The 50,945-nt window shown below is 45.4% G+C and overlaps 1 protein-coding gene across 2 annotated transcripts; it reads right to left on the reverse strand.

Moving 5' to 3' along the window:
- Window positions 1–4,012: 4,012 nt before the first annotated feature.
- chmp5b (charged multivesicular body protein 5b) lies at window positions 4,013–43,929 on the reverse strand. Of its 2 annotated transcripts, none has more exons than XM_072508996.1 (8): window positions 43,771–43,929; window positions 15,361–15,465; window positions 14,446–14,492; window positions 14,263–14,356; window positions 13,960–14,031; window positions 8,115–8,223; window positions 5,603–5,718; window positions 4,013–4,521 (listed from the first exon to the last, which is right to left on the reverse strand). In XM_072508996.1, exons 1-8 carry the CDS (start codon window positions 43,837–43,839, stop codon window positions 4,471–4,473), a joined length of 663 nt encoding a protein of 220 aa, XP_072365097.1. In that variant the 5' UTR covers window positions 43,840–43,929; the 3' UTR covers window positions 4,013–4,470. The 2 variants fall into 2 exon arrangements, with proteins under 2 accessions (XP_072365097.1, XP_072365096.1); XM_072508995.1 differs by lacking the exon at window positions 43,771–43,929 and adding an exon at window positions 31,162–31,260.
- Between the last annotated feature and the right edge of the window lie 7,016 nt (window positions 43,930–50,945).

Here is a 50,945-nt window from a genome sequence, read left to right on the forward strand (position 1 = left end):
TTGAATGAGCCAGTTAAATGGTCACGTGTGTTCATGCATCTGAGGAGACTGAAGGCGGACGTAGTTTTTCTGCAGGAGACACACCTGAAGTTGGAGTATGAGACGAGGTGGAGGAAGGGGTGGGTGGGGCAGGTGTTACACTCAGGGCTGGACATAAAAATGAGAGGGGTGGCGATCTTGATCAAAAAGAGGGTGGAGTTCGAGGTGGGGAGCATCCGGGAGGGGTGGGGTAGATATGTGGTGGTCAACGGGAAGCTGGAGAGGATGCCAGTAGTCCTGGTTAATGTGTATGCCCCGAATTGGGATGATGTGGATTTCATGAAGAGGAAGATCCGGATTTAGATACGCACTGGCTGATCATGTGGGGAGATTTTAATATGGTCCTGGACCCGAACTTGGATCAGTCAAGCCCGAAGTCTCTGAGGAGGTTGGCAGCGAGAACGGAGGAGGTTCATGGTGTGCATTTGGGGGGAGGACACCCGTGGAGATTTTGGAGGTCGAGGGCAAAGGAGTTTTCATTCTTTTTTATGATCATGGATAAGGTACCATTAGGGAGGGTGGATGACTCGGGGTATTCGGCAATCATGGTCTCTGACCAAGCGCCGCACTGGGTGGATCAGAGGGAGGCCCAACGGCCACAATGGAGGTCAGATGTGGGGCTGTTGGCGGATGGGGTGTGTGTGAGAGCGGGTGAGGGCTGCCATACGGGGCTATGTGGAGGTGAATGATACAGGAGACGTCACGGGCGCACAGGGAGTGGGAGGAGAGTTTGGTTGATGAGATCTTGAGGGTGGATAGGAGGTACTCAGCGAGAGGAAGAGTTTGCTGAAGGAGAGGCAGAGGCTCCAGATGGGGTTTGGATTAATGTCAACGGGGAAGGTGGTGGGGCAGTTAATGAATACCGGGAGAAGACAAGTGGTTGCTGGCCTATCAGTTGAAGAAGCAGACAGCGGCTAGGGAGATTGGCAGAGTGAGGGATGAGGATGGTAAGGTGGTGATGAATCTGGAGGTGGAATGGGGTATTTGAGGCTTTACGAGTCGGGACCCTTAGGGGGCAAGAGGGGATGATGTAGTCCCTGGGTGTGTTGGAGTTTCCCGGGGTGGAGGAGGGGCAAATGTAGGGCCTAGAGGCCCCAATTGGGTTGCGAGAGGATATGGTGGCATGGGGGCGATGCAGGCAGCCAAGGCCCCGGGTCCAAATGGGATCCCAGTGGAGTTTGGGGCGAAGCAGGGGCCACTGCTGGTGAAGCATATAATGAGGCAAGGGAAGGGAGGGAACTCCGCCCTACTTTGTTTCTGGCTTCTCTCTCCCTGATTCCTAAAAAGGATAAGGACCTGCGCAGTGTGGGTCATACCGCCCAATATCGCTGTTGAATGTGGATGCCAAAAGTTATTGGCAAAGGTGCTTGCTTCAGGAATTGAGGACTGTGTGCCGCGGTTAATTGGAGAGGTTCAAACAGGGTTTGTGAGGGGAAGGCAATTGTCAGAAAATGTCCGGAGGTTATTGAAGGTGATTATGAGGCCTCTGGAGGGGCAGGAGGTAAAGGTGGTAATGGACGCAGAGAAGGCTTTGATCGGGTGGAGTGGCCATATTTGTTTGAGATGTTAGGGAGGTTTGGGTTCAGGCAGGGGTTTGTGGATCGGGTCTGGCTGCTGTATAAGGCGACAGTGGAGAGTATGCAGACAAACTGAGTGAGTTCAGAGTACTTGAAATTACATGGTGGGACAAGACAGGGTGTCTGCCCTCCCCAACCCCCTCCCCCCCGCTCTTCTCCTTGGCAATAGAGCCATTGGCAATGTGTCTTGGAACATCGAGGGATTGAACAAGGTGGATGGGGGGGGGGGGCGTAGAGCACAGGGTTTTGTTGTACACAAATGATCTACTATTATATATTTCGGATCTGTTGTGCTGCATTGGGGGGGGGGGGGGGGGATTATTGGTATTTTGGGGGAATTTGGACCGTTTTCAGAGAGAGAGAGAGAGAGAGAGACCCCCCCAAATAACGGCTTAATTTTTGCTGATTACCATTGGGAACCACAGACTTGTCCCGTCACACTCAACCAGGATCAGATGTTACGTTGGCCAGCTGTCAATATAAATTGTTAGGTGCAAGTCTGTGTCCTATTAGATGCATGAGGAGAACAGAGAAGATTTGATAGAGGTATTGAAAATTATGATGGGTCAAGACAGAGAAGGAGAAACTTTTCCAATTGATGGAAGGATCAACAACCAGAGGAGACAGATTTATGGTAATTAGATTTAATTAGGTAATAAGATTTTCAGAATGGCAATGTCATGGACTAGTAATCCAGCCTAATCTTCTGAGGAGACGCGGTCAAATCCCATTGTGGCAGCTGGTGGACTTTAAATCCAGTTAATAAATCTGGAATTACACAGCTAGTCTCCATAATGGTGACCATGAAACTAACTTTAATACCCTTTAGGGAAGGAAATTGGTCATCCTTACCTGGTCTGGCCTACATAGGACTCCAGAGCCACAGCAATATAGTTGACTTTTAACTGCCCCCTGAAATGGCCCAGCAAGCCACTCTGTTCAAAGACAATTAGTTGCCTTCAATGGGCAACACATGTTGGCCTTGCAAGTGACATCTATATTTCACTGAAATAATAGAGATATGTTGAGGTATTCATAAGGGAATTAGTTTATCATCTGAAAATGAAAATGCAAAGGTATGGGAAGGGATGGGTGGGGCACTAGAAGAGTTGTTCCTTCAGGGATATAGCACAGATACGATAGGCCAAACAGCATCCTTCTGTGCTAACCATATGATTCTAAGTTTCTTGATAACCATACTGTGCACCCAAATTAAGCTACTTTCCACAGCTAAAAAATAAATGAGGACATTCTAATATTGAGGATGGGACAGAAGTTTCAAGCATGGGATTTTTGTGATAAGGACCAGCTCAAAGGGAGGGGTATCTGAGAAGAGAGTGTCATTGTGTGGGCTGGAGTTACGAGGGCAGGGCTCAAATGTTGAGCTAGTTCTGTTTGAGGAAAAAACTGGTGACTTATTTGAATCATGATTATGAATTGATAAAAGTTAACCCAGGTGAATAATTCACTTTAATTCACAGAATTCTACATTTTTGTCACCTTCTGTGAAGATTTATTTTCTGACCTCCTTAATTTGTTTATGGGGGGAAAAGTATCAATGGTTTTATCGTGAGTGGTGTTTTGTGGGGAAATTGAGCCTATTGTCAGGCCAAACTGAAAATTTGATTTTGCATCTGACTTGTATTACCAAATGTGGACAGATTCTCTATTTCCCAGCAATGATGACTCCTGTCTTAATTAGCACACATTTCTATCAAAAGAGAGCTTTACCAAAATTTCACAATTTTAATTTTCCTAAAATTACTATCATAGTACAAATATTAATGAAATGAGGCCCCAAATGTCACCTTCACTGAAAGCACTGAAGTGAATTACTAGGGGGCATAGGTTTAAGGTGAGAGGGGCAAGGTTTAGAGTAGAAGTACGAGGCAAGTTTTTTTACGCAGAGGGTAGTGGGTGCCTGGAACTCGCTACCGGAGTAGGTGGTGGAAGCAGGGACGATAGTGACATTTAAGGGGCATCTTGACAAATACATGAATAGGATGGGAATAGAGGGATACGGACCCAGGAAGTGTAGAAGATTGTAGTTTAGTCGGGCAGCATGGTCGGCACGGGCTTGGAGGGCCGAAGGGCCTGTTCCTGTGCTGTACATTTCTTTGTTCTTTGTATGACTGCATGAAAAGCATTGTTGTCAATGTTTGCTTATTGTGAACTCGGTAGTTATTGCTAAAACGAATTTCACATCCTTAAGTGAGGGGACTGTCATACTACCCATTCGGCCTAGATTGTAACCTGTACATTAACGGTGAAGTCATTGTTTCAACCACACAAATTCAATTTTTAATATTTTATCTATCAAGATTTCTTCAATTCAACAAAAAAAGTTAGGAGTCAATTCTTCAGTTACATATTACATAGAAATAGATTTCAATTAGAAGGTTGCAATCATGTGAAAATTTATTGCAATAGTAAGAAAAGAGCTTTACAGATCTTAAATAGCCTGTCCATGCAACACGTTTATTAAAGTACATCAGGTCAACCAATTCCCATACAATGTTTTCCACAAACTAGTTTTCTGTATTATCATGCTTGGATTCATTGCAAATTAAAATATTAGATGAATACAAGTAATCATTGCAAGTTCACAGGCTGTAAGGGGCATACCATAAGTCAAAATTTGACAAGAGATTTCTTGCACATTATTTAAAGGAATCAAACAGAAACGTAAAAGCCCACCTGCAGTAACCATTAAGATGTATGATTCTTTCAAGCACAATTCCATAATGTAGTGACCAAGGTTGTGGTTAGTCCAGGTTTTGATGTTGGAATATATTAGCAAATAACAATATACATACAAAAATGTTTTAATTACAAACTTGCTTGAAAGCATGTGTTAAGTAGCAGGAATCTGAGGCAAACCAAATTCGTCCACCAGTACACCATCCTGAAAACACAAACAAGTATTGGGTGTTAGCTTAAAATAAATTTATGCTGCAATTGTATAAGGTGTTGGTGAGGCCACATCTGGAGTATTGTGTTCAGTTTTGGTCTCCTTACCTGAGAAAGGACATATTGGCACTGGAGGGAGTGCAGACGAGATTCACTAGGTTGATCCCAGAGTTGAGGGGATTAGATTATGACGAGAGGTTGAGTAGACTGGGACTGTACTCATTGGAGTTTAGAAGGATGTGGGGGGATCTTATTGAAACATATAAAATTATGAAGGGAATAGATAGGATAGATGCGGGCAGGTTGTTTCCACTGGTCGGGGAAAGCAGAACTAGGGGGCATAGCCTCAAAATAAGGGGAAGTAGATTTAGGACCGAGTTTAGGAGGAACTTCTTCACCCAAAGGGTTGTGAATCTCTGGAATTCCTTGCCCAGTGAAGCAGTTGAGGCTCCTTCTTTAAATGTGTTTAAGAAAAAGATAGATACCTTTCTAAAGAATAAAGGGATTCGGGGATATGGTGTACGGGCCAGAGAGTGGAGCTGAGTCCACAAAGATCAGCCATGATCTCATTGAATGGCGGAGCAGGCTCGAGAGGCCAGATGGCCTTCTCCTGTTCCTATATGTTCTAAATTCACTTTATTGCTGACAACACTTGAGTACTGTCCATGTAGAGACCGAAGTGTTGAGTAAGAGTGGGCTAAAAATCTAACAATATTAATTTCAACCTTCAGATAGCAGAATGGGAGATGCTAATGAATGTCAGCTTATCAAAACAGCAGGCATTACATATTGCACAACTAAAAGTGCTTACGGTTCTTAAAACATGTCACTGTTGTTCCCCACAAATTCTGATGAGACAGGTGACTTTTCCATCACTTGACAGATTGGGGATTGAGGGATCAATAGCTTTTGTAACAAAGGAACAATGGTGGCAACATATTATATGTTGAACAGACTAGCAACATTACTAAACAGCCGGGTTTTCTATTCAGTAAAATATACCTACTCCATAAATGCATGAATCTAATGGGAACATGCTTAAAGATAGGGTTTACACAGAATGTTATGAAACATACCTTGTTGGTTTTTGCGTCAGTGGGTACACCTTCAGGAATAGATGGTACAGATGCAGCATCATCTAGATAGGACAAGTCCTCGTCAGCTAAAAGCTCATCGCCCAATGCATCCAGCTCTGAATGTATGAAACAAGATAATTCAATGTAAATAAATGCAGATTTTCTAACAGTCACTAAAACAATGTGCTGACCTTGCTGAGGTAAGCATCTGTATATCCGAATCCTTTCCTACAATGCTTTACAACAAATCATTTGGAGCACGCAAGTGTCCTAACAGTGACTTGGGCACTAGATTTCTCTTCTATGCTGTCAGAGACACAATTGGACAAAAAGACTTTGAACGTACCATGTATGGAATCAAGACCTGGGCATCAATACAATGACCAACAGGATTGCATCAGATTAACATTTTGAGTAACTAATTTTATTAAGTGAAACAAAGTCAACTAAAATAATTTGCAATAAGTTGCATTTATGTCAATTCCCTATAGAACTTTCAGGAGTATCTAAATACAGAGTAGCCTCATGCATAAACTTGCCAAATGAACTGGACAAATTGTTTGTAACAACTGCATTTTCTGTCATTCATTCATGGAATGTAGTCATTGAGCGTTTGTTGCCCATCCCCACCTTCCATGAAAGAGGCGGTGAGCTGCCTTCTTGAACCACCACAGTGCTGTTAAATAGGAAGTTCCAGGAATTTGTCCCAGCAACAGAAGGAATGGTGATCTATTTCCAAGTCAGATGGTGTGTGACTTGGAGGGGAACTCTGGGTGATGGTGCTCCCATGCACCTACAATAATGCTCTTGATCTTCTAGGTCAGGGGTTCCCAAACCATGAGCTGTGGAACTCCTTGTGACCTACCAAGAGCATCGGGGAACCCAAGCATTCTCAATGTCAGCGCCCATTCTTTTTGCCACAAAATGGGTGTGAACACAGAAATTAAATGTAAACAAGCCTTTTCTAGCTATAAACATGCAAATTTTAATCTGGTAAAAATATAAAGTTCTCTGACTAAAAACATACAAGTCTTACCCTTTGCCATTCTTAATGGGAGGAATGCTGGAAAGCAGATTCCAATATCGGACATCCGTATTTCTCACACACTCACATCCTCACGATTTCTGGCTAATTCATGTCCTGCCTCTCTCGGCCTCACTGTTGGCTGCAAACTATTCTGTTCAGCAAAAGCGAGATGGAATAAATCAAGCCAGAGTAAGGCCTCTCGGAGCACTGGATGATGATAGGCTGATCAGCATCCAGTGCTCAAAGGGAACTTGCTCTGATCGGCCCATTTGATTTCTCCAATTCTTTTAGAATTCTGCGCATTTGAACCAGCGGTAGGTGCAGTTGAAGAAACCTTGGCGAATTGCTGCAGTGCATTTTGCAGATGGTACACACTGCAGGCTGTGTGTCAGTGGTGGAGGGAGTCAATGTTTAAGGTGGTGGATGGGGTGTCAATCAAGTCATCCACACAGTGTGCATAGTGAGTTGCTTCTTGGAGCTACATTCGTCCAGGCAAGTCATTTGCACTTCTGACCAGTGCCTTACAAATGGTGAAAAGGCTTTGCAAGGGTCAGGTGGACTTCCCATATAATATCCAGCCTCTGACTTGCTCTTTTGTGGGTTTTATGTGGCTGGTCTAGTTATGTTTCTGGTTAATGGTGACATCCCAGGAAGTGGTAGGAAATTCAACATTGGTAATGTTGTTGAAGGTCAAGGTGAAGTAGCTATATCGCACAAATGTTACTTGCCACTTAACAGCCCAAGTCTGAATATGGTGGAGGCTTTGCTGCACGTAGACATGGGCTGCTTCACGATCTCAAGAGTTGCAAAGGGACCATGCAATCATCAGCAAATGTGCCTACTTTTGACCTTATGATGGTGAGAACGTTATTGATGGAAGCTGAAGATGTACAAAAGCCTAGGAGCCCACCCTGAGGAACTCCTCCAGCAGTGTATTGAGGTAACTAGTCTCCCAAGAACCACAAATATCTTGAGAATTATGTCTAGCTACTGCTCTACTAAACAAGATTATAATTATGTTCAGATGCTCAACACTGACAGAAATTGTATCATGATACACGTATCCAATAATTTGGAAACACTGACATTATGCCAAAATTGTAGGGTAGCACGGTGGCACAGTGGTTAGCACTGTTGCATCACGGCACCGAGGACCCGGGTTTGATCCCGGCCCCCTGTCCCTGTGGAGTTTGCACATTCTCTCCCTGTCTGCATGGGTTTCACCTCAAAGGTATGCAGGGTAGGTGGATTGGCAACCCTAAATTACCCCTAAATTGGAAAAACAAATGACAAAATTGTAAGCAATAAAATAATTGAGGGTAACTTTGTGAACCTTTGCTACCAGCCCAAATCTTTGCTGGATTTAAGCATAGCTGAGAATAGAACTACAACATCAAACTCAAAAATCCACTTTGGTAGGGGAATCTCATGAAATTATAACCTTGTGCCAACTGTAGTTATAAATAATGAAGACTTCATTCTCACCAGCTTCCAGATCATCCTCATCAATCTCTGGTGTGCCATAACTGCGACTCAAGGCTTCTTGCACATCATTTGCTTCTTCCATCATGTCTTCCAATTGATCTTGTATGTTCTGTGAAGACCAATAATGGGTAAATCATAATGTGGCTACGTTAATGTACAGTACGAGGACGTTCTTACAAAGTTCATTGTTAGTCTAACTAGTAACAAAGTTACTACAGGTACTTCATGTAGCACTGGAAAGGTGCAATCCAAATAATAGTAATCTTACTTTCATTACTATTTGATTGGCTTGCCATGAATAGGTGCCAAATTGTGCAAATGAGCATAAGCATCTTAACTGCCAAGCACAGTTTAGACAACCAGAAGAATTCTAGAAGAAGCTATTTTTTTTTATTTTTTAAAAAGAATTATAAAACATTAGAGTCAAGTCAGATATTAAAATCAGCTACCATAATGATATGGACAGCTGGAAAGCAGCAATTAAATAAGCAGGTCACTTTAAAGAAATGCCAATTCCACTGAGCAGATAAACACTTACAAGCAGCTGTGTGGAAACCTTGATTGAGGAAATTTCCTCAAAAGACAGATGAACTAATCTGTGTGTTAGCCAACAGCATCTACAGCCCACAAGCCATGATACAGCTGAGTACATAACACATCAATGGAAGAGTAATCTTGGACAGTCTGAAACACGCCACCAGGCTTATCGCCACTGCCTTTGGTGTGGAGAACAGTCACAGGTTCAGAAAACAGTAAACTGACATGATAAAACGGTCAACAAATTAATCACAATTGACCTCCAGTCTTGATCCAGTCTTAGCTGTACACATTTCCATGAATTTAGTCAGATTCATATTTTCAGTTTGACTCCAAATAACCCCACTGAAATTCACTATTTAGGTTGGCTGGTTACCCACGGAGAATAATAGTGAAAGACATACACAGCATTTGATTTTGGTGCAGAGATTGTTTCTAAACAATTTATTTTATTTTAGCTCAAAGAAATTACGTTCAAATTTAAACAAACCACAAAGTTTGACATTGTTGACAGCAGAACGGTGTGGGGCTTGAAGTTACATGAAGAGTACAGAAGCTGGGCTTATTCTTCCCTGCTTTAAGAACAAGAGATCTACTAGATCTGGAAAACAAAAATTTCCAATGGCAGAAGGGATAGTGGACAGAGAACACAGATTTTAAGTAATTGGCAAAATAATCAGATGCAAGAGGAGGAGAAACGTATTTTTGGAAATGCAATGTCTAAAAGGTGTAGTAGAACAGATTCAATAATAACTTTGAAAAGGAAATGAACAAATACTTGAAGAGGTAAAATTCAGGGTAATTGTGAAAAGACAGTGGAGAGTTGCATTAATTGGATAGCTTTTCAAAGAGATAATGGGGTCAGTGGCCTCCTATGCTCTGTATAAATAAGTCTGTGATTATTATATCCAAACTTTGTATATATCAATGTAACACAGCTCTGAGCACTGCCAGAGGTGCTGGGCCCTTTGGATAATGCTCATCTAGTGCAGCACCATTTTGTTCCAATGGCTCATGTAGACATGGAAAATCGCAGGGCACTGTTAAAAGGAGAGGATGTTTTCTTGGTCAATGTTCCTCCTCAAACACCACCATGTCAAAAGACTTACTGCGGGAAAACAGCAGCAGCCAGAGCAGTGGCACCACGGCTGGCTCTGATGTTCAGAAGGGAGGGTCAAAGCGCAGAAGAGTAATAGTTATAGGGGACTCTATAGTCAGGGGCACAGATAGGCGCTTCTGTGGACGTGAAAGAGACTCCAGGATGGTATGTTGCCTCCCTGGTGCCAGGGTCCAGGATGTCTCCGAACGGGTAGAGGGAATCCTGAAGGGGGAGGGCAAACAGGCAGAGGCAGAGGTCGTTGTACATATTGGTACTAACGACATAGGCAGGAAGGGGCATGAGGTCCTGCAGCAGGAGTTCAGGGAGCTAGGCAGAAAGTTAAAAGACAGGACCTCGAGGGTTGTAATCTCGGGATTACTCCCTGTGCCACGTGCCAGTGAGGCTAGAAATAGGAAGATAGAGCAGACAAACACGTGGCTAAACAGCTGGTGTAGGAGGGAGGGTTTCTGTTATCTGGACCACTGGGAGCTCTTCCAGGGCAGGTGTGACCTGTATAAGATGGACGGGTTGCATCTAAACCGGAGAGGCATAAATATCCTGGCCGCGAGGTTTGCTAGTGTCACACGGGAGGGTTTAAACTAGTATGGCAGGGGGGTGGGCACGGGAGCAATAGGTCAGAAGGTGAGAGCATTGAGGGAGAACTAGGGAATAGGGACAGTGTGGCTCTGAGGCAGCGCAGACGGGGAGAAGTTGCTGAACACAGCGGGTCTGGTGGCCTGAAGTGCATATGTTTTAATGCAAGGAGCATTACGGGTAAGGCAGATGAACTTAGAGCTTGGATTACTACTTGGAACTATGATGTTGTTGCCATTACAGAGACCTGGTTGAGGGAAGGGCAGGATTGGCAGCTAAACGTTCCAGGATTTAGATGTTTCAGGCGGGATAGAGGGGGATGTAAAAGGGGAGGCGGAGTTGCGCTACTTGTTCAGGAGAGTATCACAGCTATACAGCGAGAGGACACCTCAGAGGGCAGTGAGGCTATATGGGTAGAGATCAGGAATAAGAAGGGTGCAGTCACAATGTTGGGGGTATACTACAGGCCTCCCAACAGCCAGCGGGAGATAGAGGAGCAGATAGGTAGACAGATTTTGGAAAAGAGTAAAAACAACAGGGTTGTGGTGATGGGAGACTTCAACTTCCCCAATATTGACTGGGACTCACTTAGTGCCAGGGGCTTAGACGGGGCAGAGTTTGTAAGGAGCATCCAGGAGGGCTTCTTAAAACAATATGTAAACAGTCCAACTCGGGAAGGGGCGGTACTGGACCTGGTATTGGGGAATGAGCCCGGCCAGGTGGTAGATGTTTCAGTAGGGGAGCATTTCGGTAACAGTGACCACAATTCAGTAAGTTTTAAAGTACTGGTGGACAAGGATAAGAGTGGTCCGAGGATGAATGTGCTAAATTGGGGGAAGGCTAATTATAACAATATTAGGCGGGAACTGAAGAACATAGATTGGGGGCGGATGTTTGAGGGCAAATCAACATCTGACATGTGGGAGGCTTTCAAGTGTCAGTTGAAAGGAATACAGGACAGGCATGTTCCTGTGAGGAAGAAAGATAAATACGGCAATTTTCGGGAACCTTGGATGACGAGTGATATTGTAGGCCTCGTCAAAAAGAAAAAGGAGGCATTTGTCAGGGCTAAAAGGCTGGGAACAGACGAAGCCTGTGTGGCATATAAGGAAAGTAGGAAGGAACTTAAGCAAGGAGTCAGGAGGGCTAGAAGGGGTCATGAAAAGGCATTGGCAAATAGGGTTAAGGAAAATCCCAAGGCTTTTTACACTTACATAAAAAGTAAGAGGGTAGCCAGGGAAAGGGTTGGCCCACTGAAGGATAGGCAAGGGAATCTATGTGTGGAGCCAGAGGAAATGGGCGAGGTACTAAATGAATACTTTGCATCAGTATTCACCAAAGAGAAGGAATTGGTAGATGTTGAGTCTGGAGAAGGGGGTGTAGATAGCCTGGGTCACATTGTGATCCAAAAAGACGAGGTGTTGGGTGTCTTAAAAAATATTAAGGTAGATAAGTCCCCAGGGCCGGATGGGATCTACCCCAGAATACTGAAGGAGGCTGGAGAGGAAATTGCTGAGGCCTTGACAGAAATCTTTGGATCCTCGCTGTCTTCAGGGGATGTCCCGGAGGACTGGAGAATAGCCAATGTTGTTCCTCTGTTTAAGAAGGGTGGCAGGGATAATCCCGGGAACTACAGGCCGGTGAGCCTTACTTCAGTGGTAGGGAAATTACTGGAGAGAATTCTTCGAGACAGGATCTACTCCCATTTGGAAGCAAATGGACGTATTAGTGAGAGGCAGCACGGTTTTGTGAAGGGGAGGTCGTGTCTCACTAACTTGATAGAGTTTTTCGAGGAGGTCACTAAGATGATTGATGCAGGTAGGGCAGTAGATGTTGTCTATATGGACTTCAGTAAGGCCTTTGACAAGGTCCCTCATGGTAGACTGGTACAAAAGGTGAAGTCACACGGGATCAGGGGTGAACTGGCAAGGTGGATACAGAACTGGCTAGGCCATAGAAGGCAGAGGGTAGCAATGGAGGGATGCTTTTCTAATTGGAGGGCTGTGACCAGTGGTGTTCCACAGGGATCAGTGCTGGGACCTTTGCTCTTTGTAGTATATATAAATGATTTGGAGGAAAATGTAACTGGTCTGATTAGTAAGTTTGCAGACGACACAAAGGTTGGTGGAATTGCGGATAGCGATGAGGACTGTCTGAGGATACAGCAGGATTTAGATTGTCTGGAGACTTGGGCGGAGAGATGGCAGATGGAGTTTAACCTGGACAAATGTGAGGTAATGCATTTTGGAAGGGCTAATGCAGGTAGGGAATATACAGTGAATGGTAGAACCCTCAAGAGTATTGAAAGTCAAAGAGATCTAGGAGTACAGGTCCACAGATCACTGAAAGGGGCTACACAGGTGGAGAAGGTAGTCAAGAAGGCATACGGCATGCTTGCCTTCATTGGCCGGGGCATTGAGTATAAGAATTGGCAAGTCATGTTGCAGCTGTATAGAACCTTAGTTAGGCCACACTTGGAGTATAGTGTTCAATTCTGGTCGCCACACTACCAGAAGGATGTGGAGGCTTTAGAGAGGGTGCAGAAGAGATTTACCAGAATGTTGCCTGGTATGGAGGGCATAAGCTATGAGGAGCGATTGAATAAACTCGGTTTGTTCTCACTGGAACGAAGGAGGTTGAGGGGCGACCTGATAGAGGTATACAAAATTATGAGGGGCATAGACAGAGTGGATAGTCAGAGGCTTTTCCCCAGGGTAGAGGGGTCAATTACTAGGGGGCATAGGTTTAAGGTGAGAGGGGCAAAGTTTAGAGTAGATGTACGAGGCAAGTTTTTTACGCAGAGGGTAGTGGGTGCCTGGAACTCACTACCGGAGGAGGTAGTGGAGGCAGGGACGATAGGGACATTTAAGGGGCATCTTGACAAATATATGAATAGGATGGGAATAGAAGGATACGGACCCAGGAAGTGTAGAAGATTGTAGTTTAGTCGGGCAGTATGGTCGGCACGGGCTTGGAGGGCCGAAGGGCCTGTTCCTGTGCTGTACATTTCTTTGTTCTTTGATTACAGCAGCTGCTTACTAAAGCCATGTCATTTTAAAGTAATTCTTAATATCCAAGTGCATAAGGAAAGTAAGAGGAATATCCAGTCAATTATAACAGGCAGCATACTAATCACCAACTGTTAATAGTCTTGTCCCAGGGCACTCATGTCCCTAGCAGCCTCAGAAATGGTGGGAACTAAGAGAAGAAATGCAACTCACCAACAAGATTAAGAACCAGATTAAAAAATCCAGGATATAAAAATATTGATAAATGATAAATTTAGAAATAAATACAAATAAATACAGAGACTGATAGAAGTGCAACTCTTCCCATAAAAAGCAGATTTGATTCAATCAATAATTTAAAATATGATGCTGATAGAGATTTTTGCTAGACAAAGATATAAAAGGATTTGGAGTCAAGGAGTTAAGATTCAGATTAGCCATGATCTCACTGAATGGTGAAACACGCTCTCTCGGCCGAACTCTGTTCTGACATGAACATTCCATTTGTTGTAGGAAATCAGTTTTAGTAATTATCCTGCTCTTTTTGTCAGTTGACCAATTTCAGTTAGAAATCACAGCAGTTATGACACAGGGGATATTACTTCACCTCAATTTGATCGATCTTGACTTGTTTGTAAGCTTTCTTCATTTCTTTGACACCAGTTTTCATTGCATCCACCTACACAACAAATCAAAAAATCAGTAAACACTGCACAATTCAATGACGTTTAGTTTAGAATAATTAACTCTATTTAGAAAATGGTGTTGGTTTCTTAATATAACTTGAGCATTTGCAACATTACTCCTTAATACAGTGAAGATCTCATTTTTACTTCTTCACATTAACTGTGTCCCATATGTATATGAACAATTTTACACTCAGTACTGCAGATATGGTATTTCATCTTACTGTGGTCTTTGTATCTTTCAGCGTCTGTATGGTATAATTGGCTTGTTCCATGTTGAATGACTGCTGCATTAGATTGTCCCTCTGTTGTTCATACCTATCATTGAACATGAAATACATTCAAAAATGTTTACTACTTAAATTATTTTGAGCACACTAAAATCAAGATTGGCTACAGAAACTCACATTCTCTTCTGCTTCAAAACTCGCATTGCTTTTTGCTTTACCATGTTCTAGAAGGCAAAAGAAATCATGAATGTTTTTTGCTAATGGTAATCAAGAGTACACAACCACTGTCTTTAGTTAAAAAAAACTCCCAAAAAGAGGCGGAGAGCGAAATCTTAATAGACCATTGCGGAGCATTTAACTAAATCTTAGATAATGACCCAGATCTTCCAAGGAGCAGCATTCATCATCAGATTGCTGCTCCACTTGAACTTTTCCTCACCTTGACGTCTCTCTGCATTTCTTATGCGTTCCAGGCCTAGGTTTCCCAGAAATGAGGAACACATGTGGAACCTCGGGGAGCACGATCGCAAAAAAAAAAAAAAAAAAAATTGGTGGAGATAAACAGGACATGCCCCCTTTTTATGACGCTAGCTGCCGTATAAGAAATTTAATGGTCCACCTTAAATGTTGGCAGGCTAAGGCATAGGTCAAAGGTAGTTGGGAGTTAGGGAAATAAGGGCATCAGTGAAAGAGTGACTGGGGTATCAGTTTTGTATTACACAGGAGTTAGACTAGTTTTTAATCTGTCTAACATTTCCTGGGTAACTATCCAGGTAAATACATTCGGAATTGTCTGAAGTCTCTGACTCCAACTCAGAGACATTGGTGGGGTGGGTCCTCGGGAAGCAGAAAGTCAAAATCTCTGGAACAATTCTTACGGGGCACACATGTCAGAACCTCTTCAGGATCCCAACATCCATCTGACTACAATTTGATAGTATTATCCATGTAAGGAATAGTACTTTATATCCCAGAATTTTAAATGCTTTAAATAAACTGCATTGATTTTAATCCCACATATAAAAATATATAGCAGAAAGCAAGGTTCTCGCTTTCATATTTTGTAATCACGAAGATTTATTAAATACTAACCTTAGATGCGCCATCTCTCATTTTCTTCATTTGGTCTTTGTATTTGGCCAATTCAACATCAAGCCTAGCAATTTTCTTATCGATAGATTCTGCTCGACCATCGACCTGAACGAAAAGACCAAATGTTTTTACGTTTCGCCATTCTTTTAAATAGAACTGATAGAAGAGGTGATGGAAATATGACAGGAATACAGCTCTGAGAATATACAAAATCTCTCATTTTTGAATTCAGTGTCCCCAATTTTTTTTTCCAATTAAGGGGCAATTTAGTATGGCCGATCCACCCACACTGCACATCTTTGGGCTGAGGGAGTGAGACCCACGCATATACGGGGAGAATGTGCAAACTCCACACGGACAGTGACCCGGGGCCAGGATCAAACCCGGGTCCTCCGCGCCATGGGGCAGCAATGCTACTGTGCCACCATACCGCTCAGTAGGAAATCTCTCTATCGATTTCTTTACACAGCAATTTGTTCCGCCTTAGAATACGCTGCCTGAAAGAATGGTGGAAGCGGATTCAATCAGAACTTCAGAAGGCAACTGCATCAATATTTGAAGGGGAAAACAATTAACAGGGCAATGGGGAAAAAGTGGGGCTAATTGAATAGTTGTACTAAAGAACTGGCACAGGCACAATGCACCAAATGATCTCCTCCTATGCTAAATCATACGATGATATACGACTCACCTGCAGCTGAAGTGATAGATGGGGGAACAGATGCACAAGGTTGGTGATGGGGACAGAAAAAGGGACAGAGAGGGGACACATGCGGAACCTCGAGGAGCTCTATCGCAAATGAGTGAGATGCAGAAGAGGAAGACAGAATGGGAGAGAAGTAGAGGATGAAGAAGGAGATGCAAGATAGGGTTGGAGTTAGCGATCATCCATGGAGTTGGGAAACATGATGTGGTGATGCCGGCGTTGGACTGGGGTGAGCACAGTAAAGAAGTCTTACAACACCAAGTTGAAGTCCAACAGGTTTGTCTGCAATCAGTAGCTTTCGGAGCTCAGCTCCTTCATCACCTGAGGAAGGAATTGCACTCCGAAAGCTGATGATGCCAAACAAACCTGTTGGACTTTAACCTGGTGTAGTAAGACTTCTTACTGCGGAGTTGGGGCAGGAAGGGATATTTAGGCATATACATTTACTAAATCTGTACATCTCATTCACTTTTTGAATGATGGTCTAGCTACCAATTCACCAAGACATTTCCAGTATACATTATAGATATGCAAAATTTTTGATTTGAACAGAACATAATTCAATCTTCAACCTAAAGATCAGCCTGCAGGTTAATGGCACATAAATTTATCTGTGGCCACAACGTGGTTTAACAATAGAACCTTTTCCTGCCATTCAAAATACTAATATTGCATTTTAGATATATGGTATTACTTTTATATTGTATGGGTGTCCCACTCCCAGACACAGAAACTGCTGCAGGTAAAAATGGACACTTAATTTTAACATGGAATGTGGTGACCGACTTACTGTTTTTAACATAAAATATTCCGGTCCATTTTATAAATAGTTGGTTAATTTGGCAAATTCGATTTCAGGGAATGCTTCTTGCAGCAGGTGGGCCCACATTAAAGAGTAACACAAATTTAAGATTTCAAATTAAATTAAAATAATCTGCACATTCTGTACGAATACTAAATATGAGAAAAACCACACTATACTGAAAAGTACAAGTGATCCTAGCAGTGGATCTCCTAATCAGAGCCAAATCGAGTAGCATTCACATTTATGACTATTGATTATTTATGTTCAAACTTGTCCAACCTAGTTTGATGGTAAAACTGCTTACTGACTGACTACATTTGTTTGGCTGGTTAAAAACAGAGGCTCTAATTTAGAAGTGCAAATAAATAACTGGCAAGCAGCAACATACACTGATCAGGCAACTAGTCAAAATAACTATTGCACCTGAATCATGCTACCACAGATGAACTTTAAAAAAAATATTAATATCATTTTTTGTTTTATAAATTTTAAAATAAAACCGATCTATACAAAACCAAATAAAATTTACAGACAAAAGACATTAAAACTAACACCTACACAACTCCCTACACCCTCCCTAACAACTGACAGTGATCAGATCCTTAAAATAAACTATGAAAGGTTGCCACCTCCGATTGGACCCGGATCCTCGGCGCCATGATGCAGCAGTGCTAACCCCTGCGTCACTATGCTGCCCTTTGCATTTGCTGAGTTGATTGAATATACAGTTTAACAACAGACAGCATAAATAGGACAGCTGCAATCTTAAAACACTAAAACCAACGAACACCAAATTTTACAATTGGGAAGGGTGTGGTGGGGGGGTGAAACCTGAGAGAAAGAAACGTACTCTACATAGAAACTACTTTGATAAACCCAAAATAACGTTATCCATATTTGAAATCTGCTACAGCAGAGATGAGCATGTTAAGTGAAAATATAAAATACCAGGAGGTACACAACTGCTTTGTGGATTATGTATTTAAAAAAACTTGACCGGTACACTGGCAAAATCTGTTGCAAGTGCTGGAGGTGATTAGAGTTCAGTGGAAAGATTGAAGAGTGATTGTAGTAGTTTGTCCCATGTACAGAGATACAATTAGGACAGGATTTGGGAAAACTGAACCTGGTGTAATCGCGAGTGGGTGAGATAATGCTACCTACAATCAGTATTGCTGTTCAACATCTCTGCGGAAGCCAAGATCAAAGATGCGCTTATACGAAGTACAGAAAGGTATCAAGTAGATCAACTGATGATGGTGGTAAGATTTGCAGATGACCAGGCCTAATGACTCGCACAGATCATCTAGATACTAATGAATAGAATGAAGGGGTGAAATTAAAATTAATGTAAAAACCAAAACAATTTTTAAACGTTTGAAGAAATAATGTTGTGGGAGTGGAGATCAAGATAAATATTCAGCCGCTGGAACAAGTACTACAATTTAAGTACCTTGGAAGCATCTTATCAGGAGACGTTTACAGCCATAAACAAATCATAAGTAGAATCGCAATGGCAAAGAAAATGCATTCTCCAAACAAAGAACTGTGAGCACTGGAATTAGTAGAGATGGTAAAAGAATTATCAAGACTGTGATTTGGAGTGTTGTTGTACAGGGCTGAAACGTAAATCTTGAGATACTGAAGTAGGATGGAGCAGGTCAGTTGCAGAGAACATAAGATCAATGAAGAGGCTCTCAGGATGGTGGATGAGGAACGATTGCTCGAGAATATCAAGAAAAGACAACAAGTTTGGACTGGCCATATTCTCAGGCATGGGAACCTGTGGAAGGAGATACTAAAGGACGATTCGAGGGATGCCGACCAAGAAGAAAAAAAGAGAATATTAGACAATTTGAAAGTGCAAGGCCCCTATCAGCAACTGAGGAGGAAAGTGCAAGATTGGGAAGTGTGGAGAAACGAGCTTAGGATGGCCTGGGGCAGATAATACTACCGGGGATATAAAAAAACTTCACTTACTGAGGCAAACTCGAGAAACTAGAGTTGTTCTCCTTATATTGGAGAAAATGAAGGGGAGATTTGACAGGAGTGTTCAAAATCATGAAGGACTTTAACAGAGTAAATAAGTTATGATCTCAAATGCCCTAACTGAAAGGATGGTAGAAGTAGATTTAATAACTTTCAAAATGGAGCTGAACGAATACCCAAAGTAAACATTTTCAGGAGGACGGGGAAAGGGCAAACGAATGGGACTAACCGAATAGCACTTTTACAGAGCCAACAAACATTGTGGGTCATGTGGCATCATTCTGTATTGTATTATTCTATTTTGTTACTTGCCTTGAAAAGTGTATTACAGGTTGTTTTTTCTTCTCTGTAGAAATAAAAGCGAGAAAGAGACAAGCGGGTAGCAAAGTCAACAAAGAACGGAAATCACAGAACCAAGAAGCTACCACAGCAGAACAAAAGTACAATTGAAATCTCAAGTAGCAAGACTGCAAGTTTTGTTCAGTGTCGCTTCATGTGACCCCTCAAACCTTTCCATTCTTCAGTGCGAGTAAAGAGTAACATAAACCAGATTTTGGGGTACAGGGAGGAAAAAGTGTAGTCCAGAAGTGTAAAATGGTGGTTACGTTGCCTCAAATAAACAGTAAACATCTACAAGGGCGTGCTGCACTGTTGGAGGTGCAGTCTTCTGGGTGAGATGTTAAACCCGCCTGTCTCCTCAGATGGGTGTAAAAGATCCCAGCACATTACTTCAAAAGAAGATGAAATATTCCCATCATTCATCACATTGCTGTTTGTAGAAGCTTGTTGTGCATAAACAGGCAGTCACATTTCCTTACATTAGAACAGGAACAACAAAAGTACATTGTATTTGTTCTTAGGATGTGAGCATCATTGGCATAAACCAGAGATTATTGCCCATCCCGTGCTGCCCTTGAGAAGATGGTGGTGAGCCACCTTCCCTAACCGCTACAGTTCATGTCCTGTAGGTACACCTGCGGTGCTGTAAGGGAGTTCTTGTATTTTGACCCAACAACAGCGATAAGTTTCAAATCATGACAGCGTGCGACTTTGAGAGGGACTTGCAGATGATGGTGTTTCCATGCATCCACTGCTGTTATTCTTCTGTGGTAGAGGTTGAGAATTTGGAAGGTGCTGTATAAAGTGCTTTGGCGAGCTGCTAAAGTGCATCTTGGAGATCAGGGTTTTTTCAAACTAAGGGTCGTGAGCGGGGCAATCAGTTGCAGGGTTCCCGATCATGGAGGAAGAGGCCACTGGCTGCAACCGGCTTGTAAATGGAGGGTGCCGGCTGCGACCGGCTTGCAAATGGAGAATGCCGGCGGCCATCGGCTTGTAAATGGAGAGTGCCGGCAGCTACCAGCTTGTAAATGGAGAGTGCCGGCAGCTACCAGCTTGTAAATGGAGAGTGCCGGCCGCGACCGGCTTGTAAATGGAGAGTGGCGGCCGCAACCGGCTTGTAAATGGAGTGTGCTGGCAGCTACCAGCTTGTAAATGGAGAGTGGCGGCCGCAACCGGCTTGTAAATGGAGAGTGCCGGCAGCTACCAGCTTGTAAATGGAGAGTGGCGGCCGCGACCGGCTTGTAAATGGAGAGTGGCGGCCGCGACCGGCTTGTAAATGGAGAGTGGCGGCTGCGACCGGCTTGTAAATGGAGAGTGGCGGCTGCGACCGGCTTGTAAATGGAGAGTGGCGGCCGCGACCGGCTTGTAAATGGAGAGTGGCGGCTGCGACCGGCTTGTAAATGGAGAGTGGCGGCCGCGACCGGCTTGTAAATGGAGAGTGCAGGCCGCGACCGGCTTGTAAATGGAGAGTGCCGGCCGCAACCGGCTTGTAAATGAAGAGTGCCGGCTGCAATCGGCTTGTAAATGGAGAGTGGCGGCTGCGACCGGCTTGTAAATGGAGAGTGGCGGCAGCTACCAGCTTGTAAATGGAGAGTGGCGGCCGCAACCGGCTTGTAAATGGAGAGTGCCGGCAGCTACCAGCTTGTAAATGGAGAGTGGCAGCCGCAACCGGCTTGTAATTGGAGAGTGGCGGCCGCGACCGGCTTGTAAATGGAGAGTGGCGGCTGCGACCGGCTTGTAATTGGAGAGTGGCGGCAGCTACCAGCTTGTAAATGGAGAGTGGCGGCCGCAACCGGCTTGTAATTGGAGAGTGGCGGCTGCGACCGGCTTGTAAATGGAGAGTGGCGGCCACGACCGGCTTGTAAATGGAGAGTGCCGGCTGCGACCGGCTTGTAATTGGAGAGTGGCGGCTGCGACCGGCTTGTAAATGGAGAGTGCCGGCTGCGACCGGCTTGTAAATGGAGAGTGGCGGCCGCAACCGGCTTGTAAATGGAGAGTGGCGGCCGCAACCGGCTTGTAAATGGAGAGTGCCGGCAGCTACCAGCTTGTAAATGGAGAGTGCCGGCCGCGACCGGCTTGTAAATGGAGAGTGGCGGCCGCAACCGGCTTGTAAATGGAGTGTGCTGGCAGCTACCAGCTTGTAAATGGAGAGTGGCGGCCGCAACCGGCTTGTAAATGGAGAGTGCCGGCAGCTACCAGCTTGTAAATGGAGAGTGGCGGCCGCGACCGGCTTGTAAATGGAGAGTGGCGGCCGCGACCGGCTTGTAAATGGAGAGTGGCGGCTGCGACCGGCTTGTAAATGGAGAGTGGCGGCTGCGACCGGCTTGTAAATGGAGAGTGGCGGCCGCGACCGGCTTGTAAATGGAGAGTGCAGGCCGCGACCGGCTTGTAAATGGAGAGTGCCGGCCGCAACCGGCTTGTAAATGAAGAGTGCCGGCTGCAATCGGCTTGTAAATGGAGAGTGGCGGCTGCGACCGGCTTGTAAATGGAGTGTGGCGGCCGCAACCGGCTTGTAAATGGAGAGTGGCGGCAGCTACCAGCTTGTAAATGGAGAGTGGCGGCCGCAACCGGCTTGTAAATGGAGAGTGCCGGCAGCTACCAGCTTGTAAATGGAGAGTGGCAGCCGCAACCGGCTTGTAATTGGAGAGTGGCGGCTGCGACCGGCTTGTAATTGGAGAGTGGCGGCAGCTACCAGCTTGTAAATGGAGAGTGGCGGCTGCGACCGGCTTGTAAATGGAGAGTGGCGGCCGCGACCGGCTTGTAAATGGAGAGTGCCGGCTGCGACCGGCTTGTAATTGGAGAGTGGCGGCTGCGACCGGCTTGTAATTGGAGAGTGGCGGCTGCGACCGGCTTGTAAATGGAGAGTGGCGGCCGCAACCGGCTTGTAAATGGAGAGTGCCGGCTGCGACCGGCTTGTAAATGGAGAGTGCCGGCTGCGACCGGCTTGTAAATGGAGAGTGGCGGCCGCGACCGGCTTGTAAATGGAGAGTGCCGGCTGCGACCGGCTTGTAATTGGAGAGTGGCGGCTGCGACCGGCTTGTAAATGGAGAGTGGCGGCCGCAACCGGCTTGTAAATGGAGTGTGCCGGCTGCGACCGGCTTGTAAATGGAGAGTGGCGGCCGCAACCGGCTTGTAAATGGAGAGTGCCGGCAGCTACCAGCTTGTAAATGGAGAGTGCCGGCTGTGACCTGCTTGTAAATGGAGAGTGCCGGCTGCGACCGGCTTGTAAATGAAGAGTGCCGGCTGCAACCGGCTTGTAAATGGAGAGTGGCGGCTGCAACCGGCTTGTAAATGGAGAGTGGCGGCTGCGACCGGCTTGTAAATGAAGAGTGCCGGCTGCAATCGGCTTGTAAATGGAGAGTGGCGGCTGCAACCGGCTTGTAAATGGAGAGTGGCGGCTGCGACCGGCTTGTAAATGGAGAGTGGCGGCCGCAGCCGGCTTGTAAATGGAGAGTGGCGGCCGCGACCGACTTGTAATTGGAGAGTGCCGGCTGCGACCGGCTTGTAAATGGCGAGTGCCGGCCGCAACCGGCTTGTAAATGGAGAGTGGCGGCCGCAACCGGCTTGTAAATGGAGAGCGGCGGCCGCAACCGGCTTGTAAATGGAGAGTGCCGGCAGCTACCAGCTTGTAAATGGAGAGTGGCGGCCGCAACCGGCTTGTAAATGGAGAGTGGCGGCCGCAACCGGCTTGTAATTGGAGAGTGCCGGCCGCGACCGGCTTGTAAATGGAGAGTGGCGGCCGCAACCGGCTTGTAAATGGAGAGTGCCGGCAGCTACCAGCTTGTAAATGGAGAGTGGCGGCCGCGACCGGCTTGTAATTGGAGAGTGCCGGCCGCAACCGGCTTGTAAATGGAGAGTGGCGGCAGCTACCGGCTTGTAAATGGAGAGTGCCGGCTGCGACCGGCTTGTAATTGGAGAGTGCCGGCAGCTACCAGCTTGTAGATGGAGAGTGGCGGCTGCGACCGGCTTGTAATTGGAGAGTGGCGGCCGCAACCGGCTTGTAAATGGAGAGTGGCAGCCGCAACCGGCTTGTAAATGGAGAGTGGCAGAGGCTACCAGCTTGTAATTGGAGAGTGGCGGCCGCAACCGGCTTGTAATTGGAGAGTGGCAGCCGCAACCGGCTTGTAATTGGAGAGTGTCGGCCGCAACCGGCTTGTAAATGGAGAGTGGCGGCCGCAACCAGCTTGTAAATGGAGAGTGGCGGCAGCTACCAGCTTGTAAATGGAGAGTGGCGGCCGCAACCGGCTTGTAAATGGAGAGTGGCGGCAGCTACCAGCTTGTAAATGGAGAGTGGCGGCTGCGACCGGCTTGTAATTGGAGAGTGCCGGCCGCAACCGGCTTGTAAATGGAGAGTGGCGGCCGCAACCGGCTTGTAATTGGAGAGTGCCGGCAGCTACCAGCTTGTAAATGGAGAGTGTCGGCTGCGACCGGCTTGTAAATGGAGAGTGCCGGCAGCTACCAGCTTGTAAATGGAGAGTGGCGGCTGCGACCGGCTTGTAATTGGAGAGTGGCAGCAGCTACCAGCTTGTAAATGGAGAGTGGCGGCCGCGACTGGCTTGTAAATGGAGAGTGGCGGCTGCGACCGGCTTGTAAATGGAGAGTGGCGGCCGCAACCGGCTTGTAATTGGAGAGTGGCGGCCGCAACTGGCTTGTAATTGGAGAGTGGCGGCTGCGACCGGCTTGTAAATGGAGAGTGGCGGCCGCAACCGGCTTGTAATTGGAGAGTGCCGGCCGCAACCGGCTTGTAAATGGAGAGTGGCGGCCGCAACCGGCTTGTAAATGGAGAGTGGCGGCCGCAACCGGCTTGTAAATGGAGAGTGCCGGCAGCTACCAGCTTGTAATTGGAGAGTGGCGGCTGCGACCGGCTTGTAATTGGAGAGTGGCAGCCGCAACCGGCTTGTAAATGGAGAGTGCCGGCAGCTACCAGCTTGTAATTGGAGAGTGCCGGCAGCGAGCGGCTTGTAAACGGAGAGTGCCGGCCGCAACCGGCTTGTAAGTTGAAAGTGCTGGCCCCGACAGTCTTATAAATGTAGAATGCCGGCTGCGATCGGCTTTTTAAATGGAATGATGCAATCTGCCAGCCAGAAGCAGGTCATGCGCCAGCCACATACATTGACGTTACGCGCCCTGTACGTCCGTGCTTTGGGCGCAAGATCAGAGGAAAGAGTCTTACATTTTCCAGCTGCAAGCAAGGAACAGGGCTGTGAAGAACTAAAGATGGATCATTTTAAACAAAGAGAAAACTGAAATCGCAAACAGCAGTGTATGCCTTTGTTAATTGTGTCAATGCAAATCAAGATGCAAAGTCCATGTGTGCTATTATGCAGGGAAGTCCTGGCAAATGAACATTTAAAACCCTCAAAACTGCAAAGACATTTGAAGACCAAATATGGCGAGCTCAAGGACAAACATTTTGATTTTTTTCAATGGATGCAGTGAGAATTTAAATCATCAGCTGAAGTTCTTAGCAGAAATGTAACATTGAAAAACAAAGCAAGTGAGATTGTGAGGACCAAGCAGGCTCACTTGTTGCGTTAAAGGTAAGCAAAAATGGTGGGTCACGAAGGCTGGCCGGCGTGGGCTGCGAAGTCCGGCCGATTGGTAAAAGTAGGTTCCGGGGGGGAAAAATGTGAAAAACACTTGTGGATTGTACACACTGCTATCACTGTGCGCTGGTGATGAATGGGATGAATGTTGAAAGTGTGGATCAGGTGTTGAGCAAGGGGACTGCTTTGTCTTGAATGGTGCCAAGTTTCAAAATTGTTGGTGCTGCACTCATCCAGGCAAGTGGACAGTATTTCATCTCGCTCCTCACTTGTGTCTTGTAGATGGTGGGCATGGAGACTTAGGAAATGAGTTACTTGCCTCTGAATTCCCAGTCTCGGACTGGTTCTTAGCACAGTATTTACATAGCTAGCCCAGTTACGTTTCTAATTATTGGTAACCCCTACAGTATATTGATAGTGGTGGATTAAGCAATGATAACATCATTGAATCTCACAGGGAGGTAGATAGATTCTCTCTTGTTTGGGATAGCCATTGCCTCGTACTTTTGTGGAATATACTTGATGCTGATCAGCCCACCCATGAATGTTATCCAGGTCTGGTTAGCCTAACATCAGTAGTAGGGAAAATGCTAGACTCTATTATAAAGAATGTGATAACAGGACACTTAGAAAATACCAATAGAATTAAACAAAGTCAACATGAATTTATTAAAGAGAAATCATGTTTGACTAATCCACTGCAGGCTTTTGAGGACTTAACAAGTAAAATAGATACGGGTGAACCAGTGGAAGTGGTGTATTTGGATTTCCAGAAAGCTTTTGATAAAGACCCACATAAGAGGTTTGTGTGCAAAATTAAAGCACATGGGATTGGGGGGTAATATATTGGCATGAGAATTGGTTAGCAGACAGGAAACAGTAGGAATATTTTTCGAAGTGACAGGCGATAACAAGTGGGGTCTCACAGGGACCAATGCTTGGGCCCCTGCTATTCACAATACATCAATGATTTGGATGAGGGAACCAAATGTAATATTTCCAAGTTTGCTGGTGACACAAAACTGGGAATATGAGTGTTGTGGAGGATAAGATGCTTCAAGGTGATTTAGACAAGTTTAAAAAAATAATAAAATTAGAGTACCCAATTATTTTTTTCCAATCAAGGGGCATTTTAGCGCGGCCAATCCACCTAACTTGCACATATTTGGGTTTTGGCGGTGAAACCTACGCAAACACGGGTAAATGTGCAAACTCCACACAGACAGTGACCCGGGGCCGGGATCAAACCCGGGCCCGCAGTGCTAACCACTGCGCCACCTTGCCACCCTGTAATTTAGACGAGTGAGCAAACATATGGCAGATGCAGTGTAACATGGATAAATGTGACGTTTTTCCACTTCAGATGGAGAAACTGAATGGCAGACTATTATTTAAATGGTGATAGATTGGGAAATGTTGATAGAACATAGAAAAATACAGCACAGAACAGGCCCTTCGGCCCACGATGTTGTGCTGAACTTTTGTCCTAGATTAAGAACAAATTAATCTACACTCCATCATTCTACCGTAATCCATGTACCTATCCAATAGCCGCTTGAAGGTCCCTAATGTTTCCGACTCAACTACTTCCACAGGCAGTGCATTCCACGCCTCTACTACTCTATAGGTAAAGAACCTACCTCTGACATCCCCTCTATATCTACCACCATTCACTTTAAATTTATGTCCCTTGTAATGGTTTGTTCCACCCGGGAAAAAAGTCTCTGTCTATTCCCCTGATCATCTTATAAACCTCTATCAAGTCGCCCCTCATCCTTCTCCATTCTAATGAGAAAAGGCCTAGCACCCTCAACCTTTCCTCATAAGACCTACTCTCCATTCCAGGCAATATCCTGGTAAATCTCCTTTGCACCTTTTCCAAAGCTTCCACATCCTTCCTAAAATGAGGCGACCAGAACTGCACACAGTACTCCAAATGTGGCCTTACCAAGGTTTTGTACAGCTGCATCATCACCTCACGGCTCTTAAATTCAATCCCTCTGCTAATGAACGCTAGCACACCATAGGCCTTCTTCACAGCTCTATCCACTTGAGTGGCAACTTTCAAAGATGTATGAACATAGACCCCAAGATCTCTCAGCTCCTCCACATGGCCAAGAACCCTACCGTTAACCCAGTATTCCGCATTCATATTTGTCCTTCCAAAATGGACAACCTCACACTTTTCAGGGTTAAACTCCATCTGCCACTTTTCAGCCCAGCTCTGCATCCTATCTATGTCTCTTTCCAGCCAACAACAGCCCACCTCACTGTCCACAACTCCACCAATCTTCGTATCGTCTGCAAATTTACTGACCCACCCTTCAACTCCCTCATCCAAGTCATTAATGAAAATCACAAACAGCGGAGGACCCAGAACTGATCCCTGCGGTACACCACTGGTAACTGGGATCCAGGCTGAATATTTGCCATCCACCACCGCTCTCTGACTTCTATCGGTTAACCAGTTCGTTATCCAACTGGCCAAATTTCCCACTATCCCATGCCTCCTTACTTTCTGCACAAGCCTACCATGGGGAACCTTATCAAATGCCTTACTAAAATCCATGTACACTACATTCACTGCTTTACCTTCATCCACATGCTTGGTCACCTCCTCAAAGAATTCAATAAGACTTGTGAGGCAAGACCTACCCCTCACAAATCCGTGCTGACTATCCCTAATCAAGCAGTGTCTTTCCATTACTTTGCTTACCACCGAAGAAAGACTAACTGGCCTGTAATTCCCAGGGTTATCCCTATTCCCTTTTTTAAACAGGGGCACGACATTCGCCACTCTCCAATCCCTTGGTACCATCCCTGTTGACAGTGAGGATGAAAAGATCATTGCCAACGGCTCTGCAATTTCATCTCTTGCTTCCCATAGAATCCTTGGATATATCCCGTCAGGCCCGGGGGACTTGTCTATCCTCAAGTTTTTCAAAATGCCCAACATATCTTCCTTCCTGACAAGTATCTCCTCGAGCTTAGCAGTCTGTTTCACACCGTCTTCTCCAACAATATATGTCCCCTCTCATTCGTAAATACTGAAGAAAAGTACTCGTTCAAGACCTCCCCTATCTCTTCAGACTCAATACTCAATCTCCCGCTACTGTCCTTGATCGGACCCACCTTCGCTCTCGTCATTCTCATATTTCTCACATATGTGTAAAAGGCCTTGGGGTATTCCTTGATCCTACCCGCCAAAGATTTTTCATGCCCTCTCTTAGCTCTCCTAATCCCTTTCTTCAGTTCCCTCCGGCTATCTTGTATCCCTCCAACGCCCTGTCTGAACCTGGTTTCCTCAGCCTTACATAAGTATCCTTCTCTTCCTCTTAACAAGACATTCAACCTATTTTGTCAACCATGGTTCCCTCACTCAACCATCTCTTCCCTGCCTGACAGGGACATACATATCAAGGACATGTAGTACCTGTTCCTTGAACAAGTTCCACATTTCAATTGTGTCCTTCCCTGACAGCCTATGTTCCCAACTTATGCACTTCAGTTCTTGTCAGATAGCATCGTATTTACCCTTCCCCCAATTGTAAACCTTGCCCTGTTGCACGCACCTATCCCTCTCCATTACTAAAGTGAAAGTCACAGAATTGTGGTCACTATCTCCAAAATGCTCCCCCACTAACAAATCTATCACTTGCCCTGGTTCATTACCAAGTGCCAAATCCAATATGGCCTCCCCTCTGGTCGGACAATCTACATACTGTGTTAGAAAAGCTTCCTGGACACACTGCACAAACACCACCCCACCCAAACTATTTGATCTAAAGAGTTTCCACTCAATATTTGGGAAGTTGAAGCCACCTGCACTGTCTGCCTGTTCATTTTCTTTCCCCTGACTGTAACCCAACTATTCTTGTCCTGTACCTTGGGTGTGGCTACCTCCCTGTAACTCTTCTCTATTACCGCCTCTGCTTCCCGGATGATCCGAAGTTCATCCAGCTATAGCTCCAGTTCCCTAACACGGTCTCTGAGAAGCTGGAATTAGGTGCACTTCCCGCAGGTATAGTCAGCGGGGACACCGGTGGTATCCCTCACCACCCACATCCTACAAGAGAAGCATGCAACTGGCCTAGCCTCCATCCCCTCTTACCTTACAGAATATAGCTGCCCTGTGGAGCGACTGGAACTCCGCCCTCCGACTCTGCTCCCAGTCAGCTGCACTCTCTGTAAACTCCCGGCTCCCTTCACGCTCTTTGAGGAAATGAAATGAAAGGAACACCTTACTCCCTCCTCACCTAACTCCCTCAGTCACCAAACTCTCACTATAGCACTCAAATGCACCCCCATTCAGCACTCCCTGTCACCAAATTCTCACTATAGCACTCAAATGCACTCAAATTCAGCACTCCCTGTCACCAAACTCTCACTATAGCACTCAAATGCACTCAAATTCAGCACTCCCTGTCACCAAACTCTCACTATAGCACTCAAATGCACCCAAATTCAGCACTCCCTGTCACCAAACTCTCACCATAGCACTCAAATGCACCCAAATTCAGCACTCAGTGCAAACAAAGTCTGCACTGTAGCTGGCTCACCTTTATACTGGGACTCTAGCCTCGGAAATCTGGCTTAATCCAATTAACTAATTAACAAGCTCCAGCTGCAAGTAGCTACAAGTAGAACCTTTGTTTAAAGCTGATTGAAAACTCACCTTCTTCAAAACCAAACAGCAACTTTTAAGTTAATTAACTAAATAAAAGACCAGGCTTTAGATAAAAATGAACCCTTAATATCCCTGTCACTATAGCACTCAAATGCACCCATATTCAGCACTCAGTGCAAACGCAGTCTGCACTGCAGCTGGCTCACCTTTATACTGTGACTCTAGCCTCTGAAAACTAGCCTAATCCAATTAACTAATTAACAAGCTCAGGAGTCTCGTCAGAGAAAAACAGCAAGTTCATTGGCTAGTAAGTAATTGCTAATTTGCATTACCCATTCTAATTTACTTTCAGATTAAAGGTAAAAAAAGAAAACATTTACAGATTAGAAAGTCTAAACACCAGCTGGAAATTTAAAATTAAAAAAAATAATTAAAAACAAATTAACTATAACAGAGATGCAGGCCAGGCAATGTGTTGTATTTGCATGATGTAGGAGCTGGCGTGGACCTCTGTGGTTCCTTGTGAACACATCTGTAGCATGTGTCGGTTGCTTGAGGAACTTCGGGTCAGAGTTGATGAGCTGGAGTCTGAGCTTCAGATCCTGCAACACATCAGGGAGGGGGAAGAGTTACCTGGACGCTGTGTTTCAAGAGGCAGTCACACCCCTTAGATGAACGTCCTTGCATTCGGCCAGTGGTCAGGGACAGGAGGGTGCGACTATGAATGAGGTAGGGTTGCAGGAGCCTGAATCCTTGTCCAACAGGTTTGAGATTCTTGCTCTCTGTGTGATTGAGAGCAGGGACTGTGGGGAGGATGAGCAAACTGACCACGGCACGGTAGCAGAGTGGTTAGCACAGTTGCTTCACAGCTCCAGGGTCCCAGGTTTGATTCGCCGCTGGGTCACTGTCTGAGCGGAGTCTGCACGTTCCCCCCCGTGTCTGCGTGGGTTCCTCTGGGTGCTCCGGTTTCCTCCCACAGTCCAAAGATGTGCAGGTTAGGTGGATTGGCCATGTTAAATTGCCCTTGGGTTAGGTAGTACTGGTTTACAGGGATAGGATGGCGGCAAGGGCTTAAGTGGGGTGCTCTTTCCAGGAGCCGGTGCAGACCCGATGGATCAAATGGCCTCCTTCTGCACTGTAAATTCGATGATCCAAGAGCACCATGGTACAGGGAGCCATTCAAGTGGGGAGAGACAAAAGAAATGTAGTCGTAATTGGGATAGTATTTTTTTTATTTTTTTGTTTAAATTTAGAAGGTCGACTTCTTTTTTTCCCAATTAAGGGGCAATTTAGCCTGGCTAGTTCACCGACCCTGCACATCTTTTGGGTTATGGTGTTGAGACCCATGCAGACGCAGGGAGAACAGTAGCACAGTGGTTAGCACAGTTGCTTCACATCTCCAGGGTCCCAGGTCCGATTCCTGGCTTGGTTCACTGGCTGTGCAGAGTCTGCACGTTCCCCCCGTGTCTGTGTGGGTTTCCTCCGGATGCTCCGGTTTCCTCCCACAGTCCAAAGATGTGCAGGTTCGGTGGATTGGTCAATCTAAATTGTCCTTACTGTCCAAAATGGTTATGTGGGGTTATGAGGATGGGGTGGAGGGGTGAGCTTGGGTAGGGTGCTCTTTCCAAGGGCCAGTGCAGCAGTGATGGGCCAAATGGCCTCCTTCTGCACTGTAGATTCTATGATTTTATGAATGTGCAAACTCCACACGGAGTTGAGGATAATATAGTTAGGGGCACTGACACCGTTCTGTGACTATGATCGTGAGTCTAACGGTTGTGTTGCCTACCTGTGCTCGGGTTTGGGATATCTCATCTGGGCTGCAGAAGGGTAAAGATCCAGTTGCCGTGGTCCAGGTCGGTACCAATGACATAAGCAGAACAAGGATAGAAGTTCTGCTGAAGGAATACGAGCAGCTAGGACTAAATGAAAAAGCAAAATCAAAAAGGTAATAATCTCCAGATTACTACCTGAGCCACGAGCTAATTGGCATAGGGTCAATAGGATTAAAGAGGTGAGTGGCTCAAAGGTTGGTGTAGGGGAAATGGATTTAAATACGCTGGGACCTGGCGAATCGGGGGTGAAACTAGAACTCGGGGGCATAGCCTCAAAAAAAGGGGGAGCAGATTTAGGACTGAGTTGAGGAGGAACTTCTTCTCCCAAAGGGTTGTGAATCTGTGGAATTCCCTGCCCAGAGATGCTACTCGTTAAATGATTTTAAGGCAAAGGTAGATAGATTTTTGAACAGTAAAGGGTTATGGTGAGCAGGCGGGTAAGTGGAGCTGAGTCCACAAAAAGATCAGCCCTGACCTTAGTGAATGGCGGAGCAGGCTCGCTACTCCTGCTCCAGGCAGCACGGTTCAATTCCCGTACCAGCCTCCCCGAACAGGTGCCGGAATGTGGCGACTAGGGACTTTTCACAGTAACTTCATTTGAAGCCTACTTGTGACAATAAGCGATTTTCATTTCATTCATTTCATTTCATAGTCCTTATGTTCTTATCAGGAGAGGTTCGTAAAGTTTGCAGAACAAGTAATACAACAGAGAGTAAGAAAGCAGCAGGATTGTAACTTCAGGCACAGCAGATAAGGGGACCACAATGAGAAGGGTGGGGGGCGTCGTTGCAAGACTGAGGGTGTTGTACCTAAATGTACGCAGTATACGAAACAAGGTAAATGAGCTTGTATCACATATTGAAATTGGTGGGTATGATGTTGTGGGCATCACAGAGAAGTGGTTGCAAATGGGTCAAGGCTGGGATCTCAATATCCAATATATGTCCTATCGAAAGGACAGGTGGGTGGGCAGAGGGGACGGGCTTGCCTTGTTAGTAAGAAATGAAATTAATAGCAATAAGCAATGTTGGGTTAGAAGGCATAGAATGTGTGGGTAAAGTTGAGGAATTGCAAAGGAAAAAAGACCCTAATGGGAGTTATGTACAGGCCGCCCAGCAGTCGCTCCAGTACAGCTACAACTGGCATCTACCCGGCAAAATGGAAAATTGCCCAGGTGTGTCCTGTACACAAGAAACAGGACAAATCCAACCCAGCCAATTACCGCCCTATCAGTCTGCTCTCCATCATCAGCAAAGCGATGGAAGGAGTCATCAACGGTGCTATCAAGTTGTACTTACTCAGCAACAACATGCTCGCGGACACTCAATTTGGGTTCTGCCAGGGTCACTAAACTCCTGACTTCATTACAGCCTTGGTCCAAACACGGACAAAAGAGCTGAATTCCCATTGACACCAAGGCCGCATTTGATAAACTATGGCACCACGGAGCCAGAGCAAAACTGGAGTCAATTGGAATGGGGGGAAAACTCTCCACTGGTTGCGGTCATACCTAGCACAAAGAAGATGGCTGTGGTGATTGGAGGTCAGTCATCTCAGTCCCGCGACATCACTGTTCCTCAGGGTCCTAGGCCTAACCATCTTCAGCTGCTTTATCAATGACCTGCCTTCCATCATAAGATCAGATGTGGGGATGTTCGCTGATGATTGCACAATGTTCAGCACCATTCGCAACTCCTCAGATAATGAGGCAAGTCCATGTCCAAATGCAGCAAGACCTGGACAATATCCAGGCTTGGGCTGACAAGTGGCAAGTGCCACACAAGTGCCAGGCAATGACCATCTAACCATCGCCTCTTGACATTCAATGGCATTATCATCGCTGAATCCCCCACTATCAACATCCTGGGGGTTATCATTGATCAGAAACTGAACTGGACTAGCCATATTAATACCATGGCTACCAGAGCAGGTCAAAGGCTGGAAATCCTATGGCGAGTAACTCACCTCTAACCCCGCCCCCCCCAAAAAAACCTACCACCATCTACAAGGCACAAGTCAGGAGTGTAAAGGAATAGCCTCCACTTGCCTGGATGATTGCAGCTCCAACAACACTCAAGAAGCTCAACACCATCCTTGGCAAAGCAGCCAGCTTGATTCCTACCCCTTCCACAAACATTCAAACCCTCCACCACCGACAAACATTGGCAGCCATGTATACCGTCTATAAGATGCACTGCAGTAATTCGCCAAGGTTCCTTAGTCAGCACCTTCCCAACCCACGACCATCTAGAAGGACAAGAGCAGCAGATACCTGGGAACCCCACCACCTGGAGGTTCTCCTTTAAGTCACTCACCACCCTGACTTAGAAATATATCACTGTTCCTTCAACGTCACTGGGTCAAAATCATGGAACTCCCTCCGTACCAGCACAGTGGGTGTATCTATACCTCAGGAGCTGCAGTGAATCAAGGGCAACTAGGGATGTGCAATATATACTGGCCTAACCAGCGACGCCCACATCCCATAAATGAATTTTTAAAAAGTCAGGAAGTCAGAAAATAAATCAGGAGAGAGAAAAGGCATTATTACAATAATCATGGGGGATTTCAATATGCAGGTGGACTAGGAAAATCAGATTGGTAGCAGATCCCAAGAAAATAAATTAGTGGAATGTCTACGAGATGTTTTTTGGAGTAGCTTTTTTTTTCCAATAGAATTTTTTTTACAGTCTCCATCGACCCTCCAAACGAGCACTCACCCTAGGCCCCATCCCCGTAACCCCACCTAACCATTGGATACTAAGGGGCAATTTAGCATGGACAATCCATGTAACCTGCACATTTTTGGCCTGGGGGAGGAAACCGGAGCACCCGATGTAAACCCACGCAGTCACTGGGAGAACATGCAAACTCCACAGAATCGCCCATGGTTAGAATTGAACACGGGTCCCTGGCTGGGGGTCAGTGTTGGGATCACAATTATTCACAGTATACATTAACGATCTGGAAGAAGGAAGAGGGCATTGTTGCTAAGTTTGCAGATGATACAAAGAGGGACAGGTTTTGTTGAGGATGCTTGGAGATGCAGAAGTACTTGGACAGGCTAGGAGAGGGGGTAAAGAAGTAACAGATAGAATACTATGTGGAAAAGTGTGAGGTTATGCACTTTGGTGAGAAGAATAGAGGCATAGACTAATTTCTAAAAGGAGAAAGGCTTCAGAAATCTGAAGCACAAAGTCCTCATTTAGAATTCTCTTAAGGCTAACATGCAGGTTCAGTTGGCAGTTAAGAAGGCAAATGCAATGTTAGCATTCATTTCGTGAGGGCTGCAATTCAAGAGCAAGGATGTACCGCTGAGGCTGCATAAAGCTCTGGTCAGACTCCATTTGGAATATTGTGAGCAGTTTTGATCCCATATCTAAGGAAGGATATACTGGCCTTGGAGGGGGTCCAGAGGAGGTTCACAAGAATGATACCGGGAATGAACTGCTGGTCATATGAGGAATAGTTGAGGACTCTGGGTCTACACTCAATGGTTCAGAATGATGAGAGGGGATCACAATGAAACTTACAGAATACTGAAAAGCCTGGATAGTGGATGTGGAGAAGATGCTTCCAATAGGAGAGACTAGAACTCCAAGGGTACAGCCTCAGACTTGAGGAATGATCCATTAAAACTGAGATGAGGAAGAATTTCTTCAGCGAGAGGGTGGTGAATTTGTTGAACTCATTGCCGCAGGAAGGCTGTGGAGGCCAAGTCACAAGTATCTTTACGGCAGAGATAGATAGGTTCTTGATTAATAAGGGAATCAGGGGTTACGGGGAGAAGGCAGGAGAATAGGGATCAGCCATGATCGAATGGCGGAGCAGACGCGATTGGCCTAATTCTGCTCCTATGTCTTATGGCCTAAAACACAAAATGTTCAACCGTACATGTTTTCTCCCCATGTAGAAAAGGCTGAAATGGAAACATTTTATATTCAAATATCCACAAGGTTCTTATACTCACCATTACAGAAACCCCCACTCCAACAGCAGCCCCCTCCCAATAATAGTTACTTTCTTCCTTCTGTGTCTCTGCAGCATCGTTCTCCCACCCACAACCCCACGCTCAAGCCATTTGAATTCGAACAAAGTACAGCCCAGAACTGCCCACCTTCTCTTCCAAAGATGAACAAAATGAGTCAACACTTAGCAGCCCAGAACTTAATCACAGAAATTACAGAACAAAACCCAAAGTAACCTTTCACTATGACAATTTATGCTGAAAAAGAGACAGTCTGTCGAAGCTTTTCAGCTTGCACTTATCAGACAGATGCACAAATATCACATTTCAAAGGGAGAAACATTAACTTTGGATTTGTCCTTATTACGCAAAAGGCAAACTTGTTCTAAACCTATCTAAGCACTATCCTGACTTCTACACTGCCAGTTAGTCATACAAGTACACATCATCATGCTAATAACTGAAGAGACATGAAAACACTTCAGGTTGTAATCTAGCCAGGATGCTTCATTCCTATGGGTTTTTTTATTGCTAGATTTCTCTGGGTCAATCAAAAATTTTTTTTGTGCTATAGGTACATTTAAAGTGTGCTGCGCACCATATGCAAAAACAGTGACAGCCAAGGAGCATCGAACAAGCCTCATTTTTCCAGCCTCAGTTACTTACTTTTCCATATCCCTGATACCTACCCTCTTTAAAAAAATTACCACCTGCTTCAACAGCCTTCATTAATATATTCTATAACTTTATGTTGAGAAATTCCAACCAACTTCCTTTATTAATACTCATTTTTAATTTCCTTTGTATTGGAATCTTTTGTCGGAATTGATTTTGTTAGCTGTCTTCATTTCCCTGAACTTCAATTTATTTCCTGATACAAAATTAGGAATCCTTTTTATTATGTGCCTGTTTGCTCTCAAAGGCAACGTTATCTATTGGTCTCGACATACAAAGCTTAAAATAGTTGAAAAACTCAAATATGGGTTGAACATACCAGATGCTGGAAAGCAGAAACCAAAACAGAAAATGCGGAAACATTTAGGTTAGGTCACATCTGTGGAGAAGTTAACACTAAGGCATGGACTCTACATTAGAACATATTATTTTTTTTTACAGCTGAAGAGTATTTAAAAAGGAGCAGAATAAATAAGGGGGGTGGGGGGGGGGGGGGGGGGGAGAGAGGTGGGCAAGAAACATCAACATATGAGAAAACAGAAATAGAAAGACTTCACTTACATAATAAAGATTATAAATAGCAGCAATTATATTAAACCAAGACAAGACCATAAAGACAACACAAATAAATTTAATCCAATTTAAATGTCCTTAACAATCTGGAAAATGATGGCTTGATATTCAGAAGTGAAGCTGTGGTTCGAGGCATGCAGCATTTCAGGTTTCTTTAGTCTTGGTTAAATAGAGGTCCTACCACCTTCAATAGCAGATTTGATAACAAAGTGGGGGTGGGACCTGTGAATATAGAACACTAAAGATTCATGGGGAAATATGTTACACTGAAGAATGAATTCTCATTAAAATGACAAAAGTACAGGAAGCTGGCGGTGAGAATGGGGAGGCTGATGACAGAAGGATCTTAAGCCTTCTGGTCATAGAAGTAGGATGGATCATTCTGACAAAGCTTCCGCACTCAAAATGTCAACTTGCCTATTTACTCCATATATGTTGCTAAACCTGATAAATGTTTCCAGCATTTTCTCTTGTAGGTTTTCTACATTTGCAGTTTTTTTGTTTATATTGTTTAATTCACTGGCACTCTATTCCAGGAACATTTAACCTGAGGTTCAGTGCATCTCTTTGATGCAATTTCCACTGTTTACCCTTATTGCTGTGCTTCGCCATTCTTATGTAGTTTGCTAACACAGTTTACAACACCTGGTTCCAGTCCAAATCATTCCACATGAACTCCACCTCAAATTTCACCCACAATCTCTAATATCTCTGTTGTGTTTCCTGCTCCCTAGCTACACTGACTCACTTAATTTCAAAGTTATCTTGGTCCTTAGCTCAATGTCATGCTTAGTCTCCTGTGACACTTCAAAATATATTTGTCCTTTCAGGGAACAAGGATCATGAGATTCCACAGCCGTCAATGTCATTGCTCGATTTCTCTTCTTGTTCACTTTCTTAAACCCTACCTGAATTTCATTATCCTCCCCTCCTTGCACCCCTATAACCTTGAAAGATTCATCTAGAGTAAGAAATTTAGCTTCACATTCCCACACCTCCCCAGTCTCAAACTCAATGATTCCTGAATCCCCTGCAGAGCTGTCTCTTTGTCCTCTCTTTAGTCTTTCTGATCCATCTGGTAACTTCCCTCCGGTCTTCTATCCCCTCATTCTTTTTTGCAAAATGAGCCTGGTTTCTGCAGTCAGCAGCAAATGAATAACACTTTGTTCATGATGCTTACAGTTGTTCACTGACGTTGTGGGCTTTTGTGCTGCAACTAACAGTAATTAGAAACCCTTTTCTAATTTTCTCCTGAGAGAAGGTTAAGAGGTAATTTGATCGAGCTGGTCAAAATCAGAAGGGGTCCGAACAGATTGGATGGACAGAGAAACTGTTCACTTTGGCAAAGGGGTCAAGAGCCAGAGGACACTGATATAAAGTGATGGGCAAAACAACCAAAGGCAACACGAGAAGCATTTATTTACAGTGAGCAGCTAAGGTCTGGAATGCACTACTTGAGAGTGTGATGGAGGCAGACTAAACTGCAACTTCCAAAAGGGAAATGCGTAAACACTTGAAGAGAAAGCATGTTCAGGGTTACAGGGAAAGGGCCGTGGTGTGGCACTAGCTAAATTGCTCTTGCAGAGAGGCAGCATGGACTTGATAGGCCGAATGGCCTCCTGTGCTGTGAACACTGATTTCCAGAATGGTCCACTCTACAGGGATTCTGGAATCAGCATTAAAAAAAAGCAAGCTGTAGCATGTTTCTTCAACCAGACTAAGAAGTGCAGTTAGTATATCTATTTCAATGTAAAATCATAAAAATACAAATCAAAATAAAGCAAGACAGATGGTATTTAAAGAGACAAAGAAAAAGTAAAGCCACATCCCCTGAATGAACAGAAAATTCATGAATGAACAGAAATCAGTAAGATATGCCATGGTGTGGTCTTTCAAGGAGATATCGGGAATGAGCTCGTGCTTGGGCGACACAGTAGCACTGCTGCTTCACAGCGCATGGGATCTGGGTTTGATTCCCAGCTTGGGTCACTGTCTGTGTGGAGTCTGCACGTTCTCCCCGTGTCTGCGTGGGTTTCCCCCGGGTGCTCCTGTTTCCTCCCACAGTCCCGAATGACGTGCTGGTTAGGTGAATTGGACATTCTGAATTCTCAAGGTGTACCCGACTAGGCACCTAGGGGATTTTCACAGTAACTGCATTGCAGTGTTAACGTAACCTACTTGTGACACTAATAAAGATTATTATTAGCTTGGAATCCTTTGTTGTCAGGGCAAACAGTACCTACGGTGTCAACCCACTCGTCCTCTTCCACATTCTGCATCTACTCAATTTCTTGTACCATTTTTTACCTGCAACATCCACTACCTCCTCAGCTATACACATGTTCGGTGTCTTGTAAATGTCATCAAACACTCTCTAAGTCTCCTACTGACTCATACATATATCTGTCTAATCATCTCTCACTTTCAATTTCAGTATTTTATTGATCATTCTAGTTCTATTTTCGCATTAATTTTCCCTTCCACATTCCTTTTTCCTTTTATTCTGTTCCATTTTTTAAAAATGCTGCTCATCTGCAATATCCTCATGTTCTGACAGGGTGTGTACCGATCACAGATACTCTCTGACCTGCTGTGCGTTTTCAGCAATTTTGTTTTTTTTCTCTAGTTTAGAGCAACCAAACATCAGAAACAATTGCAACATTTTTTAGAGCAGAAACCACTGGATAAACAAAAAGTTGGAAAATGCCAAGTGTTAACAAATGTTGCCTTTTGGATCCAATAAATATAACCAGTTTTTCCAGTTTCTTCAAGACTCAAAGATATATGTTTGTCCATTATCTCATCAGCTGCCTGTATTAGTTCGAAGCTTAGACTGGGCCAGGATTTTGTTTTTGGGTGGTGGGGTGGTAAGAAGAGAGAGAAGGGGAGCTGGGGCCTTTTCATGACAAGTCAAAAAATTCCCTTTTGCTTCAGGTTCAGGCTTGTCCAAACTTTTTGTGTGGGGAGAGCCATATTTCCATGTTTTCCTCACTCAAGGAGCTGTGAACAAATTTCAGAAATATGAGGTCTGGCAACAGACCTTAAACATTAATTTCAAAAAAGTTGAACTACGACAAAAAGAAACAGCTTGCCAAGCAAAAATAAAGCAATGTCAAAGCAATAATTTATCATTTTAAAATGAGTAATTAATAAAAATGACAATGAGAGAGAGAGAGAGGGGGGGGGGGGGGGTCAGTGTGTGCACATCCGGCTCAGTTCCAGTGAGCCTATCAGCAGTAAAGGCAGGAAGAACAGCCTGTGATTGGAGTAGCTTCTTGCAGTTTCTTCAACTTCACTGATCCGTCTAACCAGCATTTTGAACAGTAGCTCCAAGGGCCTCATCTGGCCCATGGGTTGAGGGTTGAATAAGCCAGCTTTTGCTAAAAGCTTGCACAACGAGTACTTTAAAATATAAAAAGATTCCCTTCAACCTCAATGCATTTAAGTGGGTTTGCACCTAAAACTTTTAAACAACAAATTGCATTTTAATTCACTTCTGAGATTTTCCTCATGCATATAAAACATTGAGCTTACAAGTCTTATCAGTATAAGCTCCATGTTCTTGACCTTCCTTCTCTATTCATGTACATACCGCAAGTATAAAGTTGTTCAAAGTCACTTCTCACAATTACATGGGAGAACACTGGTAGGGCATTATAAACACTAACAAGACAGCCCAATGTTCAAGAACTGGGTATCCACATCCCACCACCCATAAGCTATAGCACATTCAAAACTCTGTCTCTATCCTAACCTACATCAGGTTCAGCTCATCCAACATCACTGTGCTTGCTGACTTATGTCCAAATGCCTCAATAACATTGCAAAAGGGGCACATAATTGACAAATTAATTTTAGTAAGAAAAATAAGGTGGTCACATATTACTGGGAAAGCAAGAATCGAAATGGGATAAAGCAGCAAAGTGATTGATGAGTACAAACACACAAGTTACTAAAGGTTGTGGCTTAGATCAATAGGTCATTAAAAAAAATCCAACTCCGGTTTATTTCTAGAGCATAGAACTGAAATGTAGAGAAATTACACTCAACTCTTATTGAACGCTGGCTGTACCACATGTGAAATACTGTGTACAGTTCTAGTTATCATGTTATATAAAAGATATTGGGGCATTGCAGGAGATTTACAAGGATGATGTCTGAAATGCAAGGCTATACCCAGCAGGAAAAATCAAACAGATTGGGTTGCTTGAAAAAAGACCCCGGGAGATAACAAAAGAGGTTCTTTCATTTTGATAGAGCAGGCACAAAGCAGATTTCCACTATGGGGTTTAGCAAAACTAGAGGGCATAAATATAAGGTAGTCACCAAGAAATCAAATAGTGAACTCAGAAGAAACATCTTTACCCAAAGAGTGGTGAGCATACTACAGGGAGTATGAGGTGATTCGTGGAGACGCATTTAATGGGAACATTAGAAAAGCATGATACAGGAGAAAAAAAAAAGAGGGTTATTGCTGATAACAGAGGAGACAGGTGAGCAGAGGCTCAAGTGTAATAATAATAATCATTATTATTGTCACAAGTAGGCTTACATTAACACTACAATGAAGTGAAAATCCCCTAGTCGCCACACTCTGGCCCCTGTTCGGGTACACTGAGGGAGAATTCAGAATGTCCAAATTACCTAATTTGGGACTTGTGGAAGGAAACCAGAGCGCCCGGAGGAAACCCACGCAGACACAGGGAGAACGTGCAGACTCCACACAGACAGTGACCCAAGCTGGAATCGAACCCGGGTCCCTGGCGCTGTGAAGCAACAGTGCTAACCACTGCAAATAGAAATAACAGCCGCTCCAAAATGACGCTGGTAATCTAGTGATGGGAGACAAGGAAATAGCTGAGGAACTAAATAAGTACTTTGCGTCAGTCTTCACAGTAGAAGACATGAGTAATATCCCAACAATTCAGGAGAGTCAGGGGGCAGAGTTGAATATGGTAGCCATCACAAAGGAGAAAGTGCTAGAGAAACTAAGAAGTCTAAAAATTGATAAATCTCCGGGCCCAGATGGACTACATCCTAGAGTTCTAAAGGAGATAGCTGAAGAAATAGTGGAGGCGTTAGTTATGATCTTTCAAAAGTCACTGGAGTCAGGGAAAGTCCCAGAGGATTGGAAAATCGCTGTTGTAACCCCCCCTGTTCAAGAAGGGAACAAGGAAAAAGATGGAAAATTATAGGCCAATTAGCCTAACCTCGGTTGTTGGCAAGATTCTAGAATCCATTGTTAAGGATGAGATTTCTAAATTCTTGGAAGTGCAGGGTCGGATTAGGACAAGTCAGCATGGATTTAGTAAGGGGAGGTCGTGCCTGACAAACCTGTTAGAGTTCTTTGAAGAGATAACAAATAGGTTAGACCAAGGAGAGCCAACGGATGTTATCTATCTTGACTTCCAAAATGCCTTTGATAAGGTGCCTCACGGGAGACTGCTGAGTAAAATAAGGGCCCATGGTATTCGAGGCAAGGTACTAACATGGATTGACGATTGGCTGTCAGGCAGAAAGTTGGGATAAAAGGTTCTTTTTCGGAATGGCAACCGGTAACGAGTGGTGTCCCGCAGGGTTCAGTGTTGGGGCCACAGCTGTTCTCTTTATATATTAACGATCTAGATGATGGGATTGGGGGCATTCTGGCTAAGTTTGTCGATGATACAAAGATAGGTGGAGGGGCAGGTCGTATGGAGGAGGTGGGGAGGCTACAGAAAGATTTAGACAATTTAGGAGAGTGGTCCAAGAAATGGCTGATGAAATTCAACGTGGGCAAGTGCGAGGTCTTGCATTTTGGAAAAAAGAATAGAGGCATGGACTATTTTCTAAACGGTGACAAAATTCATAATGCTGAAGTGCAAAGGGACTTGGGAGTCCTAGTCCAGGATTCTCTAAAGGTAAACTTGCAGGTTGAGTCCGTAATTAAGAAAGCAAATGCAATGTTGTCATTTATCTCAAGAGGCTTGGAATATAAAAGCAGGGATGTACTTCTGAAGCTTTATAAAGCATTAGTTAGGCCCCATTTAGAATACTGTGAGCAATTTTAGGCCCCACACCTCAGGAAGGACATACTGGCACTGGAGCGGGTCCAGCGGAGATTCACACGGATGATCCCAGGAATGGTAGGCCTAACATACGTTGAACGTCTGAGGATCCTGGGATTATATTCATTGGAGTTTAGGAGGTTGAGGGGAGATCTAATAGAAACTTACAAGATAATGAATGGGTGGATGTAGGGAAGTTGTTTCCATTAGCAGGGGAGACTAGGACCCGGGGGCACAGCCTTAGAATAAAAGGGAGTCACTTTAGAACAGAGATGAGGAGAAATTTCTTCAGCCAGAGAGTGGTGGGTCTGTGGAATTCATTGCCACAGAGGGCGGTGGAGGCCGGGACGTTGAGTGTCTTTAAGATTTGATAAATTCTTGATTTCTCAAGGAATTAAGGGCTATGGAGAGAGAGCGGGTAAATGGAGTTGAAATCAGCCATGATTGAATGGTGGAGTGGACTCGATGGGCCGAATGGCCTTACTTCCGCTCCTATGTCTTATGGTCTCATAACAACATGGAGTGGTTGGACAGGATATCCCATTTCTGCGCTGTATACGCCATGTAATTTAAATTCTCATTCTCACGATTAAATTTATGCTCTTTCAAACTTCTTCCAGTCGTACAACACTCCTGCAATTCAGCATTCCTGACACTAGCATCTCCTACAGTTCCTTTGTATCACTGTTTTCAGACATACATTTAGCTGCTTACACTCATGTTCTGGAATTCCTTCTCGAATTGCCCCCACCTACCCCCCTATGCATGATCTCTACTAATCTAATATGCTGAGGGAATGGCGCAGTGTTGGAGTGATCATCGTTTGGTGGTGACATTATGTAAGGTAGCTTCTGCTGTCTCAGGTGGATGTAGAAGATCCCATGGCACTATTTGACAGCAAAGCAGGAGAGGTATCCCCAGTGTCCTGGCCAACACCTACACAGAGATGAGCTAGTTATTTATTTCTGCTATTTGTGGGGTGTTGCTGTGGGTAAACTGGGTGCTGTGATTCTTACAACTGAATCTTCTTCAAAACTAATTCATTAAGCCAGTGATACTGGACTCTTGGAAGATGGTCCATTAATGCAAGTCTTTGCGAGGATACAAGCGGCAGTCTGGAAAGCGGACTGTCCTCACCAAGCCCTGGGCACAGTCCTCGCAGAGGCTCTGCCCCCAGAGCCCAGCCCGGCCCCAATGCAAACCAAGTTCACTTGTTCCGGGTTCCGACCGCTCCACTTCCCAAGGCCCTAGCCTCCGGGCCGCTCGCTCCCTGCCGCCCCCCCGGGTTTCCCCGCACTCACATTCCCGATACAATCCGTCAGATTGGGCGGCGGGGCCTTGGGCTTGCCCCTTCCAAACAGCCGGTTCATGGCGACAGCAACAAAACAAATACAAAACAATATATCCGCCCGACCCAGCAGCACCGACGTCACAGCGGGTGTGGGCGGACCCCGGAAACACGTGATTAATGACGCAGAGCGCTCTGACGGCCAGCTTCGGCCGCACATCAGCGCGTAACCGTCATGATGTGTATCAAAGAGGAGTGGCAGCAGTACAGCATGTGAAGCAACAGGGGTCAGTAAAGAGCAGCATTGCATTGATTTGACCTCATGTGGGTCAAGTGCGAGGATTCTCGTTATGGATAGGTCAAGATGAACATTGATAAAAATGCTCAAACTGTGGGACAAATGGCTGATGCAACTTAATGCACAATAGTGCGAAATTATCTTTGTCATAGAATCCCTACAGGGTAGAAGGAGGCCACTCGGCCCATCAAAGAACACAGAACTACAATATCAAATCAAGGGTACAATTCTAAAGGGGCACATGAGCAGAAGGACCTGGTTTATGTGCATAAATCATTGCGAGTGGTTAAGAAAGTTTAAGGAAGTGGTAGTGAATCTGTGGAATTCTTTACCTCAGAGAGCTGTCCGCTGGAACATTCTTAACCACCAGGGCCAAGGCTGAGGTAGACCGATTTTTAATCAGTAAGGGAATCAAGGGTATAAAGATAAGGCGGGGAAGTGAAGTTGAGTTATATAAGATCAGCCATGATCTCGCTGAACAACAGAGCTGATCCATCGGGTTGAATGGCCTACTTCTGCTCCTATGTCTTATTAAAGTATGCAGCATTCTCGGCTTGACTAATAAGGGCACAGAGTACAAAAAGAAGGAAGCAATGTTAAACTTGTACAGAACACTTGTTTGGCCTCAACTGGAGTATTGTGTACATTTCTTGGCACCACACTGAAGGAAAGATGTGAAGGCATTAGAGAGAGCGCAGGAAAGATTCACAAGACTGGTCACAGGGTTGAGGAACTTCAGTTATTTGGATAGATTAGAGAAGTGAGTCTGGTTTCACTGAGGAGAAGGTTGAGAGGAGATATGTTGGAAGTATTCAAAATCTGAGGGGTCTGGATACAGTCGATGAGAAAAAGCTTCTCATTGGTGGAAGGGTCAAGAAGGAAAAGGTACAGATTTAAGGGAATTGATAAAAGAAGCAATAGAAGCATGAGGTGAAACCTTTCCATGAAGCAAGTGATGGTGCACGGCCTGGGGAGGCAACAGCACAGTGGTATTGTCACAAGACTAGTAATCCAGAGACCCAGGGCATTGCTTTGGGGACCCAGTTCAAACCCCACCACGTTGAAATTTGAATTCAATTAAAAGTCTAATGATAACAACAATACCATTGTCAATTGTTGTAAAAACATATCTGGTTCACTGGTGTCCTTCAGGGAAGGAAATCTACCATCTTTACCTGGTCTGGTCTGCATGGGACTCCAGACATGAGGGGTGCGATCTACCAGCCACGCTGTGCCCGAAAAGCGGCATGCCGCAGCACAACATAGTCAGTAAATGACAGGAGACCCCACTCCCGGGATCTACCCGGCTCGCCACACGTTGCAAGATCTAATGAGATCTTGCGAGGCGTCACAATGTGAAGCCCGCCCATTATGGGTGGGATCACCTTTTGGCAAAATCTGCATATTAGAACGAGACAGCTAGTTTCACTTTAATATGCAGTTCCATGAGGTAACCAAGGCTTTGGGATCTATTCCATTCGCCTGGAAGACCGAGGAGAGTGCCATTCAGTACTGGTCTCCACAAACAGGGACAAGATGGAACAGCGCTCATGGGGGTCTCCCAGGGGATTTGAGGCTCCAGGTGTATGCCCTCTGGGCAGAGTGGTATCCTGACACTGCTGGTGCTTCTTGGGCACCCTGACAGTGCAACCTGGGTGCCAGTCTGGCACTGCCAAGGTGCCAAGCTGGCATTTTTTGCACAGCAGTGATCGGGCGAGGTGAGCCCTGAGAGGAGGTTCAGGGGTCACGTCAGGGGCTCCGAAGATTGGGACGGCATTTGATGTGGTGATGACCTGTGAATCATAGCTAGATAATTATAAAAATAGATATTTATAAAAATTGTGGTTAGATTCACAGTGAATAGAAGCCTCGCAGGTCAAAGGATCTGAGTGGGTTTAAAGCCTTGTGATGTGTTTTGGCTTTTTATGAAGTAACAGCTGCTGCTTTCTACACCTCTCTGAGGCAGTAGGTGTAAGGGATAGGTAAATGAAAAAAGCAGTGATTTTTCACTCTTTCTGCCTGGACTGCACTTCCAGGCAGGGGTGACTAATGGGGGTGGTCTCTGATTTGGGGGTGCATCTGATATAGGGGGTCTCTGATATGAGGGGGTCTCTGATTTGGGGGTCTCTGATATGGGGTCTCTAATACAGGGGGTCTTTGATATGGGGGTCTGTTGGAGGGGAGTGGAGTCACCCTCGTGTGCATGCAGTGGGGAGGGTGACCCAGGAATTCCCATGGTGGTGGAGGGCGGGCATGTCAGCGGGGGGTGCGGGATGCAGGATTTGCGTTGTAACAGGGAGGGGAACCAGCCGCAAGAGCTTGGTATCGTTCCAAACGGCAACGTGATAGCATGATTTGGAACATAACCCTGGGATCTCCCCGCCATACATAAATCTTCATGGCAAGGAAGAGTGAATCGCTCCTGGACCCCGTTCCTAGCGCCAGGACTGATTCAGATCTGGCGGGAAAACATAGGCCGGATCTCCCTCTCGTCACATCGGTGGGATTCTGCAGCCTGCTGCAGTGAACGAGTTTTGACTGAGCGCAAAATTCTCCGTTCTCACTGGCAGTGGTGGTGGGACAAACTCAGATTGGAGAATTCTGGCCATAGACTCCCAAAAGGAGGATCCTGCCCACTACAGGGAAAGAATCTCAGCTCAGAAAATCAAGTTATAGAGTCAGTTTGGTGTAGCTTAGAAACTACAAATGGTGAAAAACATTAGTTTGTAGGGGAATGGTGTACACGTCCCCTAATAGGAGTTGTAGTGTTGGACAGTTCATGTAATAAAGGTCATACAGAAATCATGGGGGACTTTAGTTTTTATATGGACTGGGCAAACCAAATTTTCAGTAATAGTGTTGACAACAAATTCATGGAATGAATTCAAGATAATTTTCTAGATCAGTATCTCAAAGAACCAAACCTTGAACTGACTAGTTTAGATCTATCTCATGAAAACCTACAAAATATTGAAAGTGATATACAGAGTAAGTGCAGGTGAGGTGTTCCCCTGGTTTGGGGAATCTAAAACTCAGGGGACACAATTTCAAAATTATGGAAGCTACTTAGCACTGAGAAGAGGAGAATTTTGTTCACTCAAAAGGTGATGAATCTTTGGAATTCTCTACCCCAGAGGACTATGGAAGCTCAATCACTCATTATGTTCACAGTAGAGATTAATAGATTTGTAAATACCATTGACACAAAAGGAAATTAGGAGACTGTGGGAAAATGTAGTAAAGCAGGAGTAATCAACCATGAATATATTGAAGCAGGTTCGAAGAGCTGAATGGCCTATTCCTGTTCCGATGGTCCTATCTAGTATTAGGAACGTAGACAGAATCAATAATTGGTAAACAAGCCTCTGGCGAGGAGTGATCATAATATGGGAACTTTAGATTGAATGTAAGGGTGATTTAGTTAAGATTGAGGGTATCATGAAGAGCTTGCCATCTCCACAGCCTCTGCTCCATCTTGCTGTTGTGCGTCAAGATCTGCTGCCTCCATATCTGTTGTCACCGTTGTGTGGACAGGTCACCACTTCCTCTGTTCTCGCTGTGTGGGCGCAGCAGCATGACTGCTACATACAGGAATTCACCAAAACACCTCCAAAACACACGAGTACTTTCAGATACATTGGAAACCTTCAAAATCACCTTAGCTACCAGTAGGGTGTCTGATCTTTAAATAACAGGGCATATCTTGCAGCGTCATCCTTGTTTTTCCTTCAGTGAACAATGAATTGGTGGCACAATGGCACAGTGTTTAGCACTGCTGCCTCACAGCACCAGGGCCCGGGGTTCAATTCCGGCCTCGTTTGACTGTGTTGAGTTTGCACATTTTCCCCGGGTGCCCAGGTTTCCTCCCACAGTCCAAAGATGTGCAGGTTAGGTGGATTGGCCATGCTAAATTGCCCCTTAGTATCCAAAAGGTTAGGTGGGGTTACTGGGTTACGGGGATAGGGTGGGGCTCTTTCAGAGGGTCGGTGCAGATTCCATGGGCCGAATGGCCTCCTTCTGCACTGTAGGGGTCGATGAAGTCTATGAATTTGTTCACTGCACCTTTGTTGCCAAACTTGGATCCTGGATCAAAGTTAAAGTAAATGTAAGGAAGTGATAGACAGATTTTTAATCAGCAACGAGTTGAAGGGTTATGGAGAATGGGCAGGAAAGTGGAGTTGAGGTTGAAAGTAGATAAGCCAGGATCGTATTAAATGGTGGTTCAGGCTCGAGGGGCTGAATTGCCTGTTCCTGCTCCTCATTCTTATTTCCCTCAAGACCTCCATACCACTGCTATGTGAGCCAAATTTGCACTCATAAAATTTTAAGGGGCTTGACTAGTTTGATGCTGGGAAGATGAATGGACACCAGTGGCCCCCGTGTAGGCCCCTTTAAACAGTAGTATCTACAGCCACAACACCAGAAGTCTGAGCTAGCAAATGCCATTGTAAGATCCCACTACAGTATTCAGACTGTGATGGAAGCTTTTTGATTGGTTGATTGGTTGATTGATTTATTGCCACATGTACCAAAGTACAGTGAAAAGTATTTTTCTGTGGCCAAGGGAACATACACAGGACGTATATAGTAGGCAAAAAGAATAATCAACAAAGTACATTGACAAACGGTACTGTTGCCTTTTTTTGCTTGCTATAAATATGGCCGTCAATAAGGTTGCCCTTCTTTTGTCTAGATAGTGATATGATATGCTCTCAGAGTCGCCAGGTATCAAATGATACCGCCATAAGGTTCAACCGGGTATCGATCAAAGAGTCAAACAACCAGTTAGTTAGTTCAAGATCAATGATACTTTATTTACACACAAGATTAACTTACACATGCAACATAAACACTACTAGTTAAACTACACCTAACAACTATGACAACCTATACTTAACTTCAGGCACCCGGCTTAGGTCAGAGGAACGGTGGCCTTTATTCGAATCTGGATCTACTGGCTGATGCACTATCAATTACGACGAGACGAGAGTAGAATGTAATCAAGGCTTTATTACACAGAGATGTGTGGCCTCCTACAGCAGCTTATGAAATGGCTGCTGTTCGGAGAGCACACACATTTATACTCCGCCTCCTGGGCTGAGCCAGCAGACAGGGATCTACCCCCGGTACCTGTAGTGCAGGGGCCTTACCGCAATACCCATATATACAATATAATACATCAGTGGTGACTACCACATTCACCCCCTGTTAAAAATGAGTCCAGCGGGGGTGGTGGAAAACTATATATCTACAGATTGGATTTAATATTACAGAGAAGATTACAAATTTAGAGGATCGGGCGCCTTGATCCGTCGTTGAGAGCGCCGCAGTGCTGGTGGCGACTCAGACGTCAGCGTGGTCTTCGGTGACTCTGGGAGTGTGTCGAAATCCTCTTCATCCCCGGGTGGGAGCAAGGGGAGGACGGTTTGTCCTGGAGCGGGGGCTGCGGTGGGGTGCGCCGGGGGAGGGGAGGGTGGCGCCGGGGCAGCGGGGGGGACCCAGCTGGTGCCAGGTCCCTGAGGGAGACTGTGTCTTGGCGGCCGTCGGGGTACGCTACTTAGGCATACTGCGGGTTTGCATGGAGTAGCTGTACCCTCTCAACCAACGGGTCCGCCTTGTGGAGCCGCACGTGCTTGCGGAGGAGAATGGGTCCTGGAGCTGCCAGCTACGTTGGGAGCGAAACCCCGGAGGTAGACTTCCTGGGGAAGGCAGGGAGACGTTCATGGAGGGTTTCGTTAGTCGCGGTGCACAGGAGCGACCGAATGGAGTGAAGTGCGTCGGGGAGGACCTCCTGCCAGCGGGAGGCCGGGAAATGTCTGGACCGTAGGGTCAGCTGGACGGCCCTCCAGACTGTCCCATTCTCCCGCTCCACCTGCCCGTTTCCCCGGAGATTGTCGCTGGTCGTCCTGCTCGAGGCAATGCCCCTGTTGGGCAGGTACTGGTGCAGCTCCTCGCTCATAAATGAGATCCCCGGTCACTGTGGACGTAGGCGGGGAAACCAAACAGAGCGAAGATGGTGTTGGGGGCTTTGATAACGGTGGCAGACGTCATATCGGGGCATGGGACGGCGAAGGGGAATCGGGAATACTCGTCGACCACATTAAGAAAGTACGTGTTGCGGTCGGTGGAGGGGAGGGGTCCTTTGAAGTCCACGCTGAAGCATTCAAAGGGGCGGGAGGCCTTCACCAGGCAAGCACAGTCTGGCCGGCAGAAGTGCGGTTTACACTCCGCGCAGTACTGGCTGTCTCTGGTGACAGCCCTGACTTCCTCGATGGAGTAAGGCAGATTGCGGGCCTTAATGAAGTGGTAAAAGCGGGTGACTCCCGGGTGACAGAGATCGTCGTGCAGGGTCTGGAGTGGGTCCACTTGTGCGCTGGCACATGTACCTCGGGACAGGGCATCGGGAGGCTCGTTGAACTTACCGGGGTGATACAAAATCTCGTAGTTGTAGGTGGAGAGCTCGATCCTCCACCTCAAGATTTTATCGTTTTTGATCTTACCCCGCTGTGTGTTGTTAAACATGAAGGCAACCAACCGTTTGTCAGTGAGGAGAGTGAATCTCCTGCCGGCCAGGTAATGCCTCCAATGTCGCACAGCTTCAACGATCGCTTGGGCCTCCTTTTCGACGGAGGAGTGCCGAATATCGGAGGCATGAAGGGTGCGGGAAAAGAATGCCACAGGCCTGCCTGCCTGGTTGAGGGTGGCGGCCAGAGCGACATCTGATCCATCGCTCTCGACTTGGAAGGGGAGCGTCTCGTCGACCGCTTGCATCGCGGCCTTGGCGATGTCGGCCTTGATACGGTTGAAGGCCTGGTGAGCCTCAGCCGTCAGTGGGAAAGCGGTGGATTGAATGAGTGGGCAGGCCTTGGCCGCATAGTTTGGGACCCACT

This window comes from Scyliorhinus torazame, chromosome 6, assembly GCF_047496885.1.
Source record: "Scyliorhinus torazame isolate Kashiwa2021f chromosome 6, sScyTor2.1, whole genome shotgun sequence".
Lineage (NCBI taxonomy): Eukaryota > Metazoa > Chordata > Chondrichthyes > Carcharhiniformes > Scyliorhinidae > Scyliorhinus > Scyliorhinus torazame.

Excerpts from the sequence above, each read along its gene's own strand:
- chmp5b (XM_072508995.1), bottom strand. The coding sequence starts at position 31,245 with ATGTCATTGGTACCGACCTGGACCACGGCAACTGGATCTTTACCCTTC. Across the intron at positions 14,493-15,360 it reads TGAGAGATGGCGCATCTAAG|AACATGGTAAAGCAAAAAGC; the intron begins GTTAGTATTTAA and ends TTTGCCTTCTAG. Across the intron at positions 14,032-14,262 it reads TGAAAGATACAAAGACCACA|GTGGATGCAATGAAAACTGG; the intron begins GTAAGATGAAAT and ends TTTGTTGTGTAG.